General features: G+C 34.9%; 2 protein-coding genes and 1 long non-coding RNA gene across 6 annotated transcripts; all 3 read left to right on the top strand.

The window, feature by feature from the left end:
* The first annotated feature begins 25,168 nt into the window (after nucleotides 1-25,168).
* Nucleotides 25,169-27,073, top strand: LOC128859381 (E3 SUMO-protein ligase ZBED1-like). The gene has a single exon (XM_054096414.1). It carries the CDS (start codon nucleotides 25,419-25,421, stop codon nucleotides 26,916-26,918), a length of 1,500 nt encoding a protein of 499 aa, XP_053952389.1. The 5' UTR covers nucleotides 25,169-25,418; the 3' UTR covers nucleotides 26,919-27,073.
* Nucleotides 27,074-38,380: 11,307 nt separating this feature from the next.
* LOC128856770 (homeobox protein B-H1-like) lies at nucleotides 38,381-54,834 on the top strand. The gene is made up of 3 exons (XM_054092086.1): nucleotides 38,381-39,235; nucleotides 49,751-49,979; nucleotides 52,147-54,834. Exons 1-3 carry the CDS (start codon nucleotides 38,572-38,574, stop codon nucleotides 52,787-52,789), a joined length of 1,536 nt encoding a protein of 511 aa, XP_053948061.1. The 5' UTR covers nucleotides 38,381-38,571; the 3' UTR covers nucleotides 52,790-54,834.
* An 8,609-nt stretch (nucleotides 54,835-63,443) lies between these two features.
* On the top strand, nucleotides 63,444-64,955 carry LOC128859379 (uncharacterized). Of its 4 annotated transcripts, none has more exons than XR_008454139.1 (5): nucleotides 63,444-63,651; nucleotides 63,711-63,799; nucleotides 63,854-63,917; nucleotides 63,982-64,630; nucleotides 64,724-64,955. It is a non-coding gene; the product is annotated as an uncharacterized LOC128859379 (long non-coding RNA). The 4 variants fall into 4 exon arrangements; XR_008454140.1 differs by having other exon boundaries at nucleotides 63,448-63,651; nucleotides 63,982-64,488; nucleotides 64,724-64,954; XR_008454141.1 differs by lacking the exon at nucleotides 64,724-64,955 and having other exon boundaries at nucleotides 63,452-63,651; nucleotides 63,982-64,337; nucleotides 64,385-64,664.
* Nucleotides 64,956-72,089: the final 7,134 nt, after the last annotated feature.

Below are 72,089 nucleotides of genomic sequence, written 5' to 3'. Positions count from 1 at the left end.
TATTTAAGTGAAATGGTTTTATCGTTACAATTTATGGTGAATCTTCTGCCTCTTTCATTGCCACTTCTGGGGTAGCTCAAGGAAGTAATTAGGGCTCCATACTTTTCGTCTTATTTATAAATGATGTTAGTAGATGCTTTTTATTTGCCAGGCACCTATTATATGCAGACGGTTTAAAATTTTTTGTCTCGATAAGAAACTCAGAGGATATGCTCAGACTATAAGTTGACTTTTATGAACTCATGTATCTCTTTAAATTTTAAAAGATGTCTTCAAGTCAAAAGTAAATATCATCATATTATATCTCTAATAATGCCCTCAAATCCATGAAGAGATAAAATTCCTTGGAGTATTTTTTGACTCCAATGTTTCATTATCAAGCAATATCTATTATATTGTCACAAAAGCATACTCGATCTTAGGATTTTTAAACGTAATAGTTCAAACTTCTCAGACCCCTACACGATGAAATTACTGTTTACCGCGATTGTTCGATCTAGGTTGGATATGCTTTAATTATTTGAAGGCCTTACCACCAATTTGCTATCACAAGAATAGAACGGGTGCAAAAGATGTTTCTTAAATATGTGTTATGATCTTTACCCTTATTATTTTAAAATGCAATGTACCTATTGCTCAAACTCTTCGCGAACTTAATGAGATATCGAATTCCATATCGTTAGATTTTACAATAACAAAAGTCAATATAATTATAAATATTTTTTTGCTATTGTTTAAGCTAAGTTATGTTTTAGTTTTAGCTCGTTTTATTTGTTAAGTTTTGTGCTGTTTGACTTAAATAACTAAATAAATATTTAAATTGAAGGCAAGTTCATTTGAATGTTTATAGGTTGCCACAAGGATATATAAAAATGTTAAAGTAAAGTAAGGTAAGGATGTATAAAAATGTTAAAGTAAAAATAAATCATAGGAATTTAAGCTTTTTGAAATGTATAAATATTTAAAAAATGCGCAATATTTAAGTATCTCGCAAAACGAATATAAGAAGATATATCTTCCGAAAATTTGCAAAAAATATATATTCTTTTAGGGGTCTAAACGGCATCATTGCGACTACTACTTTTTACCTCGTGACCTGTAAATGTATGCAACTGCTATTTTTCAAAAGCTCCCTTAGCAGTTACCAGTTGATTTTAAGTAGCCGAGGCAAAGTCATAGGAACACAAATATTTGTCGGCGCGGAGTTAATCGAGGAAGATACTTCGAATCAAAACTTTGCGGCACAGTCTACACTCAGGGCAAAACTAGGCATACATTTTTTTTTTAATAACTTTGTACTAAATAAAAAAATTGTTTTGAGTGATGCAAATCTTTATTTTGACATTTACGCGCTCCATTCATTCCCTGTCTATTTCATAAGTGTCTAATATGATTGACGTATGACGTTATTTGCAAAAATTATAAATCTTCCGATAGGGTGATTGTATATCCTCCGAAAAACAACACACTGGAATTACTATTATTATCCTTGCTGTGAATTTGATTTAAATATGAAATTTCTTCAATATCAAATCTATAATTTTCCATCTATTAGCCGATATCGCAAGGACAAGAATACGCGACTTTGATGGCCGCCATTATTTATGTATAAGTATATAAATTGCCCTGCAAACCACTGTATGCAATAGTACATTCACAATTTTCTTTTAATTTGAGCACTTAAGTGTTCGTGTATTCATTATTAGCCGCTTACAATCCTCAACAACGCCGAGGTCAAGAAATAAATATACTAAATTCTATGTGAGGAAATACGTGTTTGTGTATGTGCATGCATAAGCTTTATTAAGCTATAATTGTAGCGATCCGTCACGTACATATGAACGGTCTTGGCAATTTAATTTTTGCTAAATTTCTCATAAATATACAAAATTACAGCTTACCACGAATAAATATACTTATATATGTGATTATCAATACGAAAAAGAATTCAATATGATATCCAACTCGAGTTGTTGCAATGAAATGACAAACTCCACGCTCAAAAATAAGTACCTTCTGCATGGCCTTATACCCAATTGATTGGCGAGTTCCTGGGATTGAGTAAGAGGCTTTAAAAAGTGTATTGCAAAGCATTTAATTTGCAACGTTACAACCAATAATCAGTGCAGTAATACGGGATAGCATAGCATCAACAACACAAAAAAATATTAAATTGATAAATGCAAAGGTTAGCAAAGCCGGGAGTCTTGTTCATGACAGATCGTGAGGCCACAAAAAATATAGAGTATTTGTAGCTGTTTGCGGTTAACATTAGAACCAGCTTTTAGAAATTTTATTTGCCTGGAAAGCAATTTATTGCATTGGCGACGATGATGGCTAAAACGTGATTTCTGAGTACAACGGTTTTGCAATCAAAACGGAGAAAAATGTTAAATCCTTCAAATTATACTTGGTATGGCTAGAGGCCTGAGGAAAGAAATACATATATGTACACACAGAGGCATTAATGTATGTAGTCTTGAGTTTATTTACATGGTATGCATAGAAAAATATATTACTTACGTAAATACATTCGTGCATATATTAACACTAACAGAGGATATGGATTTATTTAGTTGCCTATTGTACCCATTCAGTAATTCAGTTGCGCTAAAACAGCGAAGTGCTTTCTGCTTATTGAAACCATGCTCCAAATTTCTAAATTTCGTTTTCTGTACAAAACTGTCTCCTTGGCTCTGTGAGTCTCCATTTGTGTTTGGTGGAATTAGAAAGGAATAAGGAGAAGCCCAGTCACAAACAGATTAAATTTAAGATTGAAATTAAGAGTTTTTACCGGAGGTTTTACTAAAAATACAAGAAAACCAATTTATTTTTGTTTAAACAAAAATTCACTTTATTGAGTTCTTAGCCGCATCGATTTTTAAATTGCAACTTAAAGACTAAGAGCAACTTGAATTTCTTGCAATGGTATTACTTATACCTTTCGTTGTGTCCACCTTGCATATTTGGTAAGTTGGTAAATGTTAGCGAGTGCAGGAAAGGCAAATAATAAAAGTATTGGCATGTGGTAAAAACAATTACCTTATTTCAGACGGCACGTGTTTTAAATACAAGTTCAGTTAAATAAGAATGTTTTATATTATACTTAAGGGTTTCACTATATTAATTAAGTAAGCAATTGAATTAAGCATCCAATATACAATATATCCCCGGACTGTTCCATATGGACTACACTTAATAACATAAAAGTACTCTCGGATATCGGTTGTTAAATATGTTGTTAGTTTGATTTGGTTTTGTATACCTTATTACATATTCAACGATATCGGTGGATCGAGGTCGAAATGCTCACTTCTTATAACATTTTTTAGCCTTTAACCCTAATGATATGAATTTGATCAGTTTATTAAACAAGTCCCTCAGTTTTAGGTTCGTACCTATATATAGAGAATTCGCCGAAGTTACCATGATTCCTAAGCTTGGTAAATCACCAAACGAAGTGCCCTCTTTCAGCCCAGTATCTTTATTTCCAGTAATGTCGAAGCTTTCTGGAAAAAATATTTTTAAAACATTTAACGCCAATCATTCAAAATAAACTTCTGATTCTCATTCAACAATTTGTTTTCAGAAATCATCATTCAACACGCGATCAAATACACAGAGTTGTAAAGTGGTAGCACATATGAGTAAACACCATAGAAAGCGCCATGGAAAAGAAAAAAGTGTGGTCAGCTGTTTTCCTTGTCGTATCGCAAGCATTCGACAAAGTGTATCATTAAGGGTTCCTCAAAAAGTTCAAGTTCATGCTGTCAACACAATACTTTTGCGTAGAACACCAAAATGCATAATTGTCCCTAGAAAATATAAACGCAGGTGTTTCACAGGGAAGAATTTTTGGGTCTTCTTATATATTTTCCATATATTCACGCCAACCGTCGTCAAACCAGCCATACTTGCAGTCGATAACACAATCGAAAACACAACGGTCACCTCCGAGGCTTGGAGGAGTTCAGTTGACATAAAAAAATCGACTAGATACCTAGATATGTAACTTTCATGGAGATTAAATGTAGAAGAAAGAGTAACGAAAGCCTCTAATGCCTTATATGCTCGGTACGACTTGGGGCGATTATTAGGCCAATAATGCTCTATGGTTCACTAGTATGATGAATGGGGGGACCTACAGTTTTAAACCGAATGGCAAATGGTTCTTTATGCTTGTTCATGGTGGAAATAGGCTCGGAGGTTTGCCATACCTGCCGAGGTGTGACCGCTATTAGAAAATTTTTTTTAGTATAACAGTGCGTATATAAAGCGCAAGAAGAATTAAGAAGCTACCCAGATCTCAGGGTATTATCAAATAGCCAACTTTATTAAATGTTAGCAGAATGTCACCGCATAAATCAAAACTGAAAGTCAATTCTATTATAATGCTCATTCGTAATATCTATAATAAAACATCTGTCGTTGATAAAAATCGAAATAGAGTGAAATGTTTCCTTGTAAAACTTTAGAATGTGAAATACATCATTTCGTGGATAAAAGCACCGTTTAAAATGTACGACATTCGATGCTTATAAGCGGGAAGTGCTTGGGAAATATTGTTTATAAGGACTTGTTTATATGCACCATTCAATTCTTCAACTCAAAGCATTAGCGGTGCATCTCTTTGAACAAAACGAATGACTAATACTATCAAATACATAACCATTTAATACAAGAACAAATTGTGATTCCATTTGTTTAAAATAAATATATGTACGTACGTGTAACGGGTTTCAATTGCACAGAAATCAGAAAACCCTTATGATGAATTTAGATTCATTCATTGAGCTCTACATATAAATTTATACTATGCTACGTATGAATTCGTTAGTTAGTAGTTGTAAAAGCCTATAATATTCTGCTGAATGCTCATTGCAACGAGACCGAAAAAGTGCTGCTCAATATTATCAATTTCATGTGTGAACTTCTTTGTAGGGAAAACTGCAAAATTAAATTTCCGTTCCATAAGTGGCAAGATTACCAATTTTTCTGTGCTTGTAAGTGGGATGCTAATTTTATGATTTATAACGGGTGATTTTTTATCTTTTAAACAGTTGGTTTAAACAGCTGACGCACGCTTCGTGTTTTTTTTTCACTGTCAAACATCTTTAGTTTGGTCTATAATTTAACCATGAATCGTCTTACAAACGAACAACGCTTTCAAATTATTGAGTTTTATTATAAAAATGCGAGGATTTGAAGAACAAGAATCGAAGCCGAACGACCTACCGCAACGCATAATTTTTGGTGAATGGGCTCTTGGAAAGTTGGCCGAAGATCCACTTTTTTATCGAAAAATTGTGTTCAGCGATGAAGCTCATTTTTGGATCAATAGGTACGTAAATAAGCAGAAATGCAATTTATCCAGAAAAGGTCACAGTTTGGTGCGGTTTATGGGCTGGAGGTATCATTGGACCGTACTTCTTCAAAGATGCTGCGAATCGTAACGTAACTGTGAATAGTGAGCGCTACGGTGAAATGATATCCAACTTTTGTTTGCCCAAAATGCAAGAGCTTGTGGTTTCAGCAAGACGGTGCCACATGCCACACAGCTCGCGTAACAATGGACTTGTCGAGAGGCGAGTTCGGTGAACATTTTATTTCACGTTCGGGACCTGTCAATTGGCCACCCAGATCGTGCGATATAACGCCTTTAGATTATTTTTTGTGGGGCTATGTTAAAGCTCATGTCTATTCAGACAAACCTGCTTCAATTAACGCAGAAGACAACATTAAAGCATTTATATGTGAAATACCGGCCGAAACATTGGAAAGAACTAACATAAACTACATATAATATAATAAGAATACTATAGTTCATACAGAAGTTTAATCGTGAAATTGAATAAGCATCAAACTATGGAAATTTTATACCATATTAAATTTTTAACTTTTATTATTTTATAAATTAATTTAATAAAATATGGATATTTAGAAAATTAAGTCCATTTTTACAATTTCTAGTTTAACTCATTTATATATGTACATGCAATACAATAATAAGGCAATATTATTTCTAATAGAAATTAAAATTTCTTCTTATGAGCCAACTGCCAGAAAATGTACAATGCTATTAACATTAAAAAAAAGTTAAAGTTAAAGGAAGGCAGAAAGTTTGGTCCATAGGACGAACTCCAGTTTGTTGTATTGAACAGTTATATAGTTATAAAATATGATATGTAGTATTAACGAATGGTTCCAAATTACTCATATGCAGAGAAATCCTGAACTCGCGTGCATTCATTTTTCGACAACAAAAGCGGCTTATTTGTTTACCGTTCTGCCACTTATTGTCCTTAATCGCCTTTTGACATAGACCCACCCGACCTATTATCCCCAGCCCATGACCTTGCTTAAGTAGTGTTGTCTCGCTTGGACGCATTCAACGGTATTCATTGGAGCGAGTTTGCGCAAAATCACAAATAACACTTGCACGTATCCTATGCTCGTACAAGTTCAATCTGTTCTCCCATTATACATACATACTATACATATATGTATATACATATACGACTTACGTGTATATATGTATGCTTACATTTATATGATTTACGTATATTTATATATGCATTTATGTGTGTATTCATGTATTCTTCACGCTCTTTCAAATATTAGTTTCTTTTTAACCACACAGTTTATTATCTTTCATTTACCTCACATATAACAGGAAATTGATATTATGGAAAAGCTTTTTCACTTTAATATTAAAGTCGAGGGTCTTTCTGTATATCATTTGGCAAACAATTTGACGACGACACTTTACGACTGGAAAAACTCCGTGTATGCCAATGTCGTATTAAAGCCAGCTTCTAAAAATGTATTTTCAAAGCGGTAGCGTCATAACAAACCGCTTGCTCAGAGTGATATTTTTAAAGTAAAAAAAATATATATACATACATATATGTTGACTAATTTGTTTAACGGCATAATTTTAAAGATCATAATTGTTTTCTCTCACAACGTTCGATTGAATAGAATGAATGAATCTTTATTGAAACCACGTTGGTATCCAGTGTAAATAAAAGTAAGTAAGATGGAGTAGATAAGAAATAACCGGGCTGCTCAGAAAAGTAATAGGTAAATACTTATTGTTATTATAAGGGTACTGCGCACTGCGATCAAAAGAAATGTATTGTGCAAAAATAGACCCTCAGTAATCGATTCATATTTAGTTGTAGTTAGCATAGGTAGTTATACTTTACATCACATCTTCTTTTCTGTAAATAAATACAATAATAATTTAAAGCAATATAAATTTAATTAATATTTAACTCAATATTATTTAAGTGCAAAACAAAAGATACATATCAGTTTGATTAGGTAAAGTGCTGCACATTCATTTAATTAGAGAAAAAATGTTCAATTTTTATTTTACTCCAGCTTATTCGGTTTTCCTATTCTACTTCCCTTTCTACTAACATCGTTTTCATTTTTTAGTTTGTTCCCTTGTTCCTTTACTTCACACTCTTTCCTTCTTCATTTACTTCATGCATCTTTTGCACCGATTTTTAATAATGGGATTTTCATTTCTTCTGTATGAAGTATTATCTGAATCTTGAACCACCAATTTGATGATATCGTTCCGCCAAAAATCGCTTGGTCTTGTGTCAAAGAAGTTATAGAGCCAGTTTTCAGGCACATTTTTGTTATCGAAGGTAACGCCCTACATATGGTTTGGCAGGGAGTGGAAAAGATGGTGATCGGTCGGTGCATGGTCCCGGTGCATACGGCGGATGCTGAAGGACCTCTCATTCGAGCCTTTGGAGTGCGGCTTTGACGACTTGTACAGCATGGGGCCTGGCGTTGTCGTGAAGGACTATGATTTGGCCGTGTCGATCAGGTCCTTTCAGTCGAACAACTCATTCACGCGGTGAAGCTGGGCAATGTAGAACTCCTTGTTGACCGTGCGATTCTTTTCGAGCATTTCCCACTACATCATGCCCTCCCAGTCCCACCAAATTCATATCATGATTTTTTTTTTTGATGAAGATCCGGCTTGACACTCGGCTTTGCCGTATCTCCTGGAGCCACCTACTCCTTTCGTTGATTCAGATTGATATATAGCATCATTTATCATCTCCGGTCACGATTCTGTACAAAAAGCGCTGTACATTCACACATTGAACGAAGGAGATTGAGAGTCGTTTTATGATTGCAATTTCCTCCAATTCACGACTGTTTTGACGACCGTTCTCCTTCAAAAGTGTTTTAAACGTTCTTTATCGAATTCAGAAGGCCTTCCGCTGCGGGACGTGCATCGACGTCAAAGTCGCAATTTTTGACCTTTGCGATCCATTTCCATGCTGTAGACTCGCCTACGACACCTTCTCTATTCACGTCGCAAGTGTCTCGAGCTGCTTCAGCAGCTTTTTGACCTCGATGAAAAGCAAATACGAGCAGGTGTCAAAAATGTTGACTTTTGCCTCTTGGGTATTCAATAGCTAAGCCTCAAAACTAATAATACAAAAATTAATAACTCAAAAATACAATTAACATAGTTTTGTAGAGCAGAAAGAGTTCTGTCGAATGAATTCTTACTTTTTGCCAAACAGCAAACAAATCGACGTAAAATAAAAGATTTTTTTTTGAAATTGCTAAAAAATGATTGGGCAACTTTCTCAGTAAAAATGTTTCTAGCACTAGAGCCTTTTTATTTGATCGGAACGAACGGACCACCGGATAGAAGCTTTATACGACTAAAAGTCAAAGAAATTTTACAAAACCGTATTTGATTTTTCATTCTGTTGAAAGTCATGCTGTACCTTATAAGCTTTGTGTGCCATCCACAAAAACGAACATCGTTCTATATTGAAAGTGTTTTCAATATTTGAGCACACGGCTATTTAAAACCGATTTCATTAGCAATAAACTGACTGATAAAATATATCAGTTCCAGCAAAGTCATAAAAATCATATATACCTGAAATTTAACGGATCTTTTCCTTCCATGGAGTTGCTGACTGATTCAAAAATATCAGCCTCGCCATTGTTATAGGGCCAGAGATGCTTGAAATTCCGCTTTTGCTTTCCGTAACAAAAAATGTCGAAAATGTTACATCGAACATAGTTAAAGACTTGGTTGATAGTTAAAGACTTGCTTGTCTTTGGAAAAATATAAAAATTTATTTTTATGAATTTAATTTTAGATTAGGTCTTAACACTATGTTAAAGCATGTTTATCTCTTGTTGTCTATGGATTAAATTATAAAGATTAAAAAGTTAAGTATTCAACGAATTTACCTCCTGGAAATTATATTTTTCACTAACCCACTCTTTCACGGTTGGAAGTCTTTTTCATAAATTATCCATTGGCTACATAAATGTTCTTCCATGGATAACCATGTGTCGCCGACAGAGTACTTGGCCCTTTGAGAGATACGTCCCGTTTGCCATTGGTAACCACCACCCGCTAATATGTCCAGTGTTTCTGACAGCATGAGGAATGCCTTCATTTAATTTTTTTTCATTGAGAACATTCATGAATATTTCTTTGGGCAGCGGGTATTTTGTTTTAAGGTGTGAAATTAAATTAATTTATAATGGTCCCTAGTTTCAACAGTACTAGTTTTTTATCCGGAAAGCCACGCCAACAAGTTGCAAATGCTGGAAAAAGAGAATTATAAAAACACTTTCTGGGCACGTTGAAATTAGAGTATATTTCGTTTTTTTACATATTTTTAATCACTATACATATGTATGTATATTTATTTATAAGTATATAATGTTTTTGGTGAACGATGTGAGTTCAATTACTATAAGTAATTATGAAACATTTAACACAAAATTATTTTAATAAACCAAAGCTATACTTGTAGGTATGGAGATATGGACAATAAGTAGTTGGAGATGTAAACTTACATACGCATACATATGCTCGTGTGTTTGTAATTTCCAATGCGAAGGTTTCACACATAAAGAGAGTACACGTGCCAGGAAGTCAAGTGGTTTAATGTGTGTATATTTGTACTGACATTGGCACTGAAGTATACCGACGCTACTAAAATGATATTGCCTAATGTCAAATCCGTGCCTTTTGTCCTTTTTCCCCCATAACCTCTAAAGTAACCGTAACTAATTAGTATTATTTTCCTTTTACTTCCGCTAGATGCTTTAACAATAAGTTCCACCCCGTACACCATTTTTCTTTTGCACAGACTTGTATTAGTTCATTGGCTGGCCAAAGTTGAATGATTTTAATCTTAGTGGAGTTCTTCATTGTACGCACTTAACATGCGTTAGAAATTACGTTTCGGTCACTTATTAGCATTTATTATCAGCACTGCCACAACAACCGATTATTTTTCAAACATAAAAGTTCGCTCTAAACATGAATATTATTATATTCTTAATCCCTTTGGGAGTTTAAGTATACCTTCATGCAATATATCAAAGTACTTAGATTTCGACAGTGCGAATAGCATATAGCACCTATCATATATTCAGTATTATCTGAACTAAAGCTCTCTGTAGAACGTTTTCATTAGTATGAAGAACCCAATAAAAAGTAGTTAAGTAGTAACTGAATTTAAATTTGACCTTGCCCTACTTTGCTGTAACACAACAATCTTTCAAATAATTTATCACATCATTTGAAATTGCTTAATGTGAAAGCGCCAAAGCGTCAGTGCTTGACGTAATTAAGTTGCACCTAACTTTTAATGAACCGTAACAAAAGCTATGGCTACATACACTTAAATTAAATCCAGTCCCCTGCAGGAACACTGAATTAAGTGTATCGAAATTGTAGTGATTTTTCGGTATAATGTACACAAACTATTACTATATTGTAGTATCTAAATATTCCCGAATTTGTATCAAAAGGTTATAGACCTTCAAGATACTTCTCGAGAAACGCGATCTTGTAATGTCTATATATGAATTTACTATGTAAATTTCTTTGCGGGAGAGTTTCTGTCAAATATTTGCAGTAAACTATGTATTTTAAATAGGTACTATTCAAGGATGACAGATTACAAGGTTTGACCATCCGAAGCAAAATTATGAGAGTAATTTTGGTTGCCACTTCATCGTATATTCACCAGCAGAATTCTGCTGTCTCGTTTCACACGTATTCACTCATTCGTCCAATCAGTCGTTCAGGCTATAGATGATTAGATACGAAACTCTCTCATTTTATGTTAGAGAGCATCCAGGGTACCGTTTGAGTACTTGGCAGCACTGCCAATCGCTAGGCTAATGAACAGCTGATAATTAAAATAGCGGACTGCCAGAAATAAGACGCCAAAAGAAACTAGGGGACACAGTTCGTTTTTACGTTAATGTCGCGATATACATATTTTGCAAGAATTTATATTCAAGTATTCTTATATAATATTCAAATAAGAAAGGACACATGAAGAAGGAAAACATTAAGGTTAATACAAGGTTGATTAAGCTAAAAAAAGGTTCAGGAACAAATGTCAAGATAAGAGAAATGGGTTCAAGGATTAATCGTGCGACAAAGAGTTTTAAACTTCCGAAATCAGGAGAAGGAGATAATTAAATTGCGATCTCTTCAATTTATGAACTATCATAAATTAAAAGTTATCTTTTTTAATTGGTCTGCTGTTTTACAAATTTCAATTTTAATTTCCGTTTACAAAATACCCAATTAATATTCCTTCCGGTGCGGAATCACGCAAAGAAGGGATTCGCATCTTGTCATCTAAGCTTCAGACTGTAAAGAATTTCACATAAAATGATCAAACTTTCGTTCAAAAAAAAAAATATGAAAATCTCGCAGCATTGTTTAGAACTAAATTAATTTATTTTTAAACTCAGATTCAGATAAAAAAATCTTCTCATTACATATTTTTTTTATATTATAAATACTATTTACATATACATGCATATACAAATACATACATGAATCACTCATACACTTTACATTTAGACATATACCTGTACTTTAGTATCTTTAGTATATTACAAATATTTAAATTTTCTCACAGTGCGGATACACAATTAATCTGAAATGGGGTGAATTAGCGACTAAAATGATGGTAGTGGTGGTGGCCACGTGTATGTTTATGTTGATTTATTAACCAATTGCAACATTACCAGCAACAACAACTGTAGCTACAACTGAGCATAAAGAGAGCAACTAAAGGCGGTAGAAGCGAAAACGGCAAGCGGAAACAAAATACCGAACTAAAGCACTTAAGAAAACTGTTTTCATTAAGTGGTGGCTGCTTGACAATTGACGGTTGGCGAGGCGCTGGCAGTTAACGATGGCCTAATGCTCGACTAAAGCGTAAACAATTTTTATGATTTTCCATGTCTGCAGTCAAATTACATCTAATATAGGGGGTGGGACTTAATTTTTAGGATGACGTGTCACAGTGGGTGTAAAGATAATGGAAGGAGAGCAACGTTTGGGTGTATTGTGCGCTGATTTCTACACCGCTTACATGTCGACGTTGGGTGCACGCAAGACCCCATCACGCAATCTGTCGATGTTTTCCTTTTTGCTTTTATTTGCTTAAATATGTATATGTTTGTGTAAAAACTAACCACATCACTCGATCATGAGCTGTTTATTTGTAATATGCAAGAACAAAAGCAACATTTTATTACCAAAATAAATTTAAATTGATTTTCGTATATGAAATATTATCTTAACTAATTTATTTTCGAAAATGTCAAATTCCACATATTGCTTTTATATAAAAAATGGATCAGTTTTAAAGAATTTTTAAATGTCTTAAAATGATGTATATACGTACAATAATAAGTCTCCTTTCAGAGCGATGCACTCCACCCAGCGTTCCTCAAACAATTTCTTCAGAAACGAAGATATGGAAGCCTTAAAAATAGACCTATATTTCGGCGATGAGCGCAACATTCGAGGCGAAGTTTTTCCCTGAAGGAGTTTTTGATGAACTCCGAAATTAACTACAGTATAAAAGGTGGAAAATTGTGCAAACAACTCACAACTACTCAACAAATTTAATAATACATACACCTATTTATTGTAACACTCTTACATATATATATGTGCATGAATGGGCATGCATATATATTTGCTTACCCTCGTTGGTATTCTCGGTCACTAAAAATTTCATTTGCATAATTATGATTAATACGAGTTTACTTTCAAGCAGTTAAGTTCGTGTTGGACACCTGACGCCATAGTTTCGCACGCTAACCACGAGGCACAAAAACGCAGCAGCCATCGAAAGCATGTGAACTAACTTAAATAAAAACGGTAATAAATGCGGTCGGAAGCCGTTATAAAATATTATGCATCTACACATATACATATTTATTATGTAAGAGATTTTGTATGCTTTGTCTAGGTCACCACCCTTCGTTATCCACGTTGTTTGCTTTATGGTGCAGTAATCATAGCCCTGGCTATCACCGTAGCCAAGTGAATTGTGCGTCACTAATTTCACCATTCGGTGGGTCCTGGGTTCGATACACACTGCGAAAATGAAACATGCAGCAGAAAAATAGCCCATCTGCTATAAACACAACTTTTTTTTACTACACTCCACTACATTTCAGAGCAGATTTTCAAAGTGAAATCTTGAGAAATTTCTTTTCGAGCAACAAACGAAACACAAAAGCAGAAAGGAATCGATATAGATATACCATAGACATATATGTATGTTAACTAAAATGATCACAATGATTAGAGATGTCGATATAGCCATGAAATGGTTCGTGTGCAACTGTTCGTAGTAGATTTTGTTCACTTTACAATACTCGATATTTACGTGAAGGATTATTTTCTAAAATTATATTTTATAATTAATATTATAATAAATTTATTATTAAACATTTTTTAAATGCAAAAGATTAAATAATAAAAATACATATTTCATATTTAATTGCACTAGTAAAAAAATATGTAAAATTCACCTATGATTGGCAAAAAATCACTTGTGAATTCAGCTCTTTGAAATACAAAAAAATCACCTGCGAATGCGGTACTAACTTTCACCCAAGAATCCACCTGTTTAATATAAACTTATAATATACCACCACCAGTTATGACCCTCTGGACTAAATTTGGGTCGTCCAACAGAGTCCAACATATCATTAGCAATGTTCATGCGATGAAAATAGGAGTTGATGTCAGTTGCCCATCATCCACAAAAACTAAAATCCTTAAAGATGATTAAAAATAAAGGGGTAGCAGGACATTTTTTAAGAAAGATTTTAATAAATCCACCTACATCAGTCTGAGTAGAGCTGCTAATGTATTTCTGATATAACAGCAGTGGTTGTGATATTAATCGACCATGAAAACAAGAATTGCTGCCGAAAGTAAGAAAACGTCAAAGGGTGGATAGTCTCCCCCGCAAAGCAGGGCATATCAGTTAGCTCGGTGACTAATTATCGAGCAAACAACACAAAAGATGCATGATTTTTACCACTAAATAAAATGTAACCTATTTCACCCTAGCACTTATTAATGGACTAACTCTTCCAATTTCACCCAGCGCTGGAAACTGAACATTGAAGAACAGGTAAGGAAAGCAGAAATTGATCTGTATGCCTGCAAACGCATGCTTGGACGAAGATGGGGTCTTCTGCAATGTGGGAGCCAAACTGCAATCCAGGAACTGAATTCGGCTACAACAACCTTTAAATTAATGGAACAAAGTAGAAATTAATACAATTAATACCGTTATCGTAAATATGAATAAGGTGATTCGGGCATGCAATCGTTTCTGGACTCGGATCAAGAAGGCTATTGCAGCTTATAGATATTGTATTGAATGATTTTGTATTAAAGATATATAATTAATTAATGTTGTTTAAACGATTCGTGAAGTTTCATTAATTTAATATTTTTCTGGCCGTTGACCGCGTGCTACCGAAGAAGCTGCTAACATCTGTCGAGTCTACTTTTCTTCAAGCGCATTACCAAAAGAGGACCAGTTGAGCGGCGGGAGACTTTCATGTGGAAATGATCTCTAATTAGTTTTGACATGGATGTGGCGATAGATTCATTTCCCTGAATCCCCTTTTTAAGGGGAATTCTTTCTTGAACGGCTTATATGGCGATACCGGTTCGAACCACGCGAGAGCGACCACTTCCCTTTCTGTCTGTCACTTCAGGCTTTGCGACTGGCGAGAAAGAGAGGGGAAAGGAAGACTAAAGAAAAGGAAAGGCAAATGAGTTGGGCTGACTACCTTTCAGCTTCAAGACTCATGCGGGGCAGAACCGACTGTCTTTGCCCTTACTAGACTTCTGCACGACGCCGACGATTGTAGTCTCGCAGGAGTTCTCCTAATTGAACTTCAAAAATATTTAAAATTTTTAAAAGACTCAATGATTTGAATTAAAGTTTGCAAGTTTATAAGAAAATGTCTAAATCTTTTATGTGGAAAATGTTACTAAACACGGAATAATTATATAGGACCAGCTCATTAGTAGCACAAAACATCACTGCCAAATACTGATTAGCACGTTTGAAAAGTATTTTAAGAAAATTATTATGAATTCCTTTTGGGTACTAAACCCTTCTATTTTGGATAGCATTCCAGAATCACCGGGGAAGAATGATCCTTCACGATGAACACAGTTTTGCGATAAAGGTTTAAAAGTGGCGCTTGAGAGTTAAAAATGAGGATCCAACTTTGTCTAAAAAATCTCTTATTCTTAGTTCCCTTTCAACCACCTCAAAATAGATATGGAAATAGACTGGATCACACTATGTTTACTACAATTGAACCCAACACTTTTCCCCATTATCACATTGCCTTCTAAGAATTTAAACATAAATTGTATGTTTGTGATCCACAGTGTATATGTAAAAAAGGGCGAGAACCGCTACTTTTGAAGATTATAGGGCCAATCACGAAGAAGAATACTTCCAAAAAGTTACGAACTTATTTGATGTGAACAATCATTGAATTTTAAAATAAATAAAGCCATGCAGTCCACGTAACATGCACTAACTGTTAAAAATATAGAGCATTGCAATGCTTGTGTAAAAAATGTATGTGGTTCTGGGCCGGACTCTGCAATTTAAAGCCGTAAAACGAAATGGCGCCCAATTAGAATGCCTTCGTGACATAAATGCATGTCATGCAAGTACGGCAGTCGCATGAGTTAAAACTACATAAACGAGTGGCCATAGCGACTTGCGTGAAAGCGACAACGCCATATTATACAATGCAATTTTAAATTACGCCATCACATACCATTCGTCACAAAATTTGTTGCTTTGAAACATCCAATGCAATTGTCCGCTCGAGCAATCAATTATGCCGTTAAAAATGCTAATTCTAATAAACGAGCAAGTTAAATTACAAAACATACTGGCACCAGGCATAGGCATTGCTAATATTCGAGTGAGCATTATTGCGTGCTCTCTTACGTGTACAACAATTTCAGTTGATGGAAAGCGAAGGCAACCCGAATCTAGATATTTTCCATTACTCACTATCGCCAATAGCAGAGCTAGGACCAAAAACCGGTCCTTCGGGAGTGTTTGAATAAATCGCCTGTATTGAGTGGGTGAAAATTTGACTAGACTATTTTAAATACAACTAACGGTATGAAGGTGATCTCTTACAGGTAACCTGAACTAAACGAAACGTAGTTTTTCATTAACACCTTTCGCCACTGCCGTCGCAAATGCAATTTGACTTCATAAATTCGGTCCACTCTTACCACTGCCTTAGAACAAAGGCACGCACCCTTCGCAAGTTAGAGCGCCAACGATGCCAGCAAAGTTCTGTGACGATTATAGCTTAGGCAGGTGCAATTTTTTGTAAGGTGGTAAAATATATCGTGTGGCTTATCGCGGCGTATCGGCGCGTACCGGCATGTGTGGCAATTTCAAAACATGCAGTGGCAATTAATTTTATGCTTGCATATACTTATACTTGCATGTGATTAACACAAGTAATAATAGCAACAACTACATCATTTACAGTTACATCGAGAAATACGAAAACTTTGACATAAATTTGAAATAAAACGTATAACATTTGGTGGACGAAACAATTCGTCTGTAGGTTAGAGGAAATTAAAATTTTGTGAGAATGTATTAGTTAAGAGCATGCAAACACCTAGCACGCATTCAAGGATTTTACATTTTTTATGTTTTTAAGCAATTTCCGTCTAGATTTAATTATGCGTGAATGAAAATATGACCTTCTTGTCGGCGATGGCTTTTCATAAAAAGTTATAGCGTTTCTGTTGTCAGCTCCTACAGCCTCGCAAATGAGTCATTTACGTCATTGCACTTGCAAAGGGTGTTAAACAGTTATTGGTCGAAACACTTGTAGATAATTGCTTGCAAACGGTCAAGCCTTTAGTTTTCACACAAGGCACTGGATTCTTCCCGGTAAAATGAGTGATCGAAATATGTAAGAACATATGCACATATGTTTGGATGTATATATTCCCTTTGGCACGCATATACATAGCTGTTGACTGTTGACTGTTGACGAGTCGTTCCGCTGCAATGATAAAAAACTGAATAAAACTAGAAGCTTCTGCAACAATGTTCTATTTTATGCCGATATTACAAAGTTTGAGATCGTCCTTTGCTTTGCAGCACACTGCTTAGGCTCAAAACGTCATAATTGGTTCGCTCGTAATTGGTAACAAATGCTCAATACTCAACTCTTTTATTCATGAACGCGGGACCGATTAAAAATCCATAAAAATGCACCACAGACAACAAAGTAAGCTTTACGATCGTTGAATTGAGTCATAAAAATATTGCCGTTTTTACAATATGCCTTCGCACACACACAAAACTACATATGCACACTATTTTTCACACAGCTGCAAGCGTGAAAGGAAATACTCAAATGCCTTGAAAATCCAGGCTTAAAACGTATATGATTTTTTGAACTAACAGTGTCTTTTTTTTGGTTAAATTGGCTGAGAGAAGTTGTGGTTGTTGTCCTCTTACCTAGAGACAAAATACAGCTTATCAACACCTTGGTAGTAAACTAGATCGTAAAAACATTATTGCCTTATGCTGTTTTTTTTTTTTTTGTGTGACAAAAACACTGATAAATTAACGATCGTAAACTAAATTGATCTCTTAGTAGCAGAGAATTGTAAATGTACAATAATTTTAGAGGGAAAAACTCAACTGAGGATTCTTTATATGTAGTACTTCTAAAGGGATCTCAAAGATCAAAATTTTTATAGGGATTGATAATAACCAATATAAGAAAATGTCCACAAAAGGTAGAGGCAAACCTGATATATAACTTAATCTTATGATGTCCTCTAGAAGCTCGCACAATCTCCACCAATTTCCATCATACTGTTTGGTGCGTGATTACCATTCGAGGTGCATAATCCCAGGCATGAAAAACCAAATCGTAGAAAAAGCTTTCTTTATTAGCGGTTGCCCCTCGGCAGGCAATAGCAAACATTCGAGAGCATTTCTGCCATAAAAAAGCTTCTCATAAGACCCCATATGCCGTTCGGAGGCTGCAGAAATTGCAGGTTAAAATATTTGCTTAAAAAAATGTATAATTAATAAGAAAAAATGGAAAACCGCCACATTAAAAGAGGGGCAAAAAAACAAAAATATGTGCTCTTTCAATACTTGGAGAAAATATCAATTGCAATATTTATTTAACAGAATTAAATGAATACGCATACTATTTTTTTAAAGTACTTATTTATTTTATTTTTTTAATGTGAAACAAACAAGTTATGTGATCTGTTATGGCGTAATTATAAATAATAATAAATTAAATTATTTTGATAAAAGAAAAGATTTGGATTATAGGAAATCCATTTCTTTATCTGTGTGTAAATCATCATCATTGTAGCAATTACAGTAAGGAGTGAGCCTTCACAATCGCATTCCATAGGACTCGATTCATTGCGTCGCTTCTCCTAGCACTTATAAGGCATGAACATCGTCTGCCCATCTTCTTGGCGGCCTTACAAGCTTTTTACTGTCCCTAATAAGAGAGTTGAAGGTCTTTTTGTAATTCCGCTGAGTAGGTGCCCAAACCATCTCAGCCGCTGAGCTTTAGCGAAACGCACAATGTTTTCATCCGATATCAGTTGTTCGTTCTTATCACTGTACCTGATTTTGTAAGATCCAACAGCTTCCATTACTTAGATAGGGCATGTTAACTCTACGCTACTGTTATTTAACTCTATGTTTTCATTTCACATACATACATACATATGTTTTTAAAAACAAAAGCAATTTAACACATCATACGTTTTAGCAATTTCTCTCGAAAGACAAATTTATCTTTCTTTAACATTCTGAATGGGTCCACGGATTCTTGCAACCAATTTATTTTGCCTTATAAACGGTTCCTTAAAGCTTGCTGAGAGTTCATTGACATGCAATACAAATGCAATTCTTTTTTATTGCAAAGTAATCTAGACACAGCTTTTAAAATTTCATTTAGAACAAGCAACGCCTGCGGCCGAGAAAAGTATTTGACTACCTAATGACTTTTACCTTATGCTTAAGAGTTACATCCAAGGCAGGAAATTCTATTTTAAATATAACGACGCATGTTCAGACATTCAACCTATGAACGCAGGCATTCCCCAAGGCAGTGTCTTAGGACCAACATTGTATCTATTGTACACGGCTGATCTACCGGAACCGAAGTCAGAAAACAGCATGATTGCAACATTTGCGGATGACACAGTCCTCATGGTATCTCATAAAGATACAAAAGTCGCAAAACAAAATTTACAAAACCAATTAAATGTGACATTAAACTGGTTCAAAAAATGGAACATCGAAATTAACGCTGACAAAACAATACAAGTAAACTACACAAACCGAAGGACAACCATTGAACCAGTTAGCGTTGGTAATTCTGACGTGAATATTAAAACCAAAGCGAAATACCTGGGTATTACGATCGACTCGAAATTAAACTGGCAGGAGCATATAAAAAAAAAAGATAAATGAAGTTAAAAATCGGTTTAAGAAATTGTACTGGCTACTTGGACCTCAGTCCAATCTATCATTGCAAAATAAAGTACTTATTTATCGAACGATAATTGCTCCAATCTGGAAATATGGAATTGAGATTTGGGCCACTGCTGCAAAAAGTAATCTAAGTATACTTCAACGAGTCCAGTCTAAAATACTTAGGACCTTAACTAATGCACCTTGGTACATACCTAACGCAGATATCCTTGACATCGATACTATTGATGAAACAATACAAAGCGCTAGCAGAAGACACATAAATAGATTATTAACGCACACAAATCCTATGATGAGAAGACTACCAAATAAAGAAAAATCTACCCAAAATCGGCTTAACCGTCAAACACCAACAGATCTTGCAATATCCATGTAATCAATTGTCAACTAATCGTATATGTCATTGTTAACCACTTGTTTTTAAATAATATGTATATATTTCTTCTAATTGAGCTTGGGGCATTGGCCCTTCAATATCACTCTCATTCCATCGTTTTGTAAATCAAATTACTTATTGCCTAACGACAGGTGTAATATTTTATGGAAGAAATAAAAAAAAAAAACATTCTGAATGGGTCCACGGATTCTTGCAACCAATTTATTTTGCCTTATAAACGGTTCCTTAAAGCTTGCTGAGAGTTCATTGACATGCAATACAAATGCAATTCTTTTTTATTGCAAAGTAATCTAGACACAGCTTTTAAAATTTCATTTAGAACAAGCAACGCCTGCGGCCGAGAAAAGTATTAGAAGATTCCTTCGAGATTGATTGGGCTTGGACTTGAAGAAGATCCATCACCAAACACACGACACGGACGGATCTAAAATGGATACCGGTGTATGATCAGGGTTATGTTGCGAAGAGCTTTTTAACAGAGAATTCTTTAAAATACCGGATCACTTTAGTGTTTTTCAAGCGGGAATAAACGCTATTCATGATGCCTTGAGATGGTTAGTGATAAACAGAATAACATCAAAAGATATATGAATTCTATCCGATAGCCAAGATGCCCTATGGGCTCTGGATGCATTGCAAATAACATCAAGGAGTGTCTTACATTTTCGCCAATCTCTTAATGAGATGGCTAAACAGTATCGTATTATCTTATGCTGGGTTCTAGGCCACAGAGATGTACCAGGGAACTGTAGGGCGGACCAATTTGCACTTGTATGACAATTATAAATAATTTAATGGGGGTACCTGTCGCAACTTTTTGTTATGGACGCGCTAATCAATTATGTAAATCAAAGATGGATTAGTGCCAACACCTGTGAATTTGCTAGGCTAACATGGCCAGAGTTTAATTTACGCCTATCCAAGAATATTATAAAATTGAGTAGACTTTAAATTAGGACCCTAGTAGAGGCCCTCACAGGGAATTGTCTCATAGGAATCACGCAAGGCCTTCCATGGAGATTTTCTGACGATAAACAAGATGTAACTGATTTAAAAGCAGAGGCCTAACATTCGAATAATTATTAACGTTTAGAATTTTAAAGTTTTGTGGGGTTTTGGCAATTGCGAATGCTGGAATCTGCCTTTAGAACAGGACAATAAGGACAATAATTTCATGTGCAATTGTGTAATAATAGCGATTTCAAAATTATTAATCGTAAATAAAATTAATCCTAAATTACAACTACAGTAATCTTAATTTTGGAAAAACTAAAAAATTTTGAAATTTTTGAAGTTTTATAATAAAACTTTTCTTATTTATAATTTGCTGGGTAACTGTAAACGTAAGCGAAGTAATTCAATAAATGAGTAAAAGTTATACGAAGAAGAAATTTAATAATGAGGCAAACGTATGGATTGTTGTCACGAGAAATATTCACAGAGTTTTTTTCTATCATCGTTGAAATTTTAACAGTTTTTCATTATAAAATAACATGAGTTCTTCACATCTAACTGCAATCGAACAATACATCCTTTTAATTAAATTAGAGAAAGTTTTTCATTTAAACTGAATCTTTTCTACATCGCGGAGTTTGGAGCCTATATTTGGGTCTGATACTATAAATGAAATCGATGAACAATAAATAAAGTGAGGTTCAATAACTGTTTTATTGGCAATTATCTCTAACTCTCTATTTATAATTTACTATTTCTTTTCATAAAAGAAACTGATTTAGCTATCTTATCTACAGTATTCTGAATATGCTAATCAAATTTGGGTTTGTTTTCAATTACATTACTCAGACAATTTGCAGATTTAATCTATGGCAGATGTGATGTCGGTTCTTACTTTTCATACATTCTTCGATATCCGACTTAAACCGAGTTAAAGTCGTATGTACGTACGTTAATGTTTCACACAAGTAGATTAGATTAGATTTGGGGAGCTGGACAAGTCCAAGCACTCAGTCAGTAGACCATTGTACTACACCCGGATAGATATCAGTAGAAAGAATAGAGATAGGAAAGATAAAAGGTGGATGGTAAAAACGGATAAATTAGTTTGAGGTCACTCTTCCGCAAATCTCTTGGATTCATTGATGAATTTTAAGAGATCCGGAAGAGGAAGAGTATGACCTTTGTCCATACTCTGTATATCGCAACCCAATATCCTAAGTCTGCGAAAATGCTCTGCTGTGTCGTCATCTTCAAGACAGGATAGGCATATCGGGCTGTCCACGACCCCCATGGTAGCCATATGCTGTGCCCTGTGTTTACACCCACCAGTACTCTCAGGTCCTTCCTGCTGAGTTTTAGGAGAAAGGTCGCTGTTTTCCTGTTTGGTTCTTTCACAAAGCACTTGGCAACTCTGCACGAGTTCAACTCAGACCAACGACTTCTGTGGGTAGACCTCATGAAGTCCTCAATCCATAGTTGAATCGATGCGGAATTGACACCTAGAAAGGGTTCAGGGCCTAGTTGCATACTTGCAGGGCCTTCATTAGCGTTAGGGTTAGCAAGAGCTTTCAGTGCAACTTGACTATCACTACAAATTCCAATACTGTTACCCCGCCACTTTTTCTCAATTAGCCAGTACGCCACATTCAAGATGGCATAGACTTCCGTAAGGAATACCGTGGCCATCTGTCCTGTGGCATAGGAGTACTTAGTGTCTTCGTCTAAGTACCATCCAGATCCGCTTCCATCACTGGTTCTGGATCCGTCGGTGTAGAAAGTGTGCTGATATCCCGTTAATAGGTTCTCTGGACTTAACGATTGATCTCTATCTGGGATCAAAACGTCATGCTTCCTACCGAAGCTAACGACAGGCACTCGATTGTCGACACAAGTACGTTATATGAAGTGGTAGAAGAACATTCTGGGCCTTGGTAGAGAGTTGTAAATATTTATCATGGGTCCTGCCTCAAAAATTAGTCAGAGGCATTGTTCTGAAAAGGGTTTCCATACTTTTGTCTGATGCCATTTCTAAAAAGTATTCTCTTTTGACATACACTGGGGCATTTGCAGGACGGGTACAAACGAGTTGACGCAAAGCTCTGAGATGTTAGACCAATTCTTCAAACATATCCATTTGAAACATGTGTGAGTGTGTGTGTGAAAATCTTTCTATTTTTTCTTTACCACTATCTGGAAAATATAATTTTCTTTGAAAAAGAATAACTAAATTACTGGGATTACATATTGTTATCTGTTTACCTTTTAATGGCAAATTAAGTTGGTTCTGTTTTGAAATATATCTGCCTTAAAATGAAGTCTAAACAACCAAGTTCCATCGCCCAAACAGTCATTCAAAAAAGTTTATAACTCTTCCTTAAGTTCAAAAACCTTTATTCAAGTTGTTTCCCGAAACTTCTCACTTCTTTATAGAGTAGTAGTAATTCTAACTCAAAACTGTGGTACATTAAAAAGAGAGAGTTGACAAAGTTCTTACCTAAAATCTCGTTCGCTCGCACGTTACATATTCCACTATTACCCACATAGTTAGAATTTTTGTTAGATTTATATTGTAATTTTAGTATTTTTTTCATACCGTTAATGACATTTGAATATGACTGCCTCAAAGTCTACTATTTTCGAAATTCTGTAGCATATTTCATTAAAAAGTACAAATCACATGTATTCCCAAATTGGGAAGAGAAATAATTCATATAAAACTTATTTGCACAGCTAATTTCGAATCAGATCTTCCACTATTTGTTTCACTGAATGCAATTTTTCTAAGAAATCTAGAGATCATTTTCTCAAACGTTTGTACAATATCCCTTGGTATAACTAGTGTTAAATGCTTCTTCAGTGTGCTTGCCACTCCCTTCTGCAGCCATCAAAGCCACGGTTAGTAAACGGGTTACTTCAACCCACATGGGTGGACAAAACTGATGTTACCTATCATGTCCAACCGACTGTCGTAGATCCTCCTTTCATTAAGCAGAAGGGGCTATAGACAGCTGGTTGGACTGATGACGGGCCTCTTTCTATTGGCTCCTTGGCACCATAAGATCTACTAGATCGGATGGATATAAAAACTCCCATCTCTACCCTAAATGTAAAATTTTTATGTGATCATATGCTTCTATTTAGCTTTTCTCGACGGCACTGATCATAATATGTGAAGCCACTAGATCTTTTTTTGCAGCAGTGCGCACGTACATACATGCATGTTGTATGTATTTGCTGGTGTACAGCTCATAACTTAGCTAACTGTGCGCGTTCGCAATTAAGTAAGATCATTTTTAGAACAGCATATTGAGCTTTAAAAACCAAAAAAAAAAGAAGTTCACTGCTCTCTTCTTTAGATCAACTGAATAGGCTGAACCTAGGGATGTTAAAAAATAATCGATTTTTGCTTTAATCGATTTTTTTTCTTATTATCGATTTTTTGTAGTCGATTTTATTAAAGGCGAAAATCGATTTTTAATAAATCGATTATATGAATTACACATTTTAAATCGATTTTTGTAAATAGTGCCATCTGTGCGACGGATGATAAAATGGATAAGTAAGCTAACTAATGTGAACAAGTCGATAAAAATCAGTGCCATCTTTACGTACAAATATGTAATGAATTGTGATCCTGCCTTTATTTATTTCTTGGAAGCTTGGAAGTGTCGAAATAAATATTGGTTTAACCATAAAAATGTCTTCCGCTGCTAAAACACCCAGAAGCTGCTGGCGCAAGTATTTTACAATAAGGAAGGAAAATGCAACCGCAAAATGTAAATACTGCCCAAAAGAGTTAAAAACATGCAATAACACTACAAACTTGAAACAGCACATGGAAAGAAAACATTCTGATGTCTTACAAGCTGAGGTAAAACTCATTATTTGATGTAATAGTTATTATTTAAAATATTTTAAATTATATTTTGTTTTTATTTTTATCACCGCAGAATTCACATGAAGTTGATGTCCAGGATACTACCAATTTGAGGCATAATGATTCATTGGTGCATTCGCCATTGACAGACACTGAGGCTTCGTCGTTAACTCCAAAACGGGCTAGATCAACTATCGGAGCGGCTTTTTCAAGAATTTCAGCATATGCCTCAGATGGAGAAAAAAATAAACAAATAACAAACAGCATCGCAGAAATGATATGCCGGGACAGTCTTCCTTACAATATGGTGGAAGGAACAGGATTCAAAAAGCTAATGAAAACTATCGTTCCTTTGTACAAGGTTCCATGTCGTAAAACTATCACAGATCTCATTGATACTAAATATGACGAAAAAAAGACCCTTATTAAACAAAAATTACGGTCTGTTAAAAACGTCTATCTTACAATAGATGAATGGAAGGATATGCAGTTAAGAAGTTTTTTAGGCGTGACTGTTCACTTTATAGAAAATTTTGAAATGAAATCGGTGAATATCGCATGTGAACCGCTTCATGACAATCATACAGGCGAATATTTATCGGAGATGGTTCTTAATGTTTGTGAAGATTGGGGTTTGTCGCATGACAAAATTGTGAGTGTTACTACAGACAATGGCGCTAACATGGTTAAAGCTATTGAGATTACTTTCGGCAGAGCAAAACATATTCGATGCCTAGCACATACGTTGAATCTAGTAGTTGAAAATTCTGTGAGTTCCTCTGATGTTAAACTTTTTTTGGATAAAGTACGAAAAATCGTAACTTGGTTCCACCAAAGTGGTGTAGGCGCTGAAGAATTGCGACAGATGCAAATGCAGGAAAGCGTTGTTGAAGGAAAATTGAAGCATTTGGTCGGAGATGTGTCTACAAGATGGAACTCACAATTATTTATGATTGAACGTTTTGTGTTAATGAGCAGCACAATTGGATCTATTTTAATAAACCATCCGAATGCACCCCAAATGCTTCAAGCAAACGAAATCGTTGTGCTCAAAGAAATTGGAAAAGTTTTAAAGCCTTTTCACAATGTTACCGAAGAAATGAGCGCTGAAAAATATGTGACAGCTAGTAAAGCTATACCTATTATCAAGTGCTTGAGAACTTTGTTAGACGCTATACCGATAACCAGTGATTTGGCCAATCAATTCAAATATTCATTGCAAACAGAACTAAAAAAAAGATTTGAAAACATACAGAAAGTTCACCTTTTCTCAGTCGCAACGTTTTTGGATCCTAGATTCAAAAAAATTCATTTAGATGAGCCATTATCTTTGTCAAAAACAATTAATTATACCAACCGATGCCTAAGTTTAAATACTAGGAATGATGATACTATACTGGTGACCGATTTTGAATCATCTGTTTCATCACAAGTTGCCAGCGACGATCAAGATATATGGCAGGTACACCATAACAAAATAATGGCTGCTAATACGTCAATGACAAAAAATACAGAGATAGATTTATATATCGCAGCGCCATTATCAAATCTTAAAGTAGACCCTCTCGATGTATGGAGAAGTTCTGAGGGAACTTTTCCAAAATTAACAGACTTAGCTTTGAAACACCTCTCAGTGATGGCCACTTCTGCACCAGCTGAAAGATTATTTTCGAAGGCTGGGAATATTGTCAGAAAAACTCGAAACCGTATTTTAGGAAAGCGACTACCAAAACTATTATTTTTAAACTCTTTGACTGAAGATTTATGGCAATAATTTTTTAAGTTTCTGATAAATTTTGATTTGAGGTTTGGAGGAAGCTTCCTTTTCTTTTTTAATGTTCATACCCAACAATTCTCGTTATATTTAATACTTAAATTAATCGTTTAATTTTATTTTGATTCTAGTCGAATGTTAATTGATACAAAACATTTGTGGCAATTATTTAATTGAATTTTTTTATTACTTAAACTAAAAGCTTGAAGATAGCTTTCTTTTATTTTCTTAGTTTTGTTTGTTATATTGCTATATTTTGTACTCTTATAGTTTTGTATTATTTTTACTGCAATAAAATATTTAAGAGTACTAAAAAATGTATATATGTATCATTAATTTGAATATGTATTTATAATCTTAAAGTCGTCCTTTTAGATATTTTTTCATACTTATATATCAAATATGCATTTTTCGTATTAAAAAATCGAAATATCCACAAAAATCGATTATTCCCTCAAAAATCGATTTTTTATAAATCGATTTATCTTGAAACGAAAAAAATCGATTATTAAATGATCGATTTTTTCGACTCAAGGTCACATCCCTAGCTGAACCTATTTCAAAATGTTTGCTCAAAAGGCAAGACAAAAGAAAAACAGTTTACTTACACGTTCCCACCACAGTCGGTTCTGCGTAATCGGAACGACCCGGATTTATATCCGGCCAAGGACTGTCACTAAAGCTGCTACAACAAAAAAAACAGTTAACTCTTAAATTTTCGCCAGCTGGAACTATATTTATGAAAGATCCATTCAAAACACGATTTATTTTATATCGTTTTTATCTTTATTTTATTGCAAAAGTGGCATATTAACCCAAATTCTATTTGAATATTGAGATATAGTGTATCAAATGAGGGTTTATTTAAACACCAACTTATGATATACTTAATTTAATATATTTAAAATAAGGACTTCAGATGAAAACTGATTAAACAGAATGAATAAAAAAAAGCGTATGTGGTGTTGCCAAATATTTGTTTTAAAACTTGAGAAATGTACTGGGAAAATATATTAACTGCGAAAACATAGAGCCTGTATAATAAAAGCGTTACCGGCGAAATTCAAACTTAGAGTTTCGTTATGAAAAATTTAAATGCTGCTAAACAGCGTATACTTGTGCAATTTGTTAGTTTTATGCGAAATTTAGAAAGCGTGTGTTGGTTTACAAAATAAGTTCCGCGTATGAAAGACGATTTGAGGCAGTAGTCCTATATAAAAGTCCGAAAATGTCACGTGCATCTGCAAAAAAAATATATGAAGAAGTTGAAGACGTTCATAAATAAATGGGAGCAACGGTGTACCGAAGTAATAAACGTTGACGACTTCCCCGGCCCGTTTACGTGCAGAAAATCTCAAATTCCGGAGCACATTGGAAAAAGACTTGCATGTAGGTACTAATACAAATTCAGAATTCAATTGAACAAACGTAATATTCACCGATGAATCTTCCTTTAGGGCGAATAGTTGGATACGTCGGTCCTGGGTACTGCTGGTAATCGATAACTTCAACCAGCTGTTAAGCATTCAATCAAGGTTCATGGTTGAGGCTGCTTCTCTTCTTAAAGAAGGTTTTGCCAATTTATTTGTGTTTACCGCCAATTTGCATGCAGTTTTGATGAATAAAAGCATTATTACCGTCAGCTGCGAATATGTTTGGAAGAAATAGCCAAGCAACGATGCCGATGGTATTTAGAGTGGGCACAGCAAAATGTTAAATTGGCCTTCACAGTCGCCTGATGTCAACCCTATTGAAAATATTTAGGCAATAGTTAAGCAAAAACTCAAAGTAAAGAAATATGGACGTTCAAACATTTATCAAGGCAAATTCGATTGATTTGTATCCGATTACCTCCACTTCTTCTTCTTCTTAATTGGCGCTATAACCGCTTACGCGATTTTGGCCGAGTTTAGCAAAGCGCGCCAGTCGTTTCTTTCTCGTGCTAACCGGCGCCAGTTGGACACACCAAGTCCTTCTCCACCTGATCTTTCCAACGCAGAGGAGGCCGCCCTCTTCCTCTGCTACCACCAGCTGGTACCGCATCGAATACTTTCAAAGCCGGAGCGTTTGTATCCATTCGGACGACATGACCCAGCCAACGTAGCCGCTGGATCTTTATTCGCTGCGCTATGTCTATGTCGTCGTAAAGCTCATACAGCTCATCGTTCCATCGTCTGCGATATTCGCCATTGCCAACGTGCAAAAGTCCAAAAATCTTACGCAGAATCTTTCTCTCGAGCACTCCAAGCGTCGCTTCATCGGATGTTGTCATCGTCCAAGCTTCTGCGCCATACGTTAGGACGGGCATGATGAGAGTCTTGTAGAGTGTTACTTTTGTTCGTCGAGAGAGGACTTTACTGCTCAGTTGCCTACTTAGTCCAAAGTAGCACTTGTTGGCAAGAGAGATTTTACGTTGGATTTCAAGGCTGACATTGTTATCGGTGTTAATGCTGGTTCCTAAATAGACGAAGTCTTTTACAACCTCGAAATTATAACTGTCTACAGTGACGTGGGTGCCGATACGCGAGTGCGCCGACTGTTTGTTTGAAGACAGGAGATACTTCGTTTTGTCCTCGTTCACCACCAGACCCATTCGCTTTGCCTCTTTGTCCAGTTTGGAGAAGGCAGAGCGTACAATTGATTACCTCCACTACTTTCGCAAAAATTAACCCAAAGTACGACTGGAAGATGTGAAGCCATATATACACGCATACATATATCAATGTAAAGAATAGCATGGACGAACTAGGTGTTAGGATGGGGGTATCACGCAAATTAATATATAATTGAAAACGTTTTATTTAAAAGTATTTTGAATATGCGAGCATAAAAATAGAAATTGGTTGTTCTTCCGTTTGACAAATTTTATGATAGTACGAGTACAAAGTGTTCACACAATTTGGATTATATATTTATTTTTGTATACAAAAATATTTTTTCGTATACCAAAAACCATATAACTGAAAGTTTCAAGCTTTGTATAAAATTAAAAAAAAAAATCAACATATTTTTTTCACAGTGTCAAACTTTTTAATCAGAGGGTTACCAAAGTTTTATAGCCCATTGATTTTGGTGCAGCATCGAACTGTTTCAAAAATCGCGTTGATTTTTTGACATTTTTTTTTAGCGGCGACCTTGTGCATTTTCTCGATACATATGTACATATGTGCACACTGCAAACATGTTAACTTTAGCGCCGTTTACTATAGTGCTACCACTATTCCATGCCTTTCCGTGCACGTCTAAATTTTATGCCTATTATTAGGGTATTTCCTTCGGTTATCCAACTCAATATCGCAATCAACTCCTACCGAAGTGATGTTTTCACCACTGATATAAAACTTCTATTTTGGTAGTACGAAGAAGAAGAAACATAAATAATTGGCGAAAAACAAAATGAACAGAACGTATCATAAATTGAACCAAATCTCAATCAGGATCACATTTTTGTTATTTCAATTGTACAATTGTAAAGTGTACAGAAAATGTTGATGGCTTTTTCGAGAGCGGCTTGAAGCGAGTGACGACAAAAAAGCAGAATAAAGTGATCGCCCAACTTTCTTTGTTTAAAGCCACTCGTGCGTCAAGTTCGCAAAATCTAGTCCTGTTTGTCGAAAACCTAGTTCAAAGCATAAAGAAGATACCAGGCTATACTCGACAAAGATGGAGGCTACACGGCTTATTGATTAATTGCGACTCGTAGTTTTGCACATCCTTTCATGTACAAAAAATTGTAAATATATATATTTTATACTTCATGAATAATCGCGGTTCCTTTTTTCTGACACAGACGGTATATGTGAAGAGGTGGTAAATTATTTTTTCGAAAGTGGTGTAACAAAACCTATTATAGCAATGATGAGAGTCTTCGACGAATTGCAACTGCAAATATGTCGTGTAAAAAACACTGAAATCCATGTATTCAGCAAGTTTCATTAATTCAATCTTTTTAGTGATGATATTTTCAAAGATTTATTAATTTGTATTGAATGCGCAAATGCTTGGCATGCATTACGAAAGAAGGGGGAGGCTTCAGCATGAGGGAGCTTTTGACTTTTTCAAATCTGGCTGCCGTTATTAAAGCCGTTATTGTCTTTTCAAAAATAAGCAGTTACCAAGTTGACTGTGATGCTGTCATACAAATTATTCAGTACTTATTGACAGACAATAGTGTACAATGCGTTTGTTGATTTTTGCGGAGTATTCATCCACGAAATTTGTCGTAACCATATATCTTTCGACCGAGTGCGTGCACGAAGGGTAAAACGTGGTTTACATACATGATGCTATTTTCTAAGCATCATCTGTGAAGTTGCTTAACAACAGAACTACTATGAAATAACGTATATGACGATTTTACGGCTTTACGTTTATAAACATTGTTTATTTATGATTTCTAAATTTAAATTTTTCAATAATTACAATAAGTTGTGTACGTATGCAATAATGCCTTTATCTTGTTGCAATAATTAGTTTCGGCATATTTTTGGTTTTTATATCTGAATAATAATAATTTGACGAACAATTAACAAATGTTCTACCACATTTTATTAGAGATCTACCACCGTTTTTACTAATAAACTACCACTAACTTGGTTTCTGAAATGCCAACGCTATTCGTTCCGCCAAAGATTAGCATGTTTTAAGGGTACACATTTATAATTATCAATCCATTAGGAAGTTTGCTGTCAGGTCTCACGAGTTCATCGAGCCTACCATACCCCTCGATGTTGCAATAGCGAGGAACCCATGTTTTATTTATGAGAAATGACTGAGCCATCTCATTAAGAGATGTGCGGCAATTCATGGCTATCTTCAGGTATCGCATCACACTGTACCAATATCACGACTTTTGTTATTCCCATCAGTTCAGCCTGAAAAACACCGGAGTAGTCGGAAAGCCGAAAGCTGCAGGAAATTCCCGGATTTTCGTAATATACACCTCTGCAAATCCTACCAGGAGCTTGCTTTGAGTCATCTGTGTTTACATGGGTGGACCCGGCCATGTCTTACATCGTCCCGTTCCCACCTCTACCCGAAGGGTAGCAAGGTTGCGAACGTTGTGATAACAGTAAGTGTTTAACTACTACTTAATTCATCTCATCTTCTTGCCGCAGCTGTCTCTCGTTAACATACTTGATTAATTTCATTAATTACATATTTATTTCCTGTAAATAGACATATTGGACAATCCAGCAAAGTATTCGTAGGAGACTAATATAACTGATTTGCAGTATATGTACGCTTAGGTATTGACCGAACGAGAAAGTATCACGATTTTTAGTAGGAAAATAAGGTCGAATTTAAATTTTCTGTAGCTTTTTCAATCCATTGATGGTTATGCTTAATAATGGGTTTTCCAATAAGTGGTGTTATTTTGATATTCAAAAAAAAATTCTATTTTTTAATATAAATGACCGATTGTTTATATAAAGAGGAAGGTATGCTGTTAATATTGGAAAAGAACATCAAGCAAATGACCACCACGACCACGCTTACAGGGTAATATCCTTTTCATGAAATTTCCCATAACCGAATTGCAAAGGGCCTGCTCTAAGTCCTCGATAGCCTCACGAATTCCATCTTTGAGGTCTTGAACCTACCCTGGGCTGTTGGCCTAGACCTTCTCTTTCACGTGGCCCCAAAGAAAAAAGTCACAAGGTGTTAAATCACAAGATCTCGGTGGCCAATTGTGATCGCGAGAGATATCACGGTCCGGAAACTTTTCCCGTAAAATATCAATGGTTTCCTTGCTTGTGCGGCACGTAGCGCCGTCTTGTTGAAAATAAATGTTGTCCCGATCAATATCATCCAATTCCGGCCATAAAAAGTCGTTAATCATCTCTCGATAGCTATAGATAACACCTGTTATTGGAAAAACCTTTGTAATACTGATTTAAATGAAAGTTTAAGAAAAGATAATGCGGAAATGTTTCATATATTATTTGTTCTTTGTGTTTCTTTTTTAAATTGTTTCAAAAGGTTTCAATACATGGATTTTGGAAGTGGGAAGTATGCTGTTTTAGAGATTTTTTTTACTTAAGGTCACGCCCCTTCAAGGGGTCACATATTTAAAAGTACCATACATACGTAGGCGGCTTTAGTAGTCGAATCGGTTTGTGGGTGATTAATAGTCGATAGGGTCTGGTTTTCGAATGCACTATGGACATGAAACAACAAATTTTACACGATCGTCTGCCAACAATCAATTGCAGACCTCTGAGTATATGTCTGTCCTTATACGGCAGACGGATTCTATGGAATATTGATATCATTGGTCTTAATAACCGCCCAGTTACATACGTATATATTTTCTAAACTGGATTAAAAAGTGGAGACAATGGATCTAGGGGTAAACGAGAGAAAGACTGATTATTCCCTGTCATCAAAGAAATCATCACGGAAAATTTATCTTGCCAACAAGTGTTACTTTGTACTTAAAGAAGCCCCGCTTGAAAACTCTCTCATCATGCCCGTCCCAATGTGTGGGACATAGTTAGAATGACAAATTTAGATAAAAAAAAAATTGAGGACAAAAAATCAACTCTGAGAGAAGGTTAATTTATATTATGATGAGCTAATTATTGCTATTACAGAGTTAAAAAAACTGTGTAGCAAGGAAGACACAGGGGACAATCGATTTTAACAAATTATCGATTTGATGTACTTGATGTATTGCTATCTCAGTTGTTCAACTACAGCGGCAAAAATCTGTAACATTAAGACATTAACTCGTAAGCTGAACATGGTGCTATGCCCGGTTCATAAGAAGGTTGATGCTACAATCCACACCAAATATTACTATATGGTAATATAAGACTAAGTTTGTGAAACCACCATCTCCGTCGGAATCGAAAAGAACCTTACCGAACTGTATGTTAATAAAAAATATTTGTAATCTCTCCCATGAGATTTCTTCAACCTGATGTTGGAAAAGATATTTCCAGTTACAAAATTAATTTACCTATCTACCCTCTCAAAATGCAATTGCGTATGCCAATGGCACCAACATCATCTTCCTTATAAGGTTACTTGGTCAATCTAGGTAAAAAAGAAAATCGGTCGTTAGTTGGATGAATCAACATGTGATAGATAATACACTGACTTTTCCCAATTATTTTTCTGTAATTTAATAAACCAAGCTTTTTTCTATTTTGTTAATAGTTTCCCTATTTAAAAATATACAATCTATTAAAAAAAAAAATTATTAACATCAAACGTGTTCATAACAGTTTTTTGGTTTTATCGCTTTCGATAATTATATGGATAACAAATCCTGTATAAACCTGCATGGCACAAAACTATTCACACTATCGCAAGATTTTTAATTTTTACAAAAAGCTTCGAGCGTCAATCATAAAGGTAATCATTTGACTGGGCAATCTTTATCATTTTCGTGTAGAATCATTCATGACATTTATTTTTTAAAGATAACATCTTTCAAATGGTGGACGGAACTGCGCCGTAATTCGGCCGTCCGTAAACACCAATTTTAAATGACTAACTGGAGGACTTCGGTCGGTATCCCGTGAAGAACTTTAGTAACGGTAGCGTTCACCATTAACTGTTACATTGGTGCCAGCATCGTCTTTGAAGAAATATGGGCCTATGATTCCTCCAACCAATAGACCGCACTAAACGGTAGTTTTCAATGGATGTAATGGATGTTCTTGACTAACTTCGGGTTGCTCTTCAGCCCATAGTTTGCTTAATAATTGTACGATGTGTAAACGTTATTGAGGCGTAAATCTTTCCATAATGAAATGTCAATGAATACTGAAAAAATTATGTATTCAGTTAGACAGTAGTACCTGTCAAAAAAAACCCTATTGGAACAAGTACTTACAATCTGATCACCCTTTAATTAACATTTCTGAACTAGACAACTGCAGTATACAAACACTCAAGCAATGCAAGGGCAAAATAAAGATTTCTATAACTCAAAATCATTTTTATTGAGTAAAAAATGTATTGATTTTGGATGATGAGTTTTGCACCACTTTATAGAATCAAACATGTTAACAATAACTTCAGCTAATTAACCGAACTTTGCCCAATTTTTATCACGGGAACTGTTTTTCTATAGCCTTTTGTCGATATAATTCAACACTAGCCTGTGCAACGATCATTAAATTATTAATATGTACTTATATAGACCAATCTGTTGTAAATATTCGGTAATCAACTTCACCTTATGTTGGGTTAAGTGAACATTTTTAAGGAAACCGGAAGTAACCCTCTTGTTACACTAACCTAAAAACAAAAGGTCAGAAACGAGAGGCAAATGCATTGAGTATGCATATTCTATTTATGTTACATCTGAGTAGTCATAGAAACTGCAACTTTCACAAAACCTTCAACGAACTATCGAAATTCATGGATAACAAATGGATATTGAATGTTTGATTGATTTCTTTCCGCTCATCGGCGCCATTTCAGCACTTTTTAAATGGCCTCCTACTGTTTCACAAAGAATACCGCAATAGTAAATTAAAGGTGGATGTGTACTGCCGTTATCCTGTTGTATGTTTATGTGAGCGCTCGTTGCTACCCATATTAGTTCGTAATTTTCTAATTATGTACAATTGTGGTTCCCTAATGATGGGCATGAACAATGGAAATAGGAAGCATAAGGGTCGGACACTGACGCAAATATGCACACGCTCTTTTAAGCCAACAGCAAAGCAATTAAAACACATTTGTGCATTTCATTTCGAATTATATTGCATTTTTATACGTTTTCCTTTTATCGCTTGCACCATCAAAACGAACCCGAAAAATTGCCAGCGGTAATTTGTGGCTAATTTGGCAGACAGTTTTGCGGTCAGAGAGTAACGAACACAAATACCTTTAGAATAGCATACTTCAGAACTTTACTTTCAATTTAATAAAAAGCTAAGAGCACATAATTTAAAATATAGGACAGATGTATAACAAACTTTCTTATTGAGAAATTTTTACAATAATGCATACATATATACTATGCCAAGCAAGGTTTAAGGCACGTAAATTTTTTTTCTGAAATAACTGGGATGATACCAAGTCTTTGTCAAATGACTCTCACTAGTTATGGATGGCATCAATTTCGTAATTTTGGGAATTTTGTCAGCGTTTGATAAGTTTTTACTTTATGTTTGAAAAGAGCGAGTTTGAATTAGAGTCGTCGCAGATCCAAGTTTAAATATTCAAAATGATCCGTATTATCAGTGAATTAGTACAATTTACTACTTCACGCACTTTACAACTCTTTAGTATGCTTGGCACAAGCTCGTAGCGCATAAACCTTGCTAGTGCGTCAGAGCTCAAGAATATAACGTCAAAGTTTCATTGAGTTTTGCAGTATAAGCCCTGCATCATTATCAAAATTCCATTTCAACATCGTTCCTAACGTTTTATCTTTTTAGATCAACATCCAGCGAATATATGCACATATATGCGTTCATATGCATTACAACTTTTTAAAGTGAAAAATAAAAGAATTCAGGTACGCTAACTCATCCTTTTTAATTAAAGCACACCTAGACGAATCTCGACTACTGGGCAATACTACTTCAGAAAATAATGCATTGGGTATTTACGAGCAGAAATCAAATGTATGTACATACATACAATATATATTTCCTGTGGATATGATAAAAACTGACTTTGTTACAGCACATCTAAGTACATTCTATTATTATTTAAGAAAAATATAGAAACGATCTGGTTTTCAACCATGTCCATATACAAATGAATTCATTAAGTAATAAGGTCCACTAATTGCTCAAAATGTCTCTACAAGATCTCCCCATTTTATCGGTATAGTTTTATTATCGTGCCATAATAAAAAAATTTCTAGTTTCTATCGAATCTCTCATTGACTCAGAGAATAGGAAGAACCATAAAGATATGGAATCAGCTACTTGAACAGACAAAAACTGATGTAACAGTTTTGAAATCGCCTGATCCAAACTCTTGCAGTGGAAAAAAAGTATGAAACCCTCGCGAATTCATGAGATCAAATGACTTTAGTGCTGGTATTCGCTAGAGTGAACTTATTAATCAAATGACTGAAAGAATGACTAAAACATTGGAAGATCTAAACTTCAAGCTGGCTTATTTACTCTGTGACGCAACACTTGTGTTCCAAGCAGAGGACTTGATAAAATTTCCGGAAAATGCTTCCAACCTTGTAGATGAAAATGTTACCATTGAAATCAAAAATGGGATTATAGACGATAGATATAAAAATTAGTAAATCTGAAGAGAAAAGTACGGAGAATTACTTTCGTATGACGATATTTGTAATGCATTCCGTAACTTTTACATCATGCACCTTGAAGTTATATTCCTTATCTATTAAAAATTCAGCAGAAGCCTGATTCAGGAGGAAATATTAAATTCCCAAAGAAGATTAATGGCAGTTCTACAAATAAAATTTTTAGCTTCATTGCCGGTATTGACATCTATTGCCTAACGAATATTTTAACGTTTGAAACAAACAAAAAGTGTCCAAAAGAATAGTATCAAATATGTAGATCTCTTTTTACGATCTGAATTGCATTATGAAACTGTGAATTCACATCTCTCCCAGGCATTATATATGTTTACTGTAATATCTTTCGATGAAGTCCTAAATACCACATGCTCAAATTTGTTATTTTATTATTACAAATATTGGGCAAAAAATACAATATCGCGGCTAAAAGTTATTTGTGTGTGTGATTAAATATAAAAAAATTTAATTATTGATTTAACAAATAAAACAAAAGCAAATTCAACATTTAATTCTAGAAAGATTCCACTGCTAGCAGAACGATCTTTATAAGCATTTATTTCTTATAATTTTATAGCATATAATTTCACCACATATGTATGTATTTACGTACATGTAGATAAATTTGGGTGTGTTTCGACAAAGCGATTGAGAGCATCAGGATTTCCCCTATCGTATGGTAAACTCAACACTCATTTCTGTATACACAGTAATACACGAAATAAAGTTGTTTGCGCTTTCTTTTTAACTAAAGGATGTAAAATATGGAATTAACATTCCGTATATTTATACGCATCCACAGAAGTAAATGCCCACACGTATTTACATGTATGTTTGGGTGTATGATAAAAATACGTTAGTGGGCTTTGATATAAGTATGAATGCGTGTGAATAAAATTCTGAAGCGCGCGTAACATAAGCAATGAGAACATCGAAATATATTGGAAGTAGACGGTCGTGTAGGAATTGAGGCGGAGAGAGCGCAAAACATGGCGGCGTGACAATTGGTATGAGTGAATAGGCAAAGGAGTCGTAACAACGTGCGAGAGTACGACATTTATGCAAGCGAGAGCAATACATATGTAGATGTGGTCTAGCATCCACCACACTACTAACTGGTTTCCCCCACCAAAACTCGAACGGCAGTTGAGTGAGATACTTTTGGTATAGAAATTTTTGCAGGTGCGGTTAGTCTTGCTTTGACGGTAGTAAAGAAAGTTAAAAAATCGCGGACAACCGTTTCGAACTTTTGCAGATTGAAAAAGTGTAATTAATACGATTAAACTGGTTTTTATGGGAAAATATTTTTAAAGCAACAATTTTCTAATATTGAAATTATAATATAAAATAATTAAGAAAATAGTGTGACAGTTTTACACATATTTTGGAAGTGTGGAAATGAAAGATTCAATGACAATAATAACTCCTTCGCCAACATCCGCTAGTGGTCAGCAGCAAAAAATGTCTAATTTAAAACCGAACCGTTCGCGTTTTATGATTAACGATATTCTAGCTGGTAGTGCCGCCGCTGCTGCTGCCGTTGAGGCAGCTAACGCAGCCAGTGTAGCGGCGGCTGCTGCATTCTATAAACATCAACAACAACAACATATAAGCAACAACAATCTCAGCGGTAACAGCATTGGAGCTCCACTGTCGTATACACAGCCTTCACAGCCACCACTGGAATCTTCAATGCATGTGCAACAGCCTCCGCCACCACCACTAACACATCACTCTGCACATTTGCAACATCAATTGCAAATACATCATTCCCGAACCCCACCAAATACCCTTATACCATTGCATACTCAAGCTCCCGTTAACGCTGCGGCAACCGCTGCAGCGGTTGCTCATAAAATTCATTTTCCCGTCGGCACAACACAAATTGGCTCAAATGGCCTAAATGTGGCACAATATGCAGCTGCCATGCAACAACATTACGCAAATGCTGCTGCCGCCGTACGCGAACTTGATAACAATAGCGATTACCAGGACAACGACGATTGCGACAGTGAAGTCGGCAGTGGCGGCCACCTGGACGACAACAGTGTTTGTAGTAATGGTGAGGTGAGATTCAGTTTATGTTGGGCGGGGCGACCGATAGATTTTGAAACATTCAAGTAACATTCATTGGTCATAGAGCAAGTAACACAAACATTCAAATTTATTTCGTTTCTTGCGGCAGTCGTCAATCGGTAGGCAATGGCGAACCTTCGAGCTTGTGTTTGTAATCAAAGAACTTCTTATGAAAATCGTGTACCGTTCGGAAACAATATGAAACCCTAAATCGAGCAAACCGAATAATATTATTGTAATAGCAATTTAAGAATACTTGTAAATATTAGTCGGTCATAAACATAAAATATGTTTGTTTGATTGTGCTTGTAATAAGCAAACATATTTTCCTACTATCAAGTATCAGCAGGTATCAGCATACCCATGTATCATATATGTATATATAAGCATATTATTATTTGTACTTTAAACTGTATCTGAATATCTTTAAAAACGTGGCTAAACTGGGGAAAAGTGATGAGATGCGATGAAGCTGCCACAAATGTATGTATATGCGTGTCTGTACATACAAAAGTTCTTAATTTTTCGGTATGCGTTTTCCTATTTCTGAAATCGCCCAAGTCCATATAAAAAGGCAGGTGCCTCTTGGTACACCTCCGACTGCCATTAAAAAAAACACATCGAAAAAAACCATTTACCCACAAACAATTTTGTTTGAATAAAACATCACTTCGCGGTCAATTCTTCTTCCCTTTACTTAGTCACCTACATCAGTGTCGATTTGATGCAAGGTAAGGGCTATATAGTTAGAAATAAAGCAATGTGGGAACAAATATATTTGATGCAAGGTAAGGGCTATATAGTGGAACAAAAATAATTTCCAATCAAGTTCAAACAGTTTTCCATGCATTATCAAAGATGCGTGTAAGATCATTCGGTTCCTTGATAGCAAACTAAAATACACAACAACTTTGAAATCCGATCAAATTCAAAATATGATCTGATTCAGGCAAATCAAACTTAAATGTGCCTTGGTTTGATTTTTCAAGCTTGGACCATAATAGTTGTAGTTGAAAAATTTTTCTTAATAATACGTTTGATGCATTCCATAGCAAAGCACATTACATACGATAATTAAAACAAAACGCATTAATTTGCTATCCTATCTATAAGAGTACTTATATGCATATTAAGGAGGAAATTTAATTCAATTCGATGTGACGGTGATATTTTAGTTTCATGTGGGTTTTTATATATTTCAGTTTAATTTAGTTTTTTAAACGGTTTAAAACCTGAGTAAAAAACCGAGATTAATAAAAAACCGATTTGCTATTATATTCAGAATAGTTTACTACTGGAAATTGCTGAAATAGTATTCCTGGTATGAAGTAAATAGTTTTAAACGATTATACGAATAGCAAACATTTTATTTTCTTAGACCGATGTTTTATTCCTGATACACAAAAGACTAGCACCTGTTCCCATTACGTCGAGTCGTTTTAGCATCGGATGTGGATATGAATGTTACAGTACCAGATATATGGTCTACTGTAGAGGTGCCAAACTATCGATGGTGGGCGCCATTGTAAGAAAAAACAAATAATTTGAATTTTATTTTAATTCATAAGGAACACTTTAAAACAACTATATATTTTCACAAGTGTGAGTGATTTACATTTGGAAAAAAAGAGTAAGAGTACAGGCTATGGGTCTTTTCTGCCAAAATATTGAACTTATAAGTTTAAGGAACATTGCTTACATTTTATGAAATTACATTTTAAGGGAAAAGCTAAAAATACAAAAGCCTTATAAAAGACTTAAAAGCTAAAACTTGAAAACTCTAATATGATTTATTTATTATAGCGAAAGATTTTTGTTTAAAAACAACAAAACGTTCACATTTTCTTCTTTAAGCCGTGTTCGCCTATCAGAAACAATTTGTCCCGCCTTGCTGAAAGCTCTTTCCGACTCCACTGACGTTGCGGGGATGCATAAATATTTATACATTAGTAATTTTAATAAAGGGAAATCCACCTGGTTGACCTGCAATCAAATATATTACCAAAACTTAGTTTTATGTATCGAAGATTGATTTATTAATTTTACCTTGATCCATAAAAGAGGGTCCATTTCCTGTGGGGCTATGTCTCTCTCCAGATACTGCCTTTTAATAATGATTGCATCAGATCGAACATTACTCTTTTTAGTAGCACATCGTTGGTTCAAAAAATCAAAAATTGGGTCCGTAGTGGTCGTGCTTGCTTCCAGACTGACAGGGTCTTCAACATGAGTCAAATTGCCCAAATTGACCAACTCATTTTCCAAGATACTTGCTGCTTGTTCAGCATTTGCGTTGGATTGAAACCCATCTTTTTTGAAGCGTGGATCCAAAAACGTAGCCATCCTTGTTACCGTGCGTAGCTCATATATAGATAGTCGTTTTTTAATCGACTCCAACATAGCATCTTTCATAGATTTGCCTACCGCAGTTGCCAACTGAGATGAAAGATTTTCAATTTGCCGATATAGTCCATATGCCAATGACATTATTAATGACACTGTAACGTATTTGCCACCAGAAACTTTTTCGGACACGTTCTTAAATAATCCTAATATTTTGTCAATATCTTTCAACACGTTCATTTCCTCTGCAGTGAATGGTTATGGTGCATTTGTTGTTGATAATAGCACACTGACAATGGCTTCATGGGTTAATAAAACTCTCTCAATCATGTCGTGGAGGCTGTTCCACCTGAGACTGAGATTCAAGCCATCTTGGACTACCAAATTAACTGTATGAGCAAAGCATGGCAGATTTTGGATTTTTAAAATTTCACATGCTTTCAGCATTGAGCTTGCATTGTCAGTTACAATGCAGACAGTTTTTCCAAAGATATGCCAAGATGTGAATATATCTTTTAAAGTGTCTGCAATATTTTGTGACGAGTGATTTGTAGTATCGATCAGTTTTTTGGTTGCTAGCGATGCCGTTTTGATGCCGTATTCATGTACGAAATGAACCGTTACCGTTAAAAAGCTCACGTTAGCACTAGATGTCCACATATCGCAAGTGATAGCAATGTTCGAAACCTGCTCTAAAATTGTTGACAATTTTGAACATCGATAGTTCAGTAGCTCGATAGTGCCCCACCATCGATGGTGACGATAGTGCCATCGATAGTTTGGCACCTCTAGTCTACTGGTCTGTACACAGGATACCATATGTGGCATATGACACAATTTGTCATTTATTCGTACTGCTTTTCTTTCCTGCTTTTGCCAGCGGAACTATGCTGTTCGTCCCCGCCAGTTCAGTATCTTTAATTTTTTCTTTCTTTATCTCTCTGAAACCAATTTAATCGATCTCATTTAACTATGTCCAGACTTTATTCATTCCTAACCCCACGGCTAACTAAGCTTTGATTGCGCCACGTCACGATTTTCGTTACGTTAAAATGCCTTTTTTGTGCTAATAACACCTTGAAGAATAATGATAAATGTTATAAGATGTAAGTAAATGTAAATATAAAATACTGTTCACTTTGAGATTCCATGGCAGCCCGAAACCAAATCTAAGAGAATTAATTCTCTTTACTACATAATTCATATTAATACTTATTATAGTATACATAATAAACAGAAATACGATAAAATATTAACATTCCACTTGTGAGTTGAACTTTTAAAAAATAATCTATTTTTTTGTAATTTAATTTATTAATTAATTTATGTGTTTAACGTTAGCTCTCTGTATGTTTAGGTGTTAATCGATTAGTGAAACTAATGGAATTCAGGGCTGGATGCACTAATCGATTATTATAATCGACACTATTATAATGGCATTTTCTCACTATTTTGAATGTAACGTTTGACAAACAAAAGTGCACCGTTTATTAATTTTTGTAGCGTTAAAAATTCATTGAGAAGTTCAGGTGAGATGATATTTATGCAGTACATCTAATGTAAGTGTTTAGGGCAGAGATATCGGAAAAACACCCGATGTAAAAATAGTCAATGTATCGGTTTTTTTTTTTTGTTTTTGAAAACTGACATTTCGTCATATAAAATGAAATAATGTTTTAAGTTATATCTACTGAAATTGATAACATACCTGCCATCAAGAGTTTCTCAAACAAACCTGAAAATTAAGGGAGATTTTTTGTTACTCTCGACTGATGATACATTTTTTTTGTTATTAAGGATTCTTAAGTATTTTTTAGAAGCATTGTACAATTGCAACGAGTATAGTGTCGCTATTTGCTCGCCATAAGGTTTGCTACCGTTTTGCTTTTTAATCGTCTTCTAGAAGAATTAAGCCGAAGTAAGCTGGATGCTGCGCCGTTGGCATGGTTTTTTAGCCGCTGTTTGTGAACTATGGCTAATCACGATGAAGGTCGCTATTCTTCATATATAATACAAGTATATATGGCGCATTTACTATGCTAGGCAGGATTTTGTTTTGGATGGAGGTGATGTATTTTTGACTAGCGCATCCCCATAATTGTTTACCGTAAGTCCAAACAGGACTTAGTGTTTGCTTGAAAATAAGCGATTTGTTGCTTATTGATAAGCTTTAGCATCTACCAATGAAGTAATATAACTTATTTAATTTCAAGTAAAGCACTTCTCGCCTCCTCGACGCATGAACGGATTGCGCTGCGTTTTCTGAAAAATTTTAATTTTTATCGTTTCAATAGTTTTACGAAAAAGTTGTTGACCATTCCAAGCATGTTAGCCCATTTTGTTGTAAAATAAAATGTGAAACATTCTGTTGATGTACATTTCGATGTATCGAATCAAAGAAATACATACATAGATGAATTTCGGCCACAGACATCCCTAGATTAGGGAATTTGCAGCATCAGCTATTTTATTTATGTCTTCGATTTCTACCGAAGCCCTTAGTGCTCTTTCATCTCTTTTCGACTTTGCTGACAGACATTCAGCTGCCATAGACGACTGGGTTGGTGCGTGACTACCATTCAGAGTACGTAGGCTCGAATCTTCGTGCGTGAATCACCAAAATAAAGAAAAAATGTTGTCTAATAGTGGTCGCCACTCGACAGGCAATGGCAAACCTCAGAGTGTATTTCTGCCATGAAAAAGCTCATCATAAAAAAGGCCTGCCATTCGGAGTACGCTTAAAACTGGAGGTCATCCCTCCTTCTCGGCCACACACCTAATAGGATCATTTATTTTTTTACTTTGTTCAACTAAGTCGATACTGACATAATTAAATTGTTTGTATTGCATATTTCACTTCTAATTTCACTCAAAGGAATAATATTTCCTTCCGACTATTCTGCTTTAGCTCAATCCAAATCTTTCAACCCTTTGTTTTGCTCTTTGTGGCTCTTTATTCCGCACTGGAACTTTAGGATACATGCCCAGAAGTTCGAAGAAATAATGAAATTTGCATATTGTTAACCCATAAATAAACATGCATATGTATATACTAAGTACGGTAGCCGTTGCAGGCGAATGGTTAGTGCGTGACTACCGTTCGGAAGTGAGTAGGTTCAAATCTACGTGCATGAAACCCCAAAATGATGAAACAAATTTTTTTCTAATAGCGGTAGCCCGTCGGCAAGAAATGGCAAACATTCGATTTTATTTCATGAAAAAGCTCCTCATAAAAAACCATTTGCAGTTCGAACTCGGCCTAAGACTGTAAGTCACTCCAACAACATCAAGACGCATACCACAAATATGAGGAGGAGCTTGACAAAACTTCCAAAACAGGTGTAAGAGAAAATTATATACAATATATATACAATATTTATATATGTATATACTAAGTAGAGTAATAGGCATAGGCTTATGTTGAGAGTATTTTCGCACCATTCAAAAAAACTTTTTTGGTTACAAATAACAAAGTGATAGCAAGAAAACCACTTCGGCGGTTTTCAGAAGGACCAATCAAAAATTTGTTTATGGTGTCGAAATGCATATTCTGAAACTCCTATTAAACTAATTGCTTAAAATTTTATTATAGCTTGAGTCTGAAGAGGTTAATTTAAAAATGGTCCGAATCTTAGACGCCGGGTTATTTTTTAGGAAATCCAAATTATTTTGATTATTCCTTTGGTCTGAAGCGGATCATTTTGTTGGGAAACTCAACGGTCTTAAAACTTTCTCTATGCGTTTTGCAGTCAAGTATAGTGATTCTTCGATACCAGTACTTGCAAGTAAGTACTCGATACTTTTTCCCCGAAGCAATTACTTGGTATCGATACTTTTTTGCCGTATTTGTTATATGGCAAAGCTACATGTTAATACGTTCACATATAATAGCTGATCTACTTTTTCGTGCTTAACTCCCTATAACTTTCTCTATGCGTTTTGCAGTCAAGTCTAGTGATTCTTCGATACCAGTACTTGCAAGTAAGTACTCGATACTTTTTCCCCGAAGCAATTACTTGGTATCGATACTTTTTTGCCGTATTTGTTATATGGCAAAGCTACATGTTAATACGTTCACATATAATAGCTGATCTACTTTTTCGTGCTTAACTCCCTATACGTAATTAAAAAGCGAGATTTCCCATACAAAATTTCTCTCCCAAAATCTGAGATTAAAAAAACAAGCCTAGATAATAACGATACTATGTGTTTTCTATGTTATCGATTATTATTATTACGAATGTAAGGAGAAACATCAAAATAAAAATTAAATGAAATGGATGTCGGCAAAGAAAACAGGTCTCTAACCATAATTATAATAAAATGTTTGTTAAATATTATTAATTATGCATTCATTTTACAGAAAAAAGCGTGTGTCCATAAACGTTTTGTCCTCTTATTACTTATTATAAAATGTAATATAGAATTTCCCATGCGTATTGTTGCCATCATTTTTTGCAACCTCAGTAAACGTCGCATACGGATTTCCTCCAACTGTTTATTATTAGTAGCCAATTGCGCTATTAAATTAGCTATTCCTTCTCCTTGTATTTTTTTCATATCGGTAGTAATAATTAAAGATACCAAAAACCCCGAAATATTCCACCAAACAAATTTTTATGAAGAAAAACCTCTCAAAGTATTGACAGCTGATTGTCAATTTTGCAGGTAATCTGCCATATGTGAACGCATCATATTACTATATATAACTGTCTTTTGTCATAGATTCATTCCATTATGTCAATGAAAGACACGTAAATTTCAATTTGGTATTATTTTTTCATTTTTACTTTTTTTTAACTTCTGCGTATAATTGATTTTATAAAGCTAAGATTTTGCAATGGCTCTATTATCTTCCGCTTGGAAAAAGGTCGAGTCGTGTAAAATATACCCAAACGAGTTAGGTTATGTAGGTTACATGATAGCCGTTCGCAAAAAATACATAATACTCATGATAGAATGGGGATATGCTGCACAAGATGGAATAACAAAAAGAAATGGTCACTTCCATGTGATCTATTTATAAAACCCAAATTAATGTGTATTTAAAAAAAATTAAAATGGACGTAGCGTCAATCGTGAAAAATTCATCCGAATTCTTGCTATGGATGCATATGCATAGGCAGAATGTTTTCTTCCATATAAAAAATTTAGAGCATTCCTTATATGGAGGAAATGTACAATGCCAATCTGCCATTTTTTTTAATTTCCACAAAGTTTGAAACTTATTTTATAAAAAGAATCATTAAATAATTGTTATTTTTCCCCCGATATGCTTTTCACTTTTTTTTTTTGTATTAAAAAGAAAAGTTAAGGTTTAGTTTTTATTTTTTCGATCAAAAATAAAAGTTCAAAATTCGTTTGTATTTATCCAGTCAAAAATAAAAGTAAAAAAACGATGCTTAATAACGGACCAAACGGAGATTGTAACATCACAGTAGTTTTTAATAGTTCTTTTAAATAAAACATTATGTATTGTTGTGACAATGTAAACCTAAAAAATTTAAGTAAAATTTCAACTGTAACATTTGGGCGAAAAAATATAACAAAATAAAACATAGTAAAAGAAAAAAATAAAAATAATAGGACTATGAATAAGTTCGTGCGGCTTTTTTTCGAAATTTGAAACTTTATTGACGTAAAATGGTTACAAATTTAATATTCAAAATATTGTCCATCGCTTACTACTACTTTTTCCCATATTTCTGGCAATTCACGGATTCCCTTTGTGAAAAATTCGGTCGGTTTTGCCGCAATCCACGAATCGATCCATTTTTTGACTTCATCGTAATTACGGAAGTGCTGGTCAGCCAGGCCATGTTGCATCGATCGGAAGAGATAGTAATCGGATGGCGCAAGGTCTGGACTATACGGCGGGTGGGGTAGGACATCCCATTTGAGCGTTTCTAAGTATGTTTTGACCACTTGTGCAACATGTGGCCGAGCATTGTCATGTTGCAAAATAACTTTGTCGTGTCTATCGGCGTATTGCGGCCGTTTTTCTCGCAGTGCTCGGCTCAAACGCATCAATTGTCGTCGGTAGACATCCCCCGTAATCGTTTCATTCGGTTTCAGTAGCTCATAATACACAACACCCAGCTGGTCCCACCAGATACACAGCATAACCTTCAGGCCATGAATATTCTGCGCCGATGTCGATGTTGAAGCATGGCCAGGGTATCCATACGTTGCCCGACGTTTTGGATTGTCGTAATGGACCCACTTTTCATCGCCAGTCACAATTCGATGCAAAAAACCCTTTCTTTTGTGCCGTTGAAGCAGTTGTTCGCATGCCATAAAACGGCGTTCAACGTCTCTTGGCTTCAATTCATACGGCACCCAATGGCCTACCTTTCGGATCATTCCCATGGCTTTTAAACGTTTGGAAATGGTTGATTGATCAACTCCCAAAGTTTTTGCAACCTCTTCTTGCGTTTGAGCCGGATCTTGATCGAGCAATTCCTCCAATTCGGTATCCATGAACTTTGGCGGCGCACCCTCGCGTTCTTCGTCTTCCAAGCCAAAATCACCACTTTTAAAGCGTGCAAACCACTTCTGGCACGTTCGCTCAGATAGAGCATGCTCACCATAAACTTCCACCAAGATACGATGACTTTCGGCTGCTTTTTTCTTCATATTAAAATAATGAAGAAGAATTCCCCGCAAAAACACATTATTTGGCACGAAATTCGACATTTTCAAGTGTGGTAAAAATATTGTTGTTTACGCTTCAAATAAAAAACTTATACTGACGTTTGTGCCTTACGACAGTAGCTCTCCAATGAATGTTTGGAAATGTGGATCGATGGAATAATAATCAAGTTACGCCATCTGTTGTAAAACCGCACGAACTTATTCATATGTGATTATTTTTCATGAAAAAAAATATATTAAAATATATTTTATTTAGTACTCGATACACTGCTCTGATATCAGAAAAAAGTAATTTGATAACGAATGATTACTAGTCAAGTGTAAATAATACTTTGTGTACATATTATATATAATTAATTTCAACGAAATAACCGCATTTGATAAATGTTTTATATTGCATAATGCACTCGAAGCTTTGCCGGAGCCTCCCGTAAGCGACTGTAATATAATATTGGCTATGGGAATAAGTTTCCGTCCTTTCTTAGCCAAAGTTACGAAATATTTAAACATTTAAATAATAAATGATATTATGTGAATTATGTGCCATTGGAAGCTACAGCTTTATTTCAGGCAGCATACGGATTCTTCTGATGAAAAATTCGAGTTTTTTTTATTTGATCCATTCATTGTGCCAGTTTGCGATGCTCTCGTAAGAAGTAAACCGCTCTACAGTAAGCGCTGACTGCGTTGATAGGAACAGATGGTAACCCGAAGGTGCAATGTCTGAGGAATATGGCGGGTGGGACAACATTTCCCAATTCCCAATTCAGTCCCTCTAAATATTTCTGGATCGATTTAGCAACGAGTGGCCTGGCGTTTCCATGCAGTAAAATCAGTTTGTCATGCCTAACCATGCCTAGCCATTCCGGCCGCTTTTCTTTCAGAGCTCTTTTCAAACGCAATAGCTGCAGTCGGTAACGATTGCCAGTGATGGTTTCAGATAGTTTAAGGAGTTCAAAATAGACGACACACTTCTGATCTCCCCACAACATAACCTTTGAAGCATGAATACTTTTTCGCTGTTGATAGTCCTGGTTCACTTGGCAGGCTCCAACATTTTCGACGCTTAGGGTTATCATAATAGATAAATTTTTCATCGCAAGTGACCGTGGACATTTTTGGCGTCAGATAAAAAAGAATCGATCGAGACCTCACATATACACCTTCCAATCACCAGTATACATTACTATATATAGTATATAGTACTAGAGCGAACTCAAGAATAGCACCAGCCACATCTCTCACGAGGGCGGAAACTTATATATTCACATACCCAGTGCATTGTACAAATATATCGGAATTTATAAATATTTTATAAATTAGAAAATTAGAGATATCATTTTATTTGTGTTTATTTCATTGCATATACCTACTTTATATATATTTAATGCCAATTCCAATATTGAGGCTTTGCTTGGGTTCAATATGGTTTATTACACCTTCTGTTACCCAATACTAAAAAAAACTATTCTAACTAAATAAATTCTTTCTGAAATAATTACAGGTGCTAAGGACGAGGACGGGAATAGTGTCAAGAGTGGGTCTACTAATGACACTCATAGTTTAAGCAAAAAGCAGCGTAAAGCCCGCACTGCATTTACGGATCATCAATTGCAAACTCTTGAAAAATCTTTTGAAAGGCAGAAGTATTTAAGCGTGCAAGAGAGACAAGAGCTTGCTCACAAACTTGACCTAAGCGACTGTCAAGTTAAGACTTGGTATCAAAATCGTAGGTATGTTAAACATTGTCTTACAGTATTTACTTATATACTATTGAAATAATTATGCCGAATTACATATTTACAATTACAATTAACTGCCTATATTTAATAGCACTAGTGACAAACCAGACTATTCCATCCGCCTGAACCAATTCCATTCAATTTATTATTAACTTCATCTTGGACTAAGTCGAATTCTCCAAAGTGCCGATATCTGATTTGTTTCAAAATAGGGCACCTTCCTAAGAAACGTGCTATGTTTTCTAATTCGTTTAAGTTACAAAGAGAGCAGTTTAAATATCTGTTGCAATATTTTATATTTCTCTAATAAATAATAATAATAAATATCTGTAGTGTCCGAGATAAATAATATCGCATTTGACCTTCAAAATCCAAGAGATTTTATAATTTTGAACCGCATCCACAATTTGGAAGCGGTGTTCTGGCATTAAACGATTTATGGTGACTTGCCAAACCTTAGTGAACAGAAATGTGAACACAGTTTGCCATTCCCAGCTGTCAAACCATAGCAGAGATAATGAAAAAATCAAAAAATTTACTTTTTTCATTATCCCCAAACTGATATATTTACATTCATACGTACGTATGTATGATGTATAATCATAAAATATCAAAATTTGTAAGATGTTATTATTTGCCTATATTTTAACAGATTTTTACAAATATATAAATGAACATATTGCAAAACATTTAATTTTATTAGTTTGGCCGAGCTCCTCCTCCTATTTGTGGTATTCGTCTTGATGTTCCACAAATGGAGGGACCTACAGTTTCAAGACAACTCCGAACGGCAGATATTTTTTATGAGGAGCTTTTTCATGGCAGAAATACACTCGGAGTTTTGTACTGCCTGCCTCGGGGCGACCGCTATAAGAAAAATCTTTTTCTTAATTTTGGTGTTTACCGAGATTCAAACCGACGTTGTCTCTGTGATTTCCGAATGGTAGTCACACACCAACCCATTCGGCTACGGCGGCTGAATAAAATATATCTATGTATTTTAACTGTAAATTTACATTGCTATTTAAAAACAAAATTTGAATTTAGTAATGTTTGAATTTGACGAATTTGGTGTAAAAATACCACCCCTCCCAGTTATGTAATATATATAAAGTTTTCTTTGACTACTTTTGTCACGTTTTCTTATAGCGGGCCTATCAATGAGATACGTTTGCGCTGGCCTTGAGAAAGCCTGAAGAGAATATTCTCAAATAATTTTTTCGAAAATCATATATAAGATATAAAATGAACACATCTATAATAAGAATTTTTGGAAAAGCAATAATTTTATTTAACTTAAGGGGGTATTCTAGTCTAGAGGCCCGAATTTCGAGCATTTTTTGACGATGAATAAAAAAAAAGCTATTGATATTTTTACGATACATTTTTTTATCATTTATTTATTCATATATTAGGAGCACACAAAATAAATTTGCAAAAAAAAAATGAATTTTCATGGAGTTATGCGTCCTTGAAGTGGAAGGGGGGAAAAAAAGGCAGTGTCCCCGTCGTCACGATTTCTACCCTTGTGGTCATCTGAAAAAAAAAAAAATACAAATTCTTAATTAATATGAATGTCATTATCGTATGAACCAGAAAAAACGGAAAAAAAATTTTTTTCCATAAAATGCCGGCTACTCAAAAAATTTAGGTCGATTTTTCTCTTATTTTTAAGCTTTCTCGAATTGTTAACACATTTAAAAAATTTAAATTTCCAGTTTTTCGAGCTTCATACGATAGAGATATATTTAAGGAATATTCATGACAAATTTCAAGCAAATCGGTTAATTAGAACTTGAGATATCGTGCCGACCGTATCGAACGAAGTAGTTTCGAGAAAAACACTTTTGAAGTTCGGCGTCCGCTCAAACCAGTCAAGCTGTCGCGTCACTAAAATAGTTGTAGCTTCGAAAATAATTCGAATTTTGAAAAATCCTTTTAGGGAGCTATTTTTGAATAGTTAAACTATCAAATTTTGAAAAAAAAAATTTTTCGATTTTTTCAAATTTCTAGACTAGAATACCCCCTTAAACATTATTTGCAGATAAACGTGTTATTATATATGTATTATATTATATACTTATTTTATTTTAAATGTTTTATTGCAAGGTGTCCACTTACCAACAATCCTTTTTTCTTTTGTATTTCTTTGTTATAGAACAAAATGGAAACGTCAAACTGCGGTTGGTTTAGAGCTTCTAGCCGAAGCTGGAAATTTCGCAGCTTTTCAACGACTCTATGGCGGAACGCCCTATTTGGGAGCATGGTCCTATCCAGGCTCACAGTCACCACACGGTGGCCCTGCCCCCTCGAGTATTGATTTGTACTACCGCCAAGCTGCAGCTGCAGCCGCAATGCAAAAGCCACTTCCTTACAATTTGTATACAGGAGTTCCCAGCGTAGGACCACTTACAAGTGTGCCCGTATCTGCCACGTCACCTTTCTCACATCTCGCCGCTTCCAGTTCATTATCTTCATTAAGCAGCTACTATCAAAGCGCCTCAGCGGCAGCTATGGCTGCTGTAGCTGGTACATCTTCTGGTACTAATTGTATTGCTGTCGACAAGCCAATCACTTCACCATCATTAGCGGTCATAGCAACAGCAGCTGCACCCGGACCTCAAAGTAATGTGACGAATGATCAGCGATGCACATCACATTCTCCCACGCAGCAATCGCCTTTAAGACATTTTGAGAACGCTCGCTCTCCCAGTCCTACTCTTAATCCAGGAAGCCCACCAGGCCGATCAGGTGATAATTCGCAGCTCCAGTCTGACGAAGAGGATCAAATCCAAGTGTGAGTTTGAAATTAGCCAATGATTAAACGTTAAATACTTCTTCTTTTATGAATTCATATGCATGTACATATAGTATGTATTATAAGTACATACAATTCATAAAAACATATAATTTCATTGTAGGTAATTTTAGTAGGCCCATACGTTGAGGTACAATATGTACATATACACATGTCGGTCTCTATTTTTTGGCAATTTACTCTTGTATTTTCGCTACTGTAATAAGTTAATCAATTATATATTCGCCATTGCTGTTTACAAGCTATTCCCACCTCTAGACCATTTTGTTGATGCCGTTCCGCCAAAAATCGCTTGGGCTGGTGTCAAAGAAGTTGTTGAGCCAGTTTTTAAGGTCCTCTTTGTTATCGAAGGTAACACCCTTCATATGGTTTGACAGGGAGCGGGAAAGATGGTAATCGGTCAGTTCAAGGACCGAAGAATACGGCGAATGCTGAAATACCACCCATTCGAGTTCTTGGAGTGCGGTTTTGACGACTTGTGCAACAGCCTGGCGTTGTCGTGAAGGAATATGGTTTGACCATGTCGATCAGGTCTTTTCAGTCGAATAGCCTCATTCACGCGGTTTAGCTGGGCTATGCTGAGAAGGCGACTGCCTTTGTTTTTTCGTTCATTCATGTAATTAGTTCATCCATATTAACCAATTGAAAAAAGTCTTTATAACTACTCACCCTGGTCATCGCGAAATATCCATTATACGATCTTTGATGGTCAAGTTGAAAATATTATAGCGTGCGCAAGGAATTACTTGATTACCAATCAGCTGCACCGTTCTTTAGTTTGGTGCGGACAAATTTAATTTTGGGTTTTTCGTGGCACCCGATTCCAGCCCTAATCATAACGCTGCTTTTATCGATTCCGGAGTATCTTCTATTCTTTACGAAAGGCATGCTAATAATTTTCAACCCATCTGGACTACCTGAATACTTTTTTGTATCTTCCAAGTAATACACTTCTCTCCAATTCCAATTCAGCCATTTTGTGTGCTTGCATTTTAACACCTTAGATTTTTTAAATGAGTAGGGTTTATTCTTAATACCGGCCTCAGCCGCGATTCCACGAGCGGTCATACATGAGCCGTCTTCGATTCGCCACTTCTTTGTTCAATTGATGAACAAATTTTATGTGGAGGCAACAACAAAGTCGAGTAAGATTCACAACTCGCTACATTCAATGTTGCCAACTCTCTTTTCTGATATTAGCCAAGCTTCATTAGGTCGCGCTCATAAAGGTAACCTTTTGCTGCTTTAACTTTGCGAATTCTCCTTTAGTGTTCCCCGTCGACAACACTAAGCGTGTTGACCGAGCACGATAAACTCTGTATACCTCTCCTTTCCTCGTCTTCAACTTTTCCCCGAGTGCTTTCAAACAAATGTAGTTTTCAGGCACTCATTTATTTCATCAGAGGATCACTTTTTACCAAACCCATGCCCGATTTACAACTAAAAATATATCACATAATTTAAACTTCATTTTATGAGTAACTTAACCATTTTACGACGGCTAATATCACCGCTTTTTGCTTTCTAAAATTCAACTGCTCGTGTATGGTTCCAAAGAGTGGTATATTTTTTTCGAATGAATAGTTTCGTTTTTGCATTACAGTTACAGTAGTTAAACGATCAGTAATAGCTGAAAAATTTAATATGCTAGTGTTTTGGCGGATCTTATGTATGTACTATGTATGGAAAAGCATGTAAAATTTCGTGTAAATTTCGCACAGAAAATGTGTACGAGTATGATACGAGTACTGATTAGGGCAAAATACGCTAAAATCTCCTATAGTGTTTTGAAACTTAATTCTTAAGGAAAAAAATTCTTTTTGTGTGAATTTTCAATATTGATAAAACTAATATAACAGTAATGATATTTATGTAATATATTAAATGTATTTAAGATTTATAGCCAAGGCAATAGTGAAATAAGCGTAACTAAGTATAATAATTGAATATTTAAAATGTATAAGAAGCCTTTCCAATGTAAAGATGTATTTACTATATTTTTCATTTTATTTTAATATCTAAACTTAGCAAGCAATGTATAATAAACTTATGTAAACTTATATACGTATTAATCTATTTAAGAAAACATGAATAAAATAAAAATTCAAAAGTTTAGCATATGTATGTATGTTTAAGTAGTAAGAATTACAAATGAATGAAGTTTCATTTTAAATGGTTGAAGTATCTCAAATATGGAATCAGATATTCACTGGCCGTGAAATCGGTGGATTGCATTACTTAGCGAAGTATTTTGACTGAATACCCTGGTAGAGGTAAAGTTATAGAACTTGAGCGAAAATACCATATATCATAGCTTTCAATCAGAAAAATTATTATCGAATGTTTGGCAAAAAAACAACAAGGTTCTGACAACGGCTTATGTAAATGGGCCGAAGGAATAATATCTGATCATTTTAAATATTGAATTCAATTCCAAGTATTTAGTTATAACTCAGTAACAAGTGGATTTGTTTTTATATATAATTGAGCTCTCAAAAGTATCTTTTTTACTGACGTCGGGAAAAGAAGCGAAAAAACGATCTGGGAGAAGCTGTTTTTTTATTGAGAAAACTGTCTCCGGAGCAGCATATATACACGAAAAGAGGAATTGTGGAGATCCCAGTACATGGACAGTTGGAAAACCTGCATGTAAACTCTGTGCAAATAAACACCATTCAACGAAATCCAAGGGTCTACACCTTATCTCGCGCGTCGACTCCATATACTTCCTCGTCATCTATTCCAAACCCTTTTCTACTATTTTCACACTGGGCCCACAAATATTTGCACCAAAACCGATGCATCGCCCTATTCCAAGAGATGAATGTTCACAGGAAGTACTTGTACAGTCCTTTAGCGAACTTTTTACGCACAGTCAATATCAAAGAACTTTACTTATCATTTCATTTGAATTCTATTACTTTTGTCATTAAATTTTCGTTGGTAAGTTAACTGAATAAATTCGTCTAGTGTTTTACAAGTTTTCAGTACAATACGGCCAAAAAGGCCTTTGCAAGGTTTACAACAAATCGAAGGAAAGAATGAATGCATTGCAGCAGAATACCAGTTGCCTTTAGCAAAAATGCCAGCGAAAAATTTTAAGTGATAAACAACACGAGGAATGTCAAAGGTGTATAGAAATTGAAATAGAAAAATATGAATATGAAATAAAAATGTGTTGTTATTTAGTAAATAAAATACTCTTAACTAAACAATTAAACAGTATGTCTAAATAAATATATACATAAAAACACATATTTATGTTTGTATATTTTATTTTCATTTCAAATTGATTCAGTAAGTAAGGAATGTGGGGTCTACTGGTAAACGATATGGTGGCCATGATCTACATATCGTTAATAAGGATATCGTTAATAAGCGAAAAAAGGTAAGTAGCAGGAGAACTAATAGTAATTTCCTAGTGTCTACTAAAATCGGTAGCCCGAATATAGATTGTATATTTTAGTTTTAAAAACAAAATATATTTGTCTTTATTTAGAACAGCTTAACAACTAACAACTTAACAACTACTTTACACGAAGGCCGTAAAAAGAATCAGAATGAATTATGACTGATGTTACATTATTATTTATAGCCTAATTTAGTCTATATTGTATATTAGCACGGTGAATAATTCTTTAGAATTGTATACTGTTTATTTGGCAAGTGCCGGAAATGCAAATTCGGCAAAAAGATGAATTTATGTTCAATAAAAATATAAGTTGCATTATTGCATTTTGTATTAAACAATTCTTTGGAATTGTTTACTGTTTATTTGGCAAGTGCTGGAAATGCAAATTCGACAAAAATATGAATTTATGTTCAATAAAGAATATAAATTGCATTATTGCATTTTGAATTAAGCAAATCTTTGGAATTGCTTAATTCCAGACGGCACGTGGCGGAAATGAATAAAGTTTAGATTACGTATGTATTAAGGGGTTTAACTATAACACCCCCATCGTTAGTTTGAAGCTCCGACGAAATATGCAATATAGACACCTTTTTCTTTACAAAAAATAGTATGCTTAAAGTAATTCTTGCAATAATTATTATTACATCCATACTTATGTTGATTATGTTTGAGTTTTTGTTCTCATATAATATTGTTTTTATGGTTTCTTCATCTTTTGTTCATTTAATATACAATGATTCTAATTTTGAATTGGCGTTAATATTAGAATTCTTATTAATTTTCGCAATTATGCTGGCTAATATAAATTTATCATAAACATTAATTTTTACATTTAGAAATGTTGTATTTAGTGCATTTACTTCACAGTTTTCAAATTTCAACAAGAAATTTCCTATCATACTCATATTATATTTGTTACAATTGTGTGTAAATTTAATGAAACAGTTTTTGAATACAAGAACGCCAGGTGTGATTTCAGTTACAACAGTTTTCTTCCTTATTTTCTAATGCTACTGAGTTATTATCAATATTTGGAATTGGTTCGAATACGACTTTTGAAAGAATAATTTTCGAATATTGTGGTATAAGGAGAATAATTAGGATGTTAGAATCTTGCAAAGCTACGGCTACTTTTATATTTACGTAGCTGCTGAAGTCATTAATTAAATCTAGTTCAGTTTTTGTCATTTTGGGTATTAGAAAGTTAACAACGCATTCTATCTTTTTGAGATTGGGTTTGCCTCCTTCCGTTGTAATTACGTGCCCAAGGAACTCCGTTTACACGCTGCGAATATAAGTTTGAGTGAGTTCATATATTCTTGTAAGGATGTTGAAAATATGATTATGTCGTCCATGCATACCAAGCAGATTTTATTTATGTAATCTTGAAGGATATTGTTCATCAATCTTTGGAATGTTGCAGGGGCTGTTTTTAGTCCGAAAGGCATTCGCATTAATTCATAGTGTCCTCCTTCGACACTAAAAACGGTTTTGTGGATATCTTCTTCCTCTATCTCGATTTGGTTTAAACCCTTTTCCAGATCGAGTGTAGTGAAATACTGGCTTCTTCCCAGTTTTTCAAGTATCTCGTGTATGTTCGGGATGGGGAACTTGTCATTACTTCGTTCAGTTTACGATAGTCGATTACAAGTCTTCACTTTGGTTTTCCACTGGCATCGGCCTTCTTCGGCACGATCTAAATTGGCGCTGAATAGGGAGAATTGCTATTCCTAATTATCTTATTTTCCAACATCTCTTGGATTTGATCTGCAACTTCTTTTTTATGTACGTAAGGGTATCTATATGACTTAGAGAATATGGGTATATTGTTTGTAGTCCTAATTCTATGTTTTAGTGTGAAAGTAAATGAAAGTCTATCATTTTCTTGGTAAAAAATATTATGGTATCTATTTATTATTTGTAATAGTTGTGATCTTTCTTCAGGGCTTAAGTGTTCTATTCTAATTTGGTTGTTCAACGAAAACTAATGCACGACTTCACTGCTTGCCTTGGCTGTATATACTGACGAAACGTCTAAAAACTGTTGAATTTTGCTCTCAGGTACAAGGAAAACACTTTTATGCTCTCACACAATGTATAAGAATACAATACACAGGTATATAAAAGGAGCAACGGTCGAGATAAGCGGTCGCCGCTTGAGCCTCTGTCAACCTACCTTAAAACGTGCCGAGGCATCTCTACATATTTAGGTATAACTCCGAAAGTATTGCTTAGATCTACTTCAAATTTCGTGCGTATACTTTTGAATATATGTACATTACAAAAATGCAATAAAAAAATCGATTTTTTTGAAAGTCATAACTGCGTATAACCCCTTAAATTCTTTATTTTCGATTATGCTAAAATTTTCGAGATCTACCTTCTGCGTAGTCACGCGATTAGTTTCAGATAGCAAGTTTATCTGTACTTCTCCATTTTCTACATTTAAAATTCCTTCTCTTAAAATATTTCCGCCGTTTTCTTCCTTATAACATACTCGGTCGGAGTTATCTGGTGCTATTATCCTTTTCTTATTTAAGTTTTCTCTTCCGAAGTGCATTGTGAGTTTCTTGTTACCGATGACTATTTCTTTCTTTCTATAATCGATATAGGGGCCGTTCATAAACCTCGTGTCCCGAACTTCAGAAAAAAATCCTCAATTTGACGCGAATGCCGATATAGGTGGAAAAAAAAGACATGAGGGAGGATGCTAAAAACCTGAAAAGGGTATAGCGAGCATTGTTGTACAAAAAACGATCTACACAAAATATCCAAGTATAACCAAAAAACAGCTCAGAAATTAAATTTGAATCCACGGAGTGCTGAAATGCTCATCCATTGTTATCAAAGGAGTTTGATCGACTTCTTTCTGTTTTGAAATTTCGACGTTTGGTTCAACTAAATCTTCATCGATCCATTCCCATGTTTCTTTATTTTCGTTCTCAGTTATAGCTGCCAGCAACTCTTTTTGACGTTTTGCTGCTACCCTCACAGGTCGGATTTTCGGGAATGGAGTTTGTTGTCCACAGGATTTTTTGAGTTTTTCCAATTTATTCAAACAGGCAAGATATAAACCACATTTTATGCAGATTTTGCGTTCCAAATTCTGTTTCACTGACGGGCAAGCAATATCATATATAATTTCGTCGTATTGTGGAAATTTCTTCATGTATAAGGTTTGCTTGAATATTTCAGAAGCAAAAAGAGATAGGAATTTACCGTCTTCTTCAGATATTTCAAGTCCTGTATCGTTTTGCGAAATCCTGCACGGTGGAGGCAAAAAACGATCTTTCAATATCTCGAAAATGGAGCTGCGAGGATTTGAACAACATTTTCTATCCGAGCATGTTGTAATTTGTAAAAAGTATTGGCTCGTGCGAACATGTATGTCTTCCCATTTCATATCTTTCTTCAAGAGATGTGATTCTTCGACTTTGGAACATTCAGGACGAATGTACTCTCCCACGACATTATAACCATCAATCAAATTATTTGACCATACTTCAGCCAGAGTTTCTCCAGCATATGCAAAGTTATCTATTTCTTTCTTTTCGTCAATCGTTTTTCCGCTATTATCAAGATGCGTTCCGTAATGCTCATGTGGCAGTATCACGCCAGTTAACTCCTTGCTCAACGGAGCCATTCGTCTTTCAACTCTGTTAAAAGCACTTCGGCCCGGAGGCCGAATAAGGCATCCAGGTCATTTTTCAAAAAATGGTGAATTCCGGTTTCAATCACTTTTGCATATCGGGGATTTTCATCAGGGCCGCCATCCACAATGAAAATCCAAACGGGTTTGACAGCGCCAAGTGAATTTTTGAGAATTCCGTCAAAATCTGGTAATTCCAAAATCCTTTCGATGTCCAAAGCGTGTGAAAATGCAGTAGACGAGGCATGTTTTCCAGATCGTGTGGCGATGTACGTGAGACCAGAATAACCTACAGCATCTCTAGCGCCAACTCCATTTTCTTTAATCACGATTCCGGCGTAAACAGAAGGGAGTAGTTTGTGTGATGGCGCGATGACCCAGTCGTGACAGGAAGCCGGATAGGATACTCAACATGCATTAATAATGGAGTTTGTTTGTGAGCAGCTGCAATCAAAAACAATCAACGTCAAAACCGAGAACCTAATATCTCTTTTAGATATGCATAATGAATTAATATGCGTGCCAAATAAATCTTCATTTCTGTGCTATTCTTCTCAAAAGTCAAGTATTATGAAAGTATTAAATAAAATATTTTTTTTAATCTTATATGAAGTTATAAGTCCCAACAATATCAATTAATAAGACTACAAAATTAATACGAATTGTATACTTGTTATTACAGTTACACAACTTCAGGAAAAATATTAATTTTTCTCAGAATGTACCAAATAAAGATATTTCTCAACTATAAACGTATTTCTTAGTGAATTGAGAAAAATACTAGTTATCGCAGTGGGTAAGGATGCGCATTATATTGTGAACCTTCGTTAATGTGAAGCATTGCTATAGAAAAAATTGAGTTTTCACTTTATCTGCATTACAAAGATTGATAACACGTTTTTCGAAGATTTAACAAAGACATGAGAGACAGAAAAGTGTTTTCCACATTTTTTTTAGCACTCCACGCCGTAGCATAATATATTTAGGCATTAAAGTATTTATATTATGTCACGTGATGTGTATTACCGTTAATATTATTACTCTTGTAGAGACTCGTTGATTGTGCATGTGTTAATACTTTTGTGGCAGCTTAATTTGCAGATTTGAGTGCTTTATTAAACTAAAAAGTGAATTTTAATGCAAAAAGCTCATGTCAATTATATTTTTTGATTTTTCTAATGCGTATGATTGCTTCTGAATTAATGATATAAAAAATGTAGTCTGTACACAGAAAGATATTAGAAGATTAATAATTTTCAAATATCATGGGTCTAATCAAATAATCCGCAAACATATATGATGAAATGGAAGGATTCTCACCAGTAATGCTAATTGGGACCCGTGATTTATCATCTTGGCTCAAAAACGCAACTTGTTTTGGCCCAAGAATCGATGCAACTTCTTCCAAATTATAAATTGTGTTGGCTGCAAAATGCGTATCAACATGATTTTTATGTGCGTTGGCTTGAGGCTTGACTAGTTTGATGGGTACGGTAAGTATATGCTTCTTTCCTTGTATCGAATCTTGTCTGCGCGGAAGCAAACGCAAATATGTTCCACTTCGACTTATTTTGAATCCAAAATCGCCCTGCAAAGCTTCAGTTAATTCGCTCAGAGACTTAATGTAACGAATTTTATCACTCCGGCGTCTTTCATCTGCTGAAGAGCCATGTGTACATAACAGGTGCCGCTAAAGTAATCCTCCTATCAGAAAATGCTATAAATTTTGCGGTTGGCCCCTAATGTCAGTTCTGTTTTGACATTTGTGTAGTAAACACATGCGAAATACACGTTAATAAACAATGTTACGCTACACTGCTCCAGAACGCGGAATATTGCTGACTATTTATTTGAATAATCGATCGGTGACTTTGGCACAACGTGAATTTCGTCGCAGATTTCCTCGCCGTCCAACGCCTACTGGTGAAACACTGCGACGTTTAGCCGCTCGCCTCGAAGAGACTGGTTACTGTGAATGGTGAGTGCTACAGAGCAATGATCAACGAGTTCTTTTTGCCGCAACTTGATGAATTGGGATTGGAGAACATGTGGTTCCAACAGGACGGTGCAACGGCACACACTGCACGTGCCACAACCGATATGCTGAAGGATGCATTTCCCGGGCGCCTAATCTCCCGTTTGGCGATTTGCACAGGACAGCAAGATCGCCGGATTTGACCGCTCCAGACTTCTTTTTGTGGGGCTTTTTGAAGTCGCGGGTTTATGTCAACAAGCCTCAGACTCGTGCAGCTCTTAAAGACAATATCCGTCAAGAATGTGAGGACCTATCGTCGGAAGTTTTGGCCAAAGTGATGGAAAATGCCATAAAAAGGGCTCAAATGGCAATCAACTGTGGCGGCGGCCATTTACATGACATCATATTCTCGACTTGATGTAAAAAAAACTAAAGGACCAAATAAAAATAATCCACAAGAAGAATCAAAGTTTTTCACATTTTTGTTTAAATTACAGCCAAAAAACATCGCAAGGTTACTTTTGCGCCACCTTGTATATCGACAATAGTTTTTAGCAACTCAGGTTGTTCCTCTTCGATTCTTAGGCGACCTACTTTATCATGTATTTTCATCTGTTTTTTCAGCTCAGGATTCTGAGAACATGCTGACTCAAGAGCTCTCTTTTTACCTTGTCTGTATACTATGTTCCTTTCTGTTTTATCTCGCCTTTGTTTTAATGATTTTTTTAAAACAGCAAGATCTTTTTTTTCATCTTCAATAATTTTTCTTCTACTTCATTCAACATATTTCCTTGTTTTCGCATTTCCAAAGCATCTATTTCAAGTTGTGTAGAATTTATTTTCAGTTGTAATTTATTCTGAGCTGGAGTTTCTGCTTTTTTATCAGTCGTTTTTCCACCCTATATGGAAAATTATGTTCAATAAACTAGCTTTTGATCGACCATATAAAAGTCAAATATTATCGCTAAAATTTTTTCAAAAATTTAATATCTTCGTTCTCGATTTGAGGTAAATGTATTATTTTTGCATGAAGATTTTTAGGGTATTTTTATCCAATTTAGCCAAAGCGAATAAATTAAACGTCAACTTATGTAAAAAAGAAATTGCTCTGAGGTGGGACACGAACCCACTGTTCTATTGAGCTGCTCAGGACTTAGCAAATTCACGAGCAAATTGTAACTTTTGTGAAAATTTTCCGAAAATTGTACTGTTAAAATAATTGTTTACTGAATATATGTACGTTTGATAGGATTTGCTACGATTAAATTGGATTGGAACAACGTTAAAATCATTATTTAGAGATTATCTTTACCAATCACAAAATTAAACGAAAAAAAATAGTTGCATTCATAAATAATTCTATAACGTATGGACGTTATCATTCCATAAATAACTAGCTTACATCATCAGGGACAGGAAGCACAGGATCAGGATTTTCTTTCTATGACTCTCATTGGACGTGGATGAGGAACTTGGAATTGTAATATTCTTTTCAAGCTCTGTAGATGAACTTGAATCCTGCTCACTCGATGAAATATGGGTTTTGTTTGTCGGTGCCCATGATTCAATTATAGAAGGTTAGGTAAGTAAACAGCTTTCTCGCTCCCTCTTGACATATCGGCTCCCTTATTTGAAAACGTGTTGCTTCTTTACAAAAAAAAGTACCTCTTTCACAAAAAAATTTTTGAATTGTAGTAAAAACTAAACTTTTGGTGCAAATTATTTGGTCGGCAACACCGTTTCCACTTTGACGCTATGCTTTGTTATTATTCGTTGAAAATCTTTTATCTGTTTGTAAACATTCAAGTAAGTATAATAATAAAAGCTAATTATTTTGTAAATTAATGTCGTTTTTCACTATTTAGGTCGATTATGTCTTACATATGGTGATAGTCGATTATTTGGAGTCGGCTTTCTGCTGCAGAAAACCACCGGTTTGTGAATTTTCATACATGTAAGTCCAGATCAGACATTTGTAAAAATTCTTATTAAACTTTTTCATTCATAGGTTTTTATAGCAGCGTTTTTGCAAATATAACAGAGACCACCTTACATACAATACATAAACTACAGTTAGCAAGTTCTTTTAGAATATTTGCTAATAAATTGTAATAAATAAAAAGTTTTTATTTGTAGGACTTCACAGACGGGCAATTGCTGCGGAAGGTGTGTGTTAAAGAGCTAGGTGGCCCAACTATTGTGGTTTTTAGAAACGAAAGCACGTATGCGCGTATTTCTACCATTGTCTCATGTGGTGCTACGGACAATTTCATAAGAGAATTGGAGCGTGTTGTGTATGATGGTGCAAATACCTGTTTAACATGTGACGGTCATTATGTGCCTAGTACTGCTACCTCTGAAATCAATTTGACTTCCGAACTGGCTGTCCACGTCGATACCTTACCCCATCTAGAACAATATGCTGTACGTAGATGTATGCGCAACACCTACACGAGCAAGTCCTCGCGCTTTAAGTCTACAATTACAGATAAGTTGTAATGATATATTTGTGAGTTATTTTTAAGTTTTTGGTTTACAGGTTTTTGATTTCTGCCTGAACTAAGTGCAGCGTTCCAACACCTATACGAGCAAGTGCACCCACATTCCTCATATTTCCTCTCCGATTCATTACTGAGACACGTGGTATTGATATACGTAAATTTATAAACCATCACAATTACTAAAAGTGGATTATATTACCAATATCTAAAATTTTTCGATGTATTAGTTTTAGTCTATATTAATACATTTTCCTATTAATATTAGGGACGCAAAGTATATTAAGGTAGATAAATTTTAAACTATAAACTAGTAAATTTGTAATTTTTATTGCAAACTATTTTAACTCTTCTAATTTCAATTTTTTTCTTATATTTAGAAATGATCGACTGAACTTCTGCTTTCGCAATGTCTTTACGGTAACATACTACATGTATTGTAATGCACGAAATAAGAAAAAAAATTAAACTTTCTGTTTCATCTCATTCCTGTCGATTAAGTATATTTTGACCTTTGGTGTATTAAAAGACTTGTACTATTGTAGTAAATTAAACACATTAAATTCCTTTATTATGACTATTTTTTGTTCTCTTCCACAAAATATACTCAAATCTATTGCAAGATTATATATATATATATATATATATACGGCGGCCGCCGTAGCCGAATGGGTTGGTGCGTGATTACCTTTCGGAATTCACCGAGAGGTCGTTAGTTCGAATCTCGGTGAAGGCAAAATTAATAAAAACATTTTTCTAATAGCGGTCGCCCCTCGGCAGGCAATGGCAAACCTCCGAGTGTATTTCTGCCATGAAAAAGCTCCTCATAAAAATATCTGCCGTTCGGAGTCGGCTTGAAACTGTAGGTCCCTCCATTTGTGGAACAACATCAAGACGCACACCACAAATAGGAGGAGGAGCTCGGCCAAACACCTAACAGAAGTGTACGCGCCAATTATTTATTTATTTTTTTTTATATATATATATATATAATTGGCGTGGGTGGGGTGTTTGGCCGAGCTCTTCCTCCTATTTGTGGTGTGCGTCTTGATGTTATTCCACAAATGAAGGGACCTACAGTTTCAAGCCGACTCCGAACGGCAGAAAAAAAACACATACATAAGTAACATCACATAGTTCTGCGTGCTCTTGTGTTAGATAAACATCGAAAATATTCTAAATAAATATTACATTTGTTTAAAGAAAAAACTATAATTTTTCTGTCGTTTTGTTTTAATGTAGATTAAATAACCAATATACTTGTTTTTCTCTTAGTACAGGACTAATTAGTTACTTCACGTACTTTTTTACTACCTCTAGGCAAGAAGGGGAAAACATTTTTCCCTTTTTCCCATCCTTCGTAAATGCAGCCCTAAAATAAGGGAGTGTCAAAGCGCCCTTGTCACTACTTACCTAACCTTCTATAATTGAATCATGCAAATTCTTGATATATTATATTTTTATCCATATTTGATCACTTTGAATGACAAAAGAAGCAAGGGTAAAATTCATAAACAAGAACTTAATTTATGATTATCAGTTGGTTGACATTGACAGATGCAGGCCTGCCATCAATCAAAGAGAATAAAAAAGCAGTATTTTTTCATGTGAACTTGAACAAAGAGTTCTTCTAATGGTCAATAATAAACTCCATAACGAGTATCACGTGACTTTTCAGCAAACTTTTCATGTGAACTAGACCAAAGAGTTCTTCTAATGGTCAATAATAAACTCCATAACGAGTATCACGTGACTTTTCAGCAGTTCTGGCATCTTTTCCTTAAATACGTTCAGTGAGGTTCTCATATTATTTCTGGCGCACTCATTTGCTGCTGGACCAGACCCAACTACTGTCACTGTTTTATTGTTCAAGCTCCTTAGGGCTTCTTTGAGTTCGTTATAAAATTCTAGGCAATTCATTTTAAAGGTTATCCCCCTTAATCTATCGAAAAGTTCCTCTATGCTGTATCTGTCGCCAAAATTGTTTAATAGAATCGTTTTTATGTCGGTCCAAGAGAGTGCTTGGCAATGGATTTCAATTGTCTCGCGAGCCTTACCGCTAAGCCTACTTTTGATTATATCCGAAAAGAGTTGTTGGGATGCCGGATCGTAAGCCCTAAGGATAGAATGGACTCTATCTATCAAATTGATGAAGGTTTGGAGATCCCAATTATCTCCATTAAATTCGGGGAGGTTATTTAGGTATTTAAGGGGGTTAATAGTAACTAATAGTGGTGCTTTTGGTTCTACCATTTTCTATATGTATTAACGATAAATTCGTAAATCATTCCTATGTCTGTCCTAAGTTTTCTTCTAACTAATTGAGGTCTATCAATTTGTCTGGTGGGTATGTATTCGTCAGTCGAACCCTGAATCAGGAAGGTATCTAACGGTTTCTAATGTTTCAATTTCTGAATAAGAAAAATAGTCAGATTCTGAGTCACTCAAATATAATGAATTAAACTAGGCTTGTTTGCTTAATTAAAAGGGAATTTGTATAAATATTTGCTTGTTGCTGCTTAATTTCTTAGTTTCCTCCTTAATAATTGTAACTTTTCCTTTTTTTCCATATTCTTTGTTTCAACTTTCATATAAAACTATTTTCTTCTTTAAATACAATTTTTATTTTTTTTATGTATCTTTTTCTTAAAGCTATCTTTCACTTTGTAATTTGGTGTTGTTGCTCATTAATAGAACTTACTTCTGTTATTGTTTCTTGTCTCAGATGAACGATTTCTGGTTGTTGGGTGTTGGCTGTTTTTCTGTACCGCTTAATCTGTTTTAGATGATGTCGTTGTCGTGGAAGTCCTCTCCTCTTATGTATCTTCTGCTGTTGTTTCTTGTTTTAGGTGAACGATTTCTAGATTCTGGGTGCTTGCTATTTTTCTGTCGTGGTCGCGGAAATCCTCTTTTTCTATAGATGTAGATTACTTAATATTCTTGTACACTTCAAATCGATGAAAACGAATTATAGTTGTACTTTAGAGATATTTTCACTGCACTTTTTTGTTGGGCGGAATGAAGCTGTTCTTCGCCTTTTTCACTTAGGTTTTAATCTATAGTAGAAATCTTTTGTTTACTATATTTTCACACACAAAGAAAAAATGTTTGAGTTTTTACTTTATAGTAGCAATCTTTTGCTTACGACATTATCACACAAAAAATATTTTAGTTCTTATTTTATAGTAGCAATATTTTGCTTACTATATTTTCACTCACAAAAAAAAACAATTTGAGTTCTTATTTTATAGTAGCAATCTTTTGCTTACTATATCCTCACCGTTGTGGCAATCTTTAGCCAACAAGTTCGCGAGAGAAAACAAAATTTTTTTCGGTACCGCACTAGAAATATAAATTTACTTATCTTCACTTTTATGAATGGTAATTGCGGTATCCTACCGACAGCGCCAGTTAAAGATTGTATATTTTAGTTATAAAAAAAAGAGGTTGTCTGTGAAGTCGGTTTACTGACGATAGTTTAACGTGACAACGTCATAAGAAAATATTGATGGAATGGTTGCAATTTTCAAAACAAAATTTTAATTTTATTTGTTTGATAGATATTTTGTATGGATATAGAGGAGGAGGTAAATGGTAAATGGTCAAGTTACATTTACACAAACGTGAAAAATGACGAAACATTTATCAAATTCATGAAAGATATCTTCAATTTCGATTGTGCATCAGACGTTAATAAGTCAACAACACTAAGAGGCACCATCATCGATTTGCCTTTTTCAAGACACTTTACACTCGAAACACTCCCTTTCATTTCCTACTTTTTCTATCATCGTCCTATTCTCAACAGAGAAATGGTTCATTACCATGCACACAAGAAGGAGGTATGTGCAAATACAAGTATGTGAATTTATATACAAATGCGCATATACATACATATACATACATATATATGCTCACTCAAGTAGGACAGAGCCAAATGTCGAACGTTTCCCCACGCGGGGGCCGATTGTGCTCTTTGTCGTTCGTTCCGCGCTCTCGCTTGCAGTTCAAGCACATTAGCTTACATTTGCTTGCGTACGGAATAGATTCGTATATTTGATATGTCCATATGACTTGTATGCATCTTTACATATAGATTTGTTCTTTTTGAAAATTGCGCGAAATTGTATATGTATATGCATGCATATAGTATACAACATATCTTATAAGGTATATGGTAAATATTACAATACCATACATTTTTTCCTTCATATATAATAAAAAAATTAATAATAATAACATAAAACAACAGGTGTTATTAACAAACTTGGTTTTATTTTAAATTCTTCAAGTAAATCAAATTAATAATAATCAATAAGAAGGCATATGCAAATACAAATACGTGAATTTATATATGTACAAATGCGCATATACATACATACATATATACGCTCACTTAAGTAGGAGAGAGCAAGATGTCGAACGTTGCCGTTCGTTTGCTTTCTTTGCTTTGTCGTTCGTTCCGCGCTTTCGCTTGCAGTTCATTCAAGGTAACGACAATGAGCAAGGTAACGACAAATGAGCAAGGTAACACTAATGAGCAAGGTAACTACACATTTTTTCGTGCGTGCAGCCTGTTAAATCGAATTATAAGACGTTATCACGTCAAAAAATATATATATATTTTAAAACAACTTAACAACTAACTACTTAACAACTACTTTACACGAAGACCGTAAAAAGAATCAGAATAGGAATGAATTAAGACTGTTGTTACATTATTATTTATAGCCTAATTTAGTCTATGTTGCATATTAGCACGGTGAACAATTCTATGGAATTGTTTACCGTATATTTGGCAAGTGCCAAGATTTTCTCGCAAGTGCCAAGATTTCGTTAAAGTAATGTTAAATCTAGAAATTAATCGAAGGAATCAGCAATTTAAATTTGTTTGTCTAAATGGCGGTTAGTCAAAGAAAAATCGATTTTTGACCAAAATTTCGACTTAAATTGCTTATAAACCAAATATTTATCGGTGAGAAAAAATCTTCGACAAATCACTAAAAAATGTATGTATTTAAGAAGCTCGTGTTAATATTTGAGACTAATCGGTTCAGCCGTTTTCTAGTAATGTTGGTCACCGGCTTTAAAAACACCATTTTGAGAAAAACGCGTTTAAAGTTTGCCTTGTACTTTCCTGCACTCTGAATCGCCTTTTCAAATTTGCGTGTAAATTCGAAAATATTCACCAGAACGATATTAAATTTTCTCTGTGTATTCTTAAATATATGTCTTCTTCTTCTTTCATAGCGTTACAACGCGGGGTGCGTCAAAGCTTCCTTCAGCCTTCTATCTTGAGCTGTTGCTTCGTAGTTACGTATTGCGAGCTTCTAAAGATCGTGTTCCAAATATTTGTACATAATAAGTCTCGTCATGCAGTCTGTATGTACATACATACATATTTACGAATTCCGAACAACAACATCCGAGTACATAAATGATTACTCTTAGTTAAATTTTTAAAACAAATAATTTTTTTGTTATGAATTGTGTAATGGAGTTTCTTTAGTTTCTAGCTACATACGTACTTATGTACATACTTAATAAAGGTATTGGTTAAAATGAAGCCAATGAAATTAGATTTTTAGATACACATACATTTTCGAAATAATATTAAATTCTCTATCATGGACGTTAAATTGAAAATACATAGCTCTTCAAACTGTTACTTAGAGCAAAATTTGAATCGAGTTGACAATATCACACAAACGACTAAGCATTTTTCTGCTTAAATGAAGCAAGATAATCAGACAATAATTGTCATCTGTGATGCATACCCAGGAAAATTACAGAATCCTAACGAAAAACAAGGAAAGGTAGTTAAATTTCACAGCATAAAAAGATTGTAATTCAAAGCTACATTGCAAATTTCGTAATGAAGATTTAGTACGCAGTGACTTATTTTGTAATTAAATAAATAAACGTTTAGCTCGTTGGTAAATGTTACCGCAATACATTTTTTATATTGAGATATAAATGGTTCGTTGTGCTCCATTGTTAAACGCATGTATGATACATATATATCTGACTCCAGATTATTGTTGACATATGGTTTGCGTACCTCAAGAAGGAGTTTTAAATCATCTCCAAACATTAGATAGTTGCTAAACTTAAAATGATTCGGTAAGTCATTTATAAAAGTAATGAACAACAATGAGCCGCTGTGAATTCCTTTCGGAATACCCGAATAAGCCGCAACTAAAGTTTTAGAGACAATAGGGACGATAGGCATGAAAAGGCTTAGGGAACGTGGGAGCGAGGGAGATGTTAACATTTTCTCTGAGAGTCAAGCGGCGATCAAGACACTGACGACGCCATGGTGCAGAACCAAACTAGTAAACTCCTGTAAGGAGGAGATGAAATCTCTAGGGTGTGCAGGTAACATTTCTCTGACTTGGATAGGAACATAGATGGACATAGGAACATATATGGAAATGAAATTGCTGAAGAGCTTGCCTGGAAGGGGACTGAATGGGCTTTAGAGATCTCCTACCCGGTCATCGGTCCCCCCTTGATGTCCCCTCTTATCATCTTCCTAAACTCTCGATTGCCGAATACCCCTATCGAAGTCCAACCACCACCCACTGCAGAGCGTCAGCAGCCTTGTGAGACCCGCCTAACTTTGGCTCAATTACGATCTGAATAATGTAGTAGGTTAAACTCCTACTTATTCAGAATAGACCCCGTCATACTCAATATATACACGGCACACGAAAACACACCGCACGATACTAACCACCTATTCACATGTCCTCTCGAGCCTTTGGACGCAACCTGTCGAAATAACACGTTTACTGGGTCCACCGTTTCATGAGTTAGACGATGGCAATCGGTCACTACACTGCACTATCAGGGATTAGTAAACTGCTACAACAACATCAACAACGGTCTCCAGCTTTACAGTTTTACGGCGGCGTAGACATAGTGCAGCAAATAAGCTGACTAGGTCATAACGTCCGAACAATTTCCTAACCACAAAAATTAACAAAAACGAATGACAAAATTACATAAGTTCACATCTTAAGCTATGTTAGCTGACTGTGATGAATAATAAGTAGGTATGTCAATCAACAGTAAAAATAGAAGTATCCAAACACTTTTCCTCACATCAATAGTTTAATGCTAGAGATAGAATTGGCGATTTTTTTTACTACTCCTTTTCCTTGCATTTAAAACCCATAAAATGCATAAAAGAGATTTTAGTGGTCATTGCCATTAGAGATTATATTGATATATATTTACTATATTATATAATTTGAGGTAGAAAAATAATACTTTTATTTAAAAAAATAGTTATCAACGTTTGTTATTATCATGTACATGCGTAGGTACATTTACTTGTGGTTTATTGGCGTTGTAGATTAAGTTCAAGCTCGTGTAATTTAAGGAAGCGCAGAGTCAATGCTTATTGATAAGTTGAAATTGAAGGGGGAAAAGTTGGTCAAAAGCATTTAATTCTATGCCAGCCCTAATGGCAATAATTAAATACAAAGTGTTTTTAACCGCAATTACTGCATTAGTAAGCTAAGTATCAAGTTTCAACAAAATCTATACAAATATCCATAGCAAAACACTGATGAAAGCAGCTTAAACTTAAGCAAAAAACAAAACTTTCTTCAAAAACTGATCGAAATTTTGGGATTTAAGGGTTTTTTGAGACTTAAAAAGCTTCTTCTCTTTAGATGGTATTTTGTTTTGTTATATTTTTGCTTAACAGATCCTCTAGAAGTTGTTACATCCATGTTT

The sequence above is a fragment of the Anastrepha ludens genome, chromosome 3 (assembly GCF_028408465.1).
Source record: "Anastrepha ludens isolate Willacy chromosome 3, idAnaLude1.1, whole genome shotgun sequence".
Taxonomy (NCBI): Eukaryota; Metazoa; Arthropoda; class Insecta; order Diptera; family Tephritidae; genus Anastrepha; species Anastrepha ludens.
Note: the sequence above shows the minus strand (reverse complement) of the source record. Positions and strands in the feature narration are given on the sequence as shown.

What these genes read in the sequence shown, in the direction of transcription:
- LOC128859381 (XM_054096414.1), top strand. Translation starts at nt 25,419, where the DNA reads ATGATATGCCGGGACAGTCTTCCTTACAATATGGTGGAAGGAACAGGA.
- LOC128856770 (XM_054092086.1), top strand. Translation starts at nt 38,572, where the DNA reads ATGAAAGATTCAATGACAATAATAACTCCTTCGCCAACATCCGCTAGT. An exon ending in CAACAGTGTTTGTAGTAATG is followed by an intron (nt 39,236 to 49,750) that starts GTGAGGTGAGAT and finishes AAATAATTACAG; the next exon opens with GTGCTAAGGACGAGGACGGG. An exon ending in ACTTGGTATCAAAATCGTAG is followed by an intron (nt 49,980 to 52,146) that starts GTATGTTAAACA and finishes TCTTTGTTATAG; the next exon opens with AACAAAATGGAAACGTCAAA.